The sequence below is a fragment of the Aotus nancymaae genome, unplaced genomic scaffold (assembly GCF_030222135.1).
Source record: "Aotus nancymaae isolate 86718 unplaced genomic scaffold, 86718_ANA_hifiasm-v0.15.2.pri h1tg000033l, whole genome shotgun sequence".
NCBI lineage: Eukaryota > Metazoa > Chordata > Mammalia > Primates > Aotidae > Aotus > Aotus nancymaae.
The window spans coordinates 28,393,066-28,465,154 of record NW_026988447.1 but is presented as its reverse complement, the minus strand read 5'-3'; positions in this window follow the sequence as shown (position 1 = coordinate 28,465,154).

The window sequence follows — 72,089 nt, the reverse complement described above, 5'->3', positions numbered from 1 at the left end:
GGAACTGAGGGACAGCTCACCCTTACCATGGACCTCTGGGATCCTAGCTATAAGGGGACCCCACATCCCCCATGGACGCATGAGCTGGCAGGGGGAATCTCCTTGGAGTATAGGCAGAGATAAGTCTTCAGACAGTGAAGCCTGGGAGCTTTTGTGCATTGGGCAGCTCCAGAAGAGAGTGGTCATAGACACCCATCACCCAGGGCTCCTCATCCCCCTCTAGGAGGCACATGCCCTAATTGTCCTCCAAGCCAGGAGAGAGTAGACCCAGCTTCCCTGGGGGATTGGACATGTCTGCTTGGTGACGTTTTCTGCCTGGCAGCTCCTCCCAAGGCCCATGCCTAACTGCTCTGCAGGAGTGGGTGCACAGCACAGCCCTTGAATTCCAGCCAGAGTGCAATGCTGCACCTGGGTACTTTCCCAGTGACCCAGGAGCACATTGGATCCCCCAGTGCAGTCAGAGCCTGACTGCAAGCCACAAGACATCCTGGTGTCCCCAGGACTGCAGCACACAGCTTGGGAGTATGAAGCCAAGATCTGTGGCCAGCACTCAAGCTGTGGAGGAGGCTGCACCCTCAGACTACTGAGAGCGGGGAGATGTGCAGGTTCTCAGGCCAGAGCAGAGTAGCGGGTACCTCCTCTATAGGGCCAGTTTAGAAAGCTTATGGCATATCTCCCTGCCACCGCTTCTACCTGACAGGGTCCCACAGCCCAGAAGACCTAACAAAAGAAGTGCACATGCAGTGCAAGTCTTTGGAGGGAGCTCCACCAAGGCCCAGGAGTGGATCTGGTGAGGGAACCATCTCTCCCTCCCCAACAACCACAACAGAGCATCCCTGCAAATACAAGGAAATACAAAAGCACCCCATGGCTGCGTTATTAACCTAGCTAGCAGCCATTACACTTAACTGCCACCTACTGGATCACAGCCCAAACTACAACAGAAATTATCCTGCTAATATCTACATCTGTGAAACCAAGTTCAAGAATTCATCCACCCATAAAGATACTGCACAGAGCCCTGGCCTTCTGAAAGCGTTCAGAAATGAAGCAAACTGACTATATTCAACTTTGACCACAATTAAAAGAACACCAACCCTCCCAGATGAGAAGGAAAGTGTTCTGGCAATTCAAAAAGCCAGAATGTCCCCTTACTTCCAAATGAGTACACTAGCTCCCCAGCAATAGTTCTTAACCAAGCGGAAAAGACTGAAATGACTAAGATAAAGTTCAGACTTAATGGCAAGGAAGCCCATCAAGATTCAGGAGAAAGTTAAAACCCAATCCAAGGAATTCAGTAAAATGATCCAAGAGCTGAACAAAGAAATGGCTGTTTCCGCATGTTCTCAATCATAAGTGGTTGTTGAACAATGAGAACACATGGACACAGGGAGGGGAACATCACACACTGGAGCCTGTTGGGGAGTGGGGGAGCTAGGGGAAGGATAGCAAGGTGTGGGGGGATTGGGGAGGGATAACATTAGGAGAAATATCTAATGTAGATGACAGGGGATGGATGCAGCAAATCACCATGGCATGTGTATACTTATGTAACAATTCTCCACGATCTGCACATGTACCCCAGAACTTAAACTATAATAAAACAAAACAATACAATAAAAAATACAAAATTTTAAATACAATATAATAACGATATATATAGTCCTTATGATAGTTATTAAAAGTAATCTAGACATGATTTAAAGTATGTTGGGGATATGCATAGGTTATATGCAAATATGATGCCATTTTATATAAGGAATTTCAGCATCTGCAGATTTTGTTATTTGCAGAAGTCCTGGAATCAGTCTCCCATTGATACCAACGAATGATTATACATATATATGTATAATATGTGTGTGTGTGTGTGTGTGTGTGTATACACACACAGTTTACTGATATTTATGTATATGTATATATGTGGAAAAAAAAAGAAATAGCTGTTTTAAGAAAGAACCAAAGTAAGCTTCTAAACTGAAAACTTCACTGCAAGAATTTCATAATACAATTGGAAGTATTAACAGCAGAATAGACCAAGCTGAGGTAAGAATCTCAGAGCTTGAAGACTGGTTATTTAAATCAACTCAATCAGATAAAAATAAAGAAAAAAGAATTTTTAAAAAATGAATAAAACCTGCAAGGAATATGAGATTATGTAAAGAGAACAAATCTACAATTCATTGGCATTCCTGAGAGAGAAGAAAGAATAAGCAACTTAGAAACTGTGTTTGAGGATATAGTCCATGAAATTTTCCCTAATCTCACTAGGCACGCTGACAGGCAAATCCAAGAAATACAGAGAACCCCAGCTAGATACTATGCAAGATGACCAGCCCTAAGGCACATATTCATAAGACTCACCAAGGTTGATACAAAAGAAAAAGCTTAAAGGCACCTAGACAGAAGGGTCAAGTCACATACAGAGGTAACTCATCAGGCTAGCAGCAGACCTCTAAGCAGAAATCGTGTAAGTCAGAAGAGATAGGGGTCTATTTTCAGCATCCTTAAAGAAAATAAATTCCAACCAAGAATTCCTCCTAAACTTCGTAAGTGGAGGAGAGGTAAAAATCTTTCTCAGATGAGCAAATGCCGAGGGAATACATTTTAACTAGACCAGCCTTACAAAAAGGTCCTTAAGGGATTGCTAAATATGGAATCAAAAAAATGATGTTTGTTACCACAAAACATGCTTAAGCACATAGCCCACAGGCATTTTAAAGCACCTACACAATCAAGTCTATATAACGACTAGCTAACAATGAAATGACAGACTCAAAATCACACGTATCAATACTAACCATGAATGTAAATGGGCTCAACACCCCACTTAAAAGTCACACACAGAGTGGACTGAGTGCAGTGGCTCACTTCTGTAATCCCAGCACTTTGGGAGGCTCAGCCAGGTGGATCAGAAGGACAAGAGATCAAGACCATCCTGGCCAACATGGTGAAACCCCATCTCTACTAAAAATACAAAAATTACCTGGGCGTGGTGGCATGAGCCTGTAGTCCCAGCTACTCAGGAGGCTGAGGCAGGAGAATTGCTTGAACCTGGGAGGCAGAGGTTGCAGTGAGCTGAGATCACACCACTGGACTCCAGCCTGGCTACATACAGACCTAGACCCCTTCTCAAAAAAAAAAAAAATATATATATATATATAAAAATAAATAAATAAATATATATATATCACCAAGTGGCAAACTGGATTAAAAAAACAAGACCCAACAATCTGTTGTCTTTAAGACAGCCATCTTACATACAGTGACATCCCCAGGCTCAAAGTAAAAGGTTGGAGAAAGATCTACCATGCAAACACAAAACAAAAAATAACAGGAGTCACTATTTTTACATCAGATAAAAAAGACATTAAACCAATAAAAATTAAGAAAAGCAATGAAGGATATTACATAATGATAATGGGTACAAGCCAACAAGAAACTTAACTAATCTAAATATATACACACCTAACACTGGGGCATCTAGATTCATAAAACAAGTTCTTCTTAACCTAGGAAAAGACTTAGACAAGCATACAATAATAGTGGGATGCTTCAACACCCCACTGACAGCATTAGACAGTTCCTAGAACAAAATCTCTAACTGTTTCCCTAGAAACTAGTACAACAAAATCAAAAATTGACAAATGGGGCCTAATTAAACTAAAGAGCTTTTGCACAGGAAAAGAAATCATCAACAGAGTAAACAGACAACATACACAATGGAAGAAAATATTTTAAACTATGCATCCAACAGAGGTCTAGTATCCAGAATCTATAAGGAATTTAAATAACTCAACAAGCAAAAAGCAAATAACCCCATTTTAAAAATGGGCAAAGGACATGAACAGACACTTGTCAAAAGATAACATACACAAGCAGCCAACAAACATGTAAAAAATACTCATTGTCACTAATCATTAGAAAGATGCAAGCCAAAACCACAATGAGATATCATCTTATACCAGTCAGAATGGCTATTATTTAGATTAAAAAAACAACAGATGTTGGTGAGACTACAGAGAAAGGGAAATGCTTATACACCATTGGGGGATATGCAAACCAGTTCAGTCACTATGGAAAGCTGTTTGTAGATTTCTCAAAGAACTTAAAACAGAACTACCATTGGACCCAGTAATCCCATTACTGGGTGTATACCCAAAGGAAAATAGATCATTATATCAAAAAGACGCATGAACTCATGTGTTCATTGTACACTATTCACAATAGGAAAGACGTGAACTCAACCTAGGTGCCTATCAATGGTGGATTGAATAAAAAAAAATGATACATATATACCTTAGAATGCTGCAGAGCTATGAAAATGAATGAAATCATGTCCTTTGCAGCAACAGAGGGAGCTGGAGGCCATAATCCTAAGTGAATTTGTGCAGGAACAGAAAATCAAATACTTCATGTTCTCACTTATAAGTAGGACCTACACATTGAGCACATACATGGATAAGCATGGGAACAATAGACCCTGTGGACTATTAAAAGAGGATGGGTTGAAAAACTACCTATTAGGTACTATACTTAGTACCTAGGTGCAATATACCCACATGACAATCCTGCACATGTACCCCTTGTATCAAAATTAAAAGCTGAAAATTTTAAAAAGAAGAATAAAAGAAAGAAATATAATGTGGATTGGTTTAAACAAAACTTCTGAGATACAAATGACTACGTTTTAGCTTTTTGTCACTAGGACCCATTACTGATGAAGCTATTCACATATTTTCATCTGCCTGTTCTTAACATAGGAAAATAAATATGAAAGAGAGAGGAGTTTTAATCACCTTTGTCTCAAAATCTCAGATTACTCTAGTCGTTGGTTGGAGATGGATGGAGACTATCCACCTCCAAGTAGCTAAAGACAAGAAAAAAAGGAAAGAGTTGATGTTATTTAAGTGTAAAATATAGTCAGGAAAATCTTCATTGGGGAAAAATCAACCAAATCAAAATCTTTGTTTGAAAAAAAATAAAACCAAAAGATAAAACCAAACCAACTGAGAAATACAGGAAAGAAAAACTCCCAAGTATCCCATGAGGTATTGTGTCATTACTGTCACTTAATACATTAGGTGATGCAAGGCCAGCTCTTCAGTAGCTGAATCATTCTCCTAATGAAGGGTTTTCTTATATTTCTAAGGCATGGAACGCATAGAAAATAATAAATCTAGAAAGAGTAGTAAATACTTATGGTGCACACAAATGACCTGCAGAAGTTCAAGAAATTCCAAGGCCAATGAAGTGTCCATGTGAAATAGTATTCTCTCTAGAAAAATGGTCAGCAAACATTTTTTGTAAAGGAACAGACAGTTAATATTTTAAGTTTGTTCTAAAAAGCTCTCTGTCTCAACTATTCAACTTTAATGTTTTAGCATGAAAGCAGCTCTATACAAATACACAGATAAATAGCCATGGCCATGTTCAATAAAACGTTGTTTATAAAAACTGTAAGTACTAGGGCTTGGTCCACTGGCTATTGTTTGCCAGTATTCACTCCAGAAGAATAAAATGGTAACTGAGTGAATAGACTCTGGAACTCATCATCCCCAATACACCACACACACACACACACACACACACACACACACACACACACACTCCAACTAAATAAAATTTATATTTATCTCTTTTACATAATTTCCATGTGAGGTTTTGTTTGGGAGTAGTTAGTTCTATTATACAACTGAAAAACACATAAATAAAACTATGAAAACTAGTTCAGTAAACATTTATTATAAAATATATGTGTTTATTATAATGGTATTATCATCAACTAAATTCTACTATGTTCTTCAAAATGTAAGTCAAGATTCAAGACAGAATGCACTTGAAAAGAAGTTTTGGGGCTTTTATTAATCTGCTCAAACAATTGATGAATTTAGAAACAAACTTTCATGGGGCACCTGAGTATAGGGAAAGTTTCTGAAAATTTAGGGTGGGAGAGATGTCATCAAGATGGCTGACTAAAGGCCCCCAACATTTGCCTCCCCAACAAAGAAGGACCAAAACTGCAAGAAGATAACAATACATTGAATAAAGTGTCAAAGGAAAATGCTAGAATTTAGCAGGGAAGCGACAGGAATCCTCTGAGGCATAAAAACTCAAAAAGACAGTATAAAGAAGAAAGAAAAGCAGGGACCAGTATTGGCTCAGAGCCAGGAGTGACTCTATAGTGCAGGGGAAAGATAAGCAAGAGATCCCCAACAGTCACATTTCCACCACCAGTGCCTGCAGTACTAGATACAGGAGAGCACCTCAGCCCTCACTTGCCCTGAGCTAGTCCAGGCAGCTTCTTGAAGTCCTCAACTACATTTTCCCAGAGAGAGAATTCATTCTATGTGCCACCCATAACCCCTGGCACCTAAGCAGCTGTATAATGACACCATTTTGAGGTCTGAGCAAACAACAGACTACTTTATGCTCTGGGATCCAGTAACTCTTGTATTCCCCTACATACCTGGTGGGCCATGCTGATATCTTCACACAACTGTTCAGAGGGCTTCAGTGTTGTGATATGTGCTGAACCCAGCAATGTGACTATATCCCTAGAACCTGAAACCACACAGCTCCCTACACCCCAGGGAGCAGATAGTCTAGTACCCCAGGGAGGCTGCCCCCAGGGAATAGGGAAGCTTCATTCTGCTTAGTTTTGCTTTGACCTTTATTATTTATTTCCTGCTGCTAATTTGGGGTATGAGTTCTTCTTTTTCCAGTTTTTTTTTTTTTTTTTTGAGGTACAGAACATCATTAGGTTGTTTATTTGAAATCTTTCTACTTTTTTGATGTAGACATTTACTGCCATACAATTCCCTCTTAGTAATGTTTTTACTATATTCCATAGGTTTTGATATGGTATATTTTCATTTTTATCTGCTTCAAGACTTTTTTTTCTTCATTGACCTAATGGTCATTCAGGAGCATATTGTTTAATTTTCAGGTATTTGTATGTTACCAGTGTTCATTTTGTTATTGATTTCTGGTTTTATTCCATTGTGGAATACTGTGAAGATACTTGAGATTTCAAATTTTGTATTTGTTGAAATTTGTTTTGTGACCTAACATATCCTGGAGAATGTTCCATGTACTGATGAGAAGAATGTGTATTCTGCTGCTGTTGGATGAAAAATTTTGTGAATAGCTGTTAGATCCATTTGGTCTATAGCACAGTTTGAGTTCAAGGATTCTTTGCTGTTTTTTTCCTCTACATGCTATAGATCAAATGGATCTAACAGCCATTATAAAAATTTTCATCCAACAGCTGCAGAAAGATTTCAAATAAACAGCCTAATGATGCACTGTACCTCAAAAAAACTTGAAAAATAAGAACTCAAACCCCAAATTAGTAGAGAGAAATAAATAATAATGATCAGAGCAAAACAAAGCAGAATGGAGACTTTAAAAGCAACACAAAAGGTCAATGAAATGAAAAGTTGGTTTCTTGAAAAGATAAACACAATCAACAAATCATTAATGAAACTAAGAAAAAGAAAGGGAGAAGACCCAAATAAATAAAATCAGAAAAAAAGGAAACTTTTCAACTGATACTAGAGAAATACCAAGATCATTAGAAATTATTATGAACAACTATACACCAACCAAGTAGAAAACCAAAAAAAAAAAAAAAAAAAAGGATAAATTCTTGACACATATAACCTGCCAATATGGAACCAGGAAGAAATACAAAACCTGAATAGACCCATAATGAGTAAAGAGATTGCGTTAGTTGTAATAAGTCCCCCAACAAAAAAAGCCCATGATCAGATGGCATTACTGCTAAATTCTAATAAATTTATAATGATGAACTAATACCAATTCTCCTCAAACTATTCCAAAAAATTGAAAAGAAAGGAATCCTACTAACTCATTCTATGAGGCCAGCATTACCTGGATACCAAAATCAGACAAAAACACAATTAAAAAAGAAAAAAAGACCAATATCCCCCACGAATATAGTTTCAAAACTCTTCAATAAATACTAGCAAGCCAAATCCAACAGTATATCAAAAACATAGTACACCATAGTCAAGTGAGATTTATCCCAGGAATGCAAGGATAGTTCAAATATGCAAATCAGTAAATGTGATATATTACATAAATGGAATGGAAATAAACCATATAATCATCTCAATAAATGAAGAAAAAGCATTTGATAAAATTCAACAACATTTCATGATAAAAACTCTCAATAAATTAAGCATAGAAGAAATATACCTCAACACAATAAAGAGTATATACAACAAACCCAGAGATAATATCATACTGAATGGGGAAAAGGTGAAAGACTCTTCTCTAAGGCCTGGAACAAAACAAGAATGTCCACTTTCACCACTTTTATTCAACATACCAAAGCAATTAGGCAAGAGAATAAAATTAAGGGGATCCAAATTGATAAAAAGAGAGTCAAATTGTTCTTCTTTGCACACAATATAATCTTATATGTAGAAAAACTTAAAGACTTCATGGAAAAACTCTTAAAACTAGTAAACAAAGTCAGTGAAGTTGTAGAATACAAAAACAACATATAAAAGTCAGTAGCATTCTTATACACCAATAATAAACTAGTTGAAACAGAAATCAAAAAAGAAATTCCATTTATAATAGCTACAAAAATTAATATACCTAGAAATAAATTTAACTAAAAAGACAAAAGATATCTACACTGAAAACTACACTGATTTAGGAAATTAAAGAAGACACACACAAAAATTCCATGCTCATGAATAATTAATATTGTTAAAATGATTACACTACCCAAAGCAATATGCAAATTTAGTGCAATTCCTATCAAAATATCAGTTTCAGAAATAGAAAAAGCAATCATAATATTGGCATAGAATCACACATACATACCAAAAAAAGCACAAAAAAACAATGAATAGACAAAGCAATGCTAAACAAAAAGAACAAAACTGAAAACATTATACCTATACCTGACAAAGTGTGAAACTACCTTACAAAGTCATGTTAACCAAAATAGCATGATAAAACATGTAAAAGCAGACATATAGATCAATGAAACAGAATTTATGCATTTACAGTAAGCTAATTTTTTACAAAGAGTCCAAGAACATACCTTGGGGAAAGGACAGTATCTTCAATAAATGGTGTTGTGAAAAAGAATATCCATATGAAGAAGAAGAAAACTACATCCCTATTCCTCATCTTTAAAATGGACTAAAGGCTTACATATAAGACCCCAAACTATAAAACTAGTAGAGAAAGGCATATAGTAAACACTTCAGGACATTGGTCTAGGCAAAGATTTTATGGCTAAGACCTCAAAAGCACAGGCAATAAAATCAAAAATAAACAAATGGGACAACAACAAACTAAAAAGTTTCTGCACAGCAAAAGAAAACAAAAAAGCAAACACACAATTTGTTAGAATGAGAGAAAATATCTGCAAATATTTAACAAGGAACTAAAATCCAGAATATATTTTTTAAAACTCAACTGTAAATAATAATAATGATGATTTAATTTAAAAATGAGCAAAGGCCTTGAATGGACATTTCTCAAAAGAAGACATATAAATAGCCAACAAATATATTTTTTAAAGTTCAACATTACTAATCAACAGGGAAATGCAAGTCAAAACCACAGTGAGATACCATCCCATCTCTTTGGAAAAATATACATTTTCCTCTGCTTTCACACCACAACAATCATAACACAAATGAAGACTTCTGTGACCAAATGTGTAGGGGGTAGAGAGGGGAGGAATTCACCAAGTGCACAATCAGTTCTGTGCAGACAACAGCTGGGTGTCCTGCAATTCAATTCCAACACTATCTACCTGGAGATAACGTCAGATCCCACAGGTTGAGGACTCAGTCCCAAAAACTGTCCTGCCTCCTTCAGAAACCCGTTGTCTAAGTCCAGGCCTCCAAAACTTCTGATGAACCAGGTTTAGGTTGGGGTTCCTATGACTCCATCTTTGGGTTTTATTAATTTGCTAGAGTGGCTCACAAAACTCAGGGAAACAATTACATTTAACAGTTTATTATAAAGAATATTGATATGGCTTGGCTCTGTGTCCCCACCCAAATCTCAAGTCAAATTGTTGGAAGAAAGGCCTGGTGGGAGGTGATTGAATCGTAGGGGCAGACTTCCCCCTTGCTGTTCTCTTAGTATCGTTCTCATGGGATCTGGTTGTTTGAAAGTGTGTAGTACTTCTCCCTTTGTTATTTCTCCTCCTGCTGGTCACGTGAATATGTGCCTGCTTCCCCTTCCCCTTCTGCCATAATTGTAAGTTTTCTGAGGCCTCCCCAGAAGTAGAAACCTGTAGGAGCCCATGAAATCACGAGCCAATTAAACCTCTTTCCCTTATAAATTACCCGGTCTCGGGTATGTCTTTACAGCAGTGCAAGAACAGACTGATACAGATATTATAAGGCAAGGTATGTGGGAAGAAGCATGGCAATCCTATGCTGTCCCTGGATGCACCACCCTGTGGAAATCTCCATGTATTCAGTTATCAGGAAGTCCCCTAAATCCTGTCTTTTTGCACCTTTTCTGGGGACTTCATTGGATAGGCATGATTGACAACCATGTAGAAATGTGACTGGACATAAAAGGTATGATCTAAACCCAGCAAGGCCTGTCTTTACAGATTCTTCTTGACCTCTCTGTGCAGCATTTTTAACTCCAGGGTTTGGGGCAGGACCCTGTCTTAAATGAGGGTCTTAACACCCTTATTATCCACAATTAAATATGATTCTAAGATTCTGCTTTATTACAACAAGGAAGTTGTAACAAGGGACATGGGAGTTATTAGCCAAGAAACATGGACATATATATGGATAAATATATAACCATGGATAAATATTTATTTATTTATTTATTTATTTATCCTCTAGGATTTCTCTCGAACCGGGTTTAAGTTGGAATTCCCATGACCCCCTCTTTGGGTTTGATTAATTTGTTAGAGTAGCTCCCAAAACTCAGGGACACACTTACTTACATTTACCAGTATATTTATATATAAGCATATATATAAATAATATCACATCACCCCAGATACAGAGGCTTTTGTCAAAAAGACAAAAAATAAGAATTGCTGGTAAGGATGCAGAGAAAAGAAATCTCTTGAACATTATTGGCACCAATTAAACCAGTACCATCATTAGGGACCATGGTATGCAGGTTTCTCCAAAAACTAAAAATACCATATGATCTAGGAATCTCACTACTGGATATTCATCAAAGAAAAGGAAATCAATGTGTCAAAGGGATACCTGTACCCCCATGTTTATTGCAGCACTATTCACAATAGCAAAGATATGGAATCAATCTAAATGTCCATCAGTGCATGAATGGATAAAGAAAATGTGGTATATATTCACAATGGAAAACTATCCAACCATTAAAATAATGAAATCCTGTCATTTGTGGCAACACAGATGAACCTGGAGGACATTATGTTAAGTGAAATGAGAAAGGAACAAAAAAATAAATACCATGTGTTCTCACTCACGTATGGGAGTTAAAAAAACAGCTCATAGAAGTAGAGTATAGAATATGATCATTAGAGGACAGGGAAGGGTGGCAGGAGAGGAAGATAGGGAGAGACTACTTAACATATACAAAATTACAGCTATATGGGACAAATAAGTTCTAGTGTTATTTAGCACTCTAGGGTGAATATGATTAACAATAATTTAGCATATATTTTCAAAAAGCTAGAAGAGAGACTACTGAATGTTCACAACTCAAAACAAATGATCAATGTTCTAAGTGATGGATATAATTACCCTGATTTGATCATTACACATTGTATGCACTGTATTCCATAAACATGCAAAATTTTTATATGTCAACTAAAAATAAAAGGAAAAAGTTTAGGGTGAAATGAGTAGCTATATGGCACTTTTAACTAATTAATACTTAGACTCCTTTAAAGAACTTCCTTGCTATTCCCAGGGAAAGCTTCAAGTAGACTTTTCTTTCTTACCTAGTTTGCTAATAGTTTTCAAACTTCAGTTACATAAGATTTATTTAGGGATGATTATGGAAAATACAGAATCCAATGAGTTTCATTCCGAAGGTCTGGGGTTGGCCCCAAAAATTAGCAATTTTAAGAAATATTCGAAGTTAGTGGACCACACTTTGAGAAACATTACTATAGAGTGAGTAACATAAACTTCATGTATTTACAAGAGGCTCTTGCCCTTATGAAAGTTGGAAAAAATAGAATAATGGTATATTTTTTAGACCCATGTTCTCTGTGTTGTGATTTTTTTCAATGACATTATTTGCCCTAAGTGTCTGAAGAATACTTTAACTTCTTTGTTGGTCTAGTCACTGGTGTTTACTGATGTCTGCTCCTAAAGGAAATGTTTTTAAAAGGTACAGAAACACAACTACACACAGATATGATCTATATTTTAAAGCAAGACTTGGTTTTAGACCTTTCTCAGATGTCTTCAGGGAGTTGAGTTCATATTCAGTTCTAAAAGCATCAACCCTCAGTAGACACCAGTGTTGTAGTCAGTCAAGTTGAAATCATTGTACAAGGACGTATTTTTAGCAAGTTCCAGATTTCATTCAAAAGGGAAAAAAAAAGTTTCTTGTACTTTGTCTTCAAAAACAGTAGCTGCTGTAACTTCAAAAGGGAAAACAAATCACAGGAACTAGAAGTATTGATCTCTGATTTAAAATGCCAATAAAAAATGAAATATGAGAAAAAAGCAGCAAAACATGTTCAGTGTGCCAAATGCAAGCATGGTAATAATCTGTAAGCATTTAGAAGATATAACGAATATTTTCTTAGGAGGAAGAGCTGTCGTTTAGTTGAGTGCAGGGTGCTAGGACAAGGAGAAATGGGTCCTGATTCCTGTGTAATTTTCTATCAAACTCAAAGTTGCTGATTACATAGTTTCAGCCGTTTTTGAAAAATGTTTTTTGGCACACACAAGTAAAGCTCTTAACTAATCCAGGACTGCTGATATGAATGCAGCAAGAGTTTATTTACAATTAGGCCTAACAGTCCCAAAGGTAAAGTCATTTTTTAAAGTCTTTAAGAAACTTACCTCTGCAAAAATTCTACTTTCCCCTCCCCGAAGGGTGTCAACTTGGGATAGGTGAATCAAATAATAAATTTGCTGAGTAACACAAATATTAGTGAAGACTTTGCAGCTCTCATGATTTCTGCACCTTTTAAAAGCTTACAAGTTCTATGCTTCCCTTTCAGTAAGCTATATTAACCAAGAAACCCAGAAAAACACAGACATTTGCTGGCATGAAAGATAATTTATAATTCCAGAGTAAAAAATACTAAAAAATTTATCTACCGTCATCTTCAGGCTACATGCCTCATCTGCATTCATATTTTAATGCTGATTGAAAATATTGCTTGCTTCTTTCATTGTAGTTTCCTCCCAAGATTTATTTTCTCAGAAAGGTCACTTCCACATTACTGTATTTCTGAGACTACATCTTTCTACCCTGCCAGGATATTTTTTTTTCCTTATTACTTTACTGCATTATATCTTATCATTAAAAAAAACTGATTTGAATAATTTATAGTGTAGTCAAGTATTCGTCTAAGAATATTTCCATGCAATAGGAGTTCTTTGAGTTTGGTCTACAGAGCAGAACCATCGGTATCACCTAGAAAAAACGCACAATCTCAGGATTCATCCCAGATCTGCAGAATGAAAATCTTCATTTTCACAAGGTCCCACAGTGATTTATGTATACTTTAAAGGTAGAAAAGTGAAGGTTTTACAAGGCCAAGGACTGCACGGAGGAGCTCCCATCTAGCCCCACTACTCCTAGGATTCTGAGTCTGCCATACCTTAAGAGATTGTTCTCTACAGATTTGGTGGTGGATCTGCCAGAGATATTTCTCCTGTGTTTTCTCTAGTGAGAAGAGTAGAAGGGTGTCATTTAACACTCTGTCACTCTGTCCAGGGCAAGCTCCATAGACAGTAACATTCTGAAAAGAACCAACTAGCTCTTCTCTATCATTATGTCTCTACTGCCAGAAAGCAGTGACTGGCATATAATAGGTATTCACAAATAAAATGCAGTTGGAATCCTAGAAGCACCAAAATCATTGGTGAAATACATAAACATTTCAGCAACTCGAAAGAGACATATTGGTATGGGCAACATGAATTTATCTACCCTTGTAGTTTTGTTGCTACTGGTCAAAAGTATTGTTTTGTAAGATGTGTAGTGTATTCCAAATCTAAGTCTCAACAAAAGCATAGTACACTTTGGTTAGGCCACTGACTCCAACCTACTACTGACATCATAAAACATGTATTCTAAACTTTTGAGGGCTTGTTTAGACCTAATTATATGATAAGCAAATGGTAGAAACCCAGTAAATGCTGCTGACAGGCTGACAAGATTTATTCACCACTGGCTTAAGTCTTTGTGACTCCGTTCAGTCTCCACTGGCCTAAGTCTGTGACTCAGTTCAACCTCAAAGGAAAAGAATTCATGGACTTCACCATCCACTCTGTAGCTGGGCAGCATTTCACCAGTGCAGAGAACTAATTGCTTCTTTGTCTTTGACTTGCATATTGCTTATTCCGGTATCCAAGAAGCACAAATAGTGATCCCTTCAAACTCTAACAACTTGATCGTGTGCTTTATTACACTCCTCAGGATGACAATCTGAAACAGAGAATTCTGCCAGCATCCTTCATTAGTACTTTCTCCCACTTCCCAAGATAGCAAGTGTCCTGCAAGTACAGACAGAAACCAGCATCCATCCCTCAGTATTTTGGTGCTTCCCATTCCTGGGCACATTTCCTAATTATTAAATCATGTGTGTGCTTTGAAAACCACAAGCTCAATAAGCTTTGCCCACTTCAGCTTGCCCCAGGACATTTAAACTCTTTACTAGAAAATTCCTCACTATGAGGGTTTTCTCTCATAAAGCAAGAACATCAGCAAAAACACAAAAGCTCACAAAACTGAGATAAGGTACATAAAAATGAAAAAAAATTCTAAAAAGGCTAGAAAGGTTTACTAGAATTATAATTACTGTCTCATTTGGTGTAGGATATGAAGCTCCTGATAATCTGATCCTTGCCTTGCACACTCACCACCAGCAGTCCCCATATCCCAGCCCAAGCACTGCATCCTGTGCTGGCTATGCATCCTCACAAAGACACACCTTAGCTGTTCACAGTTGGGTCTTCCACTCTACTGGGTAACTATCCACTCTTCTGTGACAGCCTTGCTCAAATAACTTCTACCAATCCTACTTAAACCACAAGTCATTTTCTATCCTGCAAGCAATGTATAAATTTATATAAACCCTAGTTTAGTACATATCACATTTTTGGTAATTATTTACATATGTCTCTACCCTAGAATGCAGAATATTTTTAAATTCTTCTAGTGAGAAGAGTAGTAGGGTGTCATTTACAACTCTGTCACTCTGTACAGGGAAAGCCACATAGACAGTAGCAACCTAATAAGAAACAACTGAATCTTCTCTACCATTGTATCTCTACCGTCAGAAAGCAGTGACTGGCATGTAATAGGTGTTCACGAATAAGATGCAAATGGAATCCTAGAAGTATTTAGTTAGTTGGAACTGCATAGCCAGTGCCCATTTAAGTAAGTACTTGACACTGAATAAACAAGAAAACAAAAAATAATCACTGGGATATGCCTAAAATTAGAGACATTTTAGGAAACATTAAAGACCCACTAATATGCCTTCATAATTAGAAAAAAATTCTATTAATAACTTAAGTGTAAAAATGTATCCTGTAATAAGAGCATAATAACACAAACATGTGAAACCGTTAGGACACTCGCCTTCGAGAAGTTTAAAAATAAAACTACAGAAATTGCTCCTATTTGGCAGGAGTTAATGAATTCTGTTTGTCTAAACTAGAAACAATAATCCTATTAACCTGAATGACTGAGAGGCATCTCAGTCTTTACGTGAGCCAATTTCATTGTATAGTTCCATAATCATATTATTTTTCTGAAAAAGCTGCTTAAATACTAATATGAGAACATCCCAAAGCAAACCAAAAATGATATAATTTTATATTTTCAAGTTTGTAATGCAGTAAAAAAATTTTTTTTTAATAAATAAAATGAGGGTCTAGAAAAATACCTTGAGCAGGGAAGGGTCAAGGTGGCTGACTAGAAGCAGTGGCCATCAGAGGCTCCCATAGAAAAGAGCCATAATAGCTGTGAATCCTGTACCACAACCAAGGTATCCAGGTTCTCTCATCAGAACTGACTAGGCGGGTTGCATGATCCATGGAGGAAGGAAGAGCAGTATGGCACAGTGCCCCACTTGAGAGCCACACAGTACAGGGGAGCCCCCACCCAGTAGCCAAGGGAGGTGGTGAGTGAGCATGTTACCCAGCCGGGGAAACCATGCTTTCTCCATGGAACTGTGCAACTCACAGATCAGAAGATCCAACTCGTGAACCCATGCCACTGAGGCCTAGCATCCAATCTTGGAGCCATGCAGATTCTCAACAGCCTTTCAGCTAGAATCTGCTTAAGCCTGTTGAGTTCCTGGGGGAGAGGGGACTAGCACCACAGCTGTGGCTGCCTGATGTCTAACCCTTTTGAGCTCTTTGTGGGAGGGGCAGCAGCCAGCACTGAGACTCATAACTGCCTAACACACTAAGCTCCCTGAGTTGGGGAAGGGCAACATCCACCTCTATAGCTCCAGGCCATGCCTTTCCCCTGCTGGAGCCAGGGAGGTTGGACAGCTTGGTCCCAAGAGCTGTTTTCCACAGTCCAACACCCCAGCTGTGGCAGACTGCAGCCAGAGCGCCTCTTCAGGCCTGACCCTGACTCATCCTTCCTCACTGGGAGGGGCCTCCCTGCAGGAACTCCAATAACTCTAGCCAGAGGCTCAGGGAAAGAACCTTGAGCTCCCTGGGCCTGAGCCCCTAGCGGGAAGAGTGACCACAGTCTCTGTGGACCAGCAGACTTACCCTTTCCTCTTGGTAGTTCTGAAGAATCAAGGCAGCCCAGATGAGTGGGTATCCCCCAAGTGAAGCACACCCCCTCCACAAAGGGACAAAGTGCTTTGGTAAACAGGTCCTGATCCCCTTGCCACCCAAATGGGCAAGGCCTTGCAAACAAGGTGGTCAGACACCCTACACAGAAGCAATCCTACTGGCATCAAGTTGGTGCCCCTCAAGGTCAGAGATCCCAGAAGAAGGAGAAGACACCCATCTTTGTTATTCTCCAGCCTCCCTGATTGACATCTCCAAGCACAGGAGCAAACCAGATGAATAGGGACTAAATTGAAGCCCAAGCAAACCACAGCAGCCCTAAAGAAGAGGGATGTGACCATTGAAAGAAAAACAAACAAAACAACAACAACAAGAAAAGAGTCCCCACAAAAACCCCAACCAAGAGTCTGCAGCCTCAAAGATCAAACCTAGACAAACTCATAAAGATCAGAAAGAATCAATGAAAATATGCTGAAAACCCATAAGGCCAGAGTGTCTCTTCACCTTCAAACAGTTGCAATGTCTCTCCAGCAAGGGTGCAGAACTGGACAGAGGATGAGATGGACACACTGACAGAAGTAGGCTTCAGATGATATGTAATAAAGAACTCCACTTAGCTAAAGAACATGTTCTAACCCAATGCGAAGAAGCTAAGAACTTTGATAAAAGGTTAGAGGAGCTGCTAACTAGAATAATCAGTTTAGAGAGGAACATAAATGACCTGATGGAGCTGAAAAACACAGCATAGGAACTTCATGAAACATACACAAGTATCAATAGCTGAATCAACCAAGTGGAAGAAAGGATAGATATGAGTTTGAAGACCACCTTGCTGAAATAAGTTATGCAAACAAGATTAGAGAAAAAAAGAATGAAACAGAATGAACAAAGCCTCCAAGAAATATGGGACTACATACAAAGACCAAACCTACAATTAATTGCAGTACCTGAAGGAGACAGGGAGAATAGAAACAAGCTGGAAAACACATTTCAGGATGTTATCCAGGAGAACTTCCCCAACATAGCAAGCCAACATGCAAATTCAGAAAATACAGAGAACACCACTGAGATACTCCACGAGAAGATCAACCCCAAGACACATAATCATCACATTCTCAAAGGTTGAAATGAAGGAAGAATGTTAAAGGCAGCCAGAGATAAAGGCCAAGTCACCTACAAGGGAAGCCCATCAGACTAACAGTGGACCTCTCAGCAGAAACCCTACAAGTCAGAAGACAGCGGGGCTAATATTCAACATTCTTAAAGAAAATAATTTTCAACCCGGAATTTCATATCTAGCCAAACTAAGCTTCATAAACACCAGAGAAATAAAATCCATTACAGACAAGCAAATACTGTGAGAATTGATCACCACCAGGCCTACATTGCAAGAGTTCCTGAAGAAAGAACTAAATATAGAAAGAAAAAAACAGTAGCAACCACTGCAAAAATACACCAAAATATAAAGACCAATGACACTACGAAGAAACTACACCAACTAGTGTGCAAAATAACCAGATAGCATCTTGATGACAGGAACAAATTTACACATAATGATATTAACCTAAAATGTAAATGGGCCATATGCCCAAATTAAAAGACACAGTCTGGAAAATTGGATAAAGAGTTAAGACCCATTGATGTGCTGTATTCAGGAGACCTATCTCATGTGCAAAGACACACATAGGCTCAAAATAAAGAGATGCAGGAAGATTTACCAAGCAAATGGAAAGCAAAAAAAGAGCAATGGTTGCAATCCTAGTCTCTGACAAAACAGACTTTAAACCAACAAAGAGCAAAAAAGACAAAGAAGGGCATTACATAGTTATACCTATGTAACAACCTGCAGATCCTGCACGTGTATCCCAGAACTTAAAGTAAAATAAATTAATCACAAAAAAAATGTAAAAAGAAAGAAATATACCTTGAGGAGATAAATGTCACATTTAAAAATAACCATTCTCTTAACTATTTTTATTTCCAATACTTCCTCTGAGAAAAACATTGGCTGTGTTATTTACCTATGAGTTTTAGTACTGAAGATCTTCTTCACATAGTCACAGTACATGACAGAGTGAATATTTTCGGCCTCAGAAATATGCAGAATGTCCATTGCCAAACAGGAATAAAGAAAAATGGAGGGAAATTTTATTCCCATTTATGCGCTTTACTTTCTAATTAGCCACAATAGCATCAAAGATGCTCTTTTCTTTTTAGGGAAAAAAATAGGAGTCTGGAAAATTTGAAAGTGACTCTGACAAAAGCATGATGAGAGGGACCAAACAGGATGCCGAGTTTCTGGCCTTTTCATTTCTTTTATATTACACCTAAGAAATCCAGTCTGATTCTCCATCCTTATGTATGAAGTTCTTTCATTTGTTTTATGGCACACATAACTAGTATATACAACTGTTTCCTCATAACACATGATATTTATCCACTGAGCTATCATCACCTTATAGAAGTGGAAAACTATAGGGCTCAAGTATATAGCATAGGCTCTGTATCCCAGCTTTCCCACTTAGTAAATTGAGATAAGTGGCTTCCCACATAGCCAAGACAATCCTAAGCAAAAAAAAACAAAAAACAACAAAGCTGGAGGCATCATGTTACCTGACTTCAAACTATATTACAAGGCTACTGTAATCAAAACAGCATGGTAATGGTTCCAAAACAGAGATATAGACCAATGGATCAAAACAGAGGCCTCAGAAAGAACACCACACAACTACAACCATCTGATCTTTGACAGACCTGAAAAAAATAAGCAATGGGGAAAGGATTCCCTATTTAATAAATGGTGTTGGGAAAACTGGCTAGCCATATACAGAAAGCTGAAACTAGATCCCTTCCTTACATCTTATACAAAATGTAACTCTAGATGGATTAAAGATTTAAACATGAGGCCTAACACCATAAAAACCCTAGAAGAAAACCTAGGCAATACCATTCAGGACATAGGCATAGGCAAAGAATTCATGACTAAAACACCAAAAACAATGGCAACCAAAGCCAAAATAGACAATTGGGATCTAATTAAACTTAAGAGCTTCTGCACAGCCAAAGAAACTATCATTAGAGTGAACCAGCAACCAACAGAATGACCAAAAATTTTTACAATCTATCCATCTGACAAAGGGCTAATATCCAGAATCTACAGAGACCTTAAACAAATTTACAAGAAAAAAAACAAACAATCTCATCAAAAAGTAGGCAAAGGATATGAACAGACACTTTTCAAAAGAAGAAAATTACACAGGCAACAAACATGTGAAAAAAGCTCATCATCACTGGTCATTAGAGAAATGCAAATCAAAACCACATTGAGATACCATCTCACGCCAGTTAGAATGGCAATCACTAAAAAATCAGGAGACAACAGATGCTGGAGAGGATGTGGAGAAACAGAAATGCTTTTACACTGTTGGTGAGAGTGTAAATTAATTCAACCATTATGGAAGACAATGTGGCAATTCCTCAAGGATCTAGAAATAGAAATTCCATTTGACCCAGCAGTCCCATTACTGGGTATATAACCAAAGGATTATAAATTGTTCTATTATAAAGACATATGCACACGTATGTTTATTGAAGCACTGTTCACAATAGCAAAGTCCTGGAACCAACCCAAATGCCCATCAATGATAGACTGGACAGGGAAAATGTGGCACATTTACACCATGGAATACTATGCCGCCATAAAAAAGGATGAGTTTATGTCCTTTGCAGGGACATGGATGAAACTGAAAACCATCATTCTCAGCAAACTGAAACAAGAACAGAAAACATGTTCTCACTCATAAGTGGATGTCGAACAATGAGAACACATGGACACAGGGAGGGGAACATCACACACTGGGGCCTGGGGGTTGGGGGGCTAGAGGAAGAATAGCAGGGGGTGGGGGGATTGTGGAAGAAATACCTAATGTAGATGATGGGGTGATGGATGCAGCAAACCACCACCATGGCACATGTATACCTATGTAACAAACCTGCATGATCTGTACCCCAGAACTTAAAGTATAATAAATATTTTTTAAAAAGAGATGAGTGGCTTCACCTCTCTATGCCTCACTTCTCATTTGTAAAATGGAGCTTATAAAAATACATATTTAAAAAATTTAAAGACAAAGGTTTTCACATTTTAACATTTCTGAAATCAGAATGTGCCTTACAATTGTGATCAGGCTAACCTGAAGTTGGGTTTTGCCAAAGAGGATTTTCTCGTGCTCTTGCCTAGAATTTTCTGTCCTTCCTGAATCTAGGGCAAAGATTGCGCCATGCAAGTTCTCTTGCTTTACCCTTCTGGGTGATGGGTTTATTTTCGTTTATCCTTATCCTGAGGGTAGAGATAGCCCTTTGTTGTCCTAGATTTATAGAAAGTTCTCCTATCTTAAATGATTTTTCTTTCTTTGTGGTGTATAAAATAACAGTGAATCTTACAACTGAAGACTCTTAGGTGTGAAGAACTCTCTCAGGGGGTAGATGTGAGGAGTAAATAAGATCATGCATGAAAGAGCCTATAGCAGTATATCCCACATGGCAAGCACTCAACAAGTACTATCATTTCTGTCTCAATATCTAGTTGTCACTAAACAGAGAAACATGTTAATTACTTAATTCTCTTAACCCATGCACCAAATGCAGGCCTCAAAATGAAGCAAGAAAGCCACTTAAAATAGACCAACTGAAGCAAGAAACCCATTTAAAACAGACCAACTAAAGCAGTGCCCCTGTGAAATCCAGGGTAGCCATCACCTGTGGCTAGCAAAGGCCTCTACGGGGCAAGACTGAAACTCAGTCTGTTTTTCAGAAATGATCTTGCCAAATGTTTCAGATCGCCTCTGCTGGTGGAGACTGGCTTTACAGAAACTGTTCCCATTTTTGTTAATGGAAGGAGGGATATAATCTTGCAGAATTCTGTCTTAACACGATCAAAATGGACTCCCCAGAGTTCTACAGATGCTGCATCAGCAGGGCAGGCGGGCTGGTTGGCAAAGACGCAATTCTCCTGGTATCCCAAAGACTAACTTGAAGGTCATGCTACTTTGCTAATTCAGTAAAATGTAATTACACTGCAAAAAGCTGGTTCTTTTTTGTTCCTTTTACTGATGTACAAAGTTCTTGCAATTTAAATTGCTTAAATGCCAGGGTGCTCACATACATACATATTCAGCGGCAGTGCATCTGTGTCTATTCAAAGAGCTCTAGATTTGGGCTTGAGAAGGAACCAGTCAATATGCACCATCTACAGCCAATGGCAATAATTTGTCTCCCTTTCCTGGGTCCGAGCCCTTTTCCTCTGCCACTCAAGCATGCAGAAAGCAGACCAGTGATGGCAGATTATGTATCACTTTCAGAGCTTCTTCATTGCACAACTCCAAGGGGTGCTATTCACATCATACTCCGTGTGAACAGTGCCCCCCTGGAGTTACACAGGCACTATTTGTGAGACCATAAATGGCAGCCCTGCCTGGTACCTGGAATTAAGACAGGATCACATATATTCTTTAACTAAAGCATTGCATTGAGGTTATTTGACAGTATCCTGACTAATAAAATATCATACCTTAAAAACAAGCAAATAACTAGCAACTACAGTAACTATGGTTTTGTAATTACTATCTTTATCAAAGTGTATTATTTATCTATACAGCAAATAATCTAAAGGAGAACCTGTATGAGGCTTCCAGTGTTTAAAACAAACCAGTTTTTTTGTTTATAAGCATCCACCTGATATGGGTGTAAGTGGTACAAAGCACCAGAGGATTCATCCAGCCTCCAGCTTATCCCCCTGAGTTCTCTCTTTTTTCAGAAGTCTCCACAGAAGATCTTCACCTTCTATAGTTACCCATGCTAATGTCGTTCTTCTCAGGGTCACAGTTTCTTCCTGTTTTATAATAAAATCCATTCTTTTACCACTAAAGGCACTTTCTGAAGGTAAATCCTTAACGAAGATAAAGACAGCTCTTCTTGTTAGTATAAAGTAGTTCACACTTCGAAATTTTAAGTCCTTGTTAAAGAAATATGATATTGTGTCACACCTCCTGCCCCAGATAAGTTTCCCAGACCACTGTTTGGCAATGTGTTCTCTAAAATCCTAAATCAGTGGTGGCCTTTTCAGGCCACCTGTTATTTAACAATAAACTAAGTGCTCAAATATAATGAAATTTTGTCCATCAAGCATTTCTTTCTCCAGGTTATTTGATAGTCTACGATACTTTTTAATTAAACAGCCTCTAGTGCTCCCCCACAATCCTGGATTTGGGGTAAATGAAAAAGGAAGTCTGTACTTTCTAGTTTACCTTCTCTAATGTTAAACTGCAGAGAGTGGAATGGATACACTCCTTCCTTTTCAGCAGAACAAGTGGGCACCCTTTGTATGTAACTAGTTTCCCATTTCGTTTCCCCTGGAAATGAGAACTGGTGGAATATTATTTTCAAGTATAGTCTTTCTATACTGTGGACTAATGGAATGCTGTTGTTCATCATCTAAAATAATCAATAATCCCAAAAAGTTCATCTTACTTTGAATTTGTATTTTCATTTGAATATCTATCTGATATGTTAAATTTTTTAGCCCTTCTGTTAAAGAAAAATAGCAGGTCTCCATTTCTCTGCCTCTGTACCATTTACATTTGTTCTCTGTTGTCATGAAGATCATTTTTATTTCACCATCCCAAATAACTTATCTAAACTCACAGTCCTTTAGGACACAGGGGACAATTTAAGTCAGTGGTTTTCAATATGACTTAAGTAAAAATCACTTGGACCCATCTAAGAGATTAACTTTTGGCTGGTGGGCTGGAAATCTATAATTTTTAAAAGGTGATTCTGATTACTAGCCAGGCTTGTAAATCACTGGTTTATATGGAAAAAATATATATTTTCTTGTAGCAGGGCCAAAAAAAAAAAAAAGAGTAGGACTAGCCCCCAGGGCCCAGGGTTGTTACAGGACAAGCAGGGTAAAAGCCTGTTCCCATGATGGAGCAGTCTGTATGGAATATCAGAGCTCTAGCAGGGGGAGGACCAGCCCACAACATGGAGCAGAGGCTGAGAAGTGTGTAATACGCAAGGGCAGGAGGGCATCCACAGGAGTGGCCTGGTACAAGGTATCAGGAGGTATGAGTAAGGTATAAGGGTTTTCAGCTGCTGGAGGAAAGAGGGAGTGGTATTGAGGTGTAGGAGCCTAAGCAGGGTGAAAGAAGGTGTCAATGTGGAGATGGGAAATGGATTACATACAAAGGGTGATCAAATATGTAAATAAATAGATAAGGATGATGAGATCCAGGTTTCTCATTATTGGAGAAGTGTATTATAAATATGGAAAAGAAGAAAACTAGAATGACCTTTGTCATGTTGAGTGAAGATTGGTGTTATCCATGTGAACTCGTCTTTTTCTATATAGAGAGAGAGAAAAAAGAAATAAATATAATGTAAACATGTATTTGAATATGTGGGAGGGGTAAATGAGATGGTACCTGTGACTATATATAATATACAATACACACACACATATATACAACACACACACACACACACACACATTCTGTAAGGCTGGGAGGTATATGACAACAGCAACAAGTATTCCTGTTGCCCAAATCTGGGTTCCTGATTACTATTCTCTGCCAAAAAAAAAAAAAAAAAGGAAAAAACCATGGGACCATTTGGAGCCCTATCTGAATGTAGGGCTGGGGCATAAACCTGACAAACATGTCCAACCTGCATCATGAGAAAACATCAAAGGATCCAAGACTGTAGGACATTCTACTAAGTAAATGGCCTGCAATCTTCAAAAATATCGAGGTCATGAAAGTCAAGGAAAGTCTGAGAAACTCTTCCAGACCAAGAGAGCCTAAAGACATATGACAACTAGATAAAACAAATAATTCTGAAATGGATGCTTCTTTATAAAGAATATTTTTGAGGCAACTGACAAAACTTGAATGGAATCAGAAAATTGAATAGTGGTGATGTATAAATATTAATTTTCTCTATTTGATGCTTATACTATGTTTATGTAGGATAGTCTTTGTGGGAAACAATATAGTAGATACTAATATTGTATCAATGTTAAGTTTCCCGAATTTGATCTTAGTACCATAATTATAAAAAAGAATATCCTTGTTCTAAGGAGATGAATATTGACACATTTTAAGGTAAAGTATTATTACATATACAGTTTAATCTCAAATGTTTCAGAAAAAAATTTATAATAGTAATGCAAACACATTCATATATATAATATGTATGTGTGTGTGGAGAGAGAGAAAGGGACAGTGAGAGCACAAGTTTGCCAATGTGAACAATTAATGAGTATCGATGAAGAATATATACAGATTCCTTTTGCTCTTTTGGAACTTTTTTAGGCTTGAAATTTTTTTCAAAATAAAAATTTCAACAATAAAATAGCAAAGCGAAATGAAAATCACCTCTATCATGCTTCCCAATCCTAGTGATGTATCTGAATTCCCAGGGGTGTTTTTTATAAACTAAAGATTCCTGACATACACCCCAGACGTACAAATCAAAATCTCTGAGAATTCTGACTAGAAAGTTTTCAAAGTTTCTCAGGGGTTTGAATGCATCTCATCTACTGATCAGCATTTGGGATCCACTAATCTGTCTCCCTCATTTTACAAATGAATAAACTGAGACCCCAAGAGGTTAAGGAACTTGCTTAAGGTCACATTGACAGGTAATGACAGAGAAATTGGAATTTAGGTCTTCTGACTCCCAGCCCAGCCTTCTTTTATCACAATTCATAAAGGGATGCCCTTCAGTAAGATTGCTTTTAAAAATGTATATATATTGCTCTTTAGAGTTTTCTCAACTTAAAATGCTGTTGATTTTGACCCCAAAGTTTCCTAGGGAGCTCTGCAATGCAATTGTGACTGTCCTCAGAGCACAGAGCTAGGCTGGAGACCTGGTCTTGGAAAATATATATACTGGCTTTTAATCATCATCCTTTTCAAGTCAAAAAGTCAAGCCTTTTAATATTTGCTAGAGTTAATGGGTTTCATCCCTAAAGGAGATAAAAGCAGTTGGAATAAAGAAGTGTGGCAAGCAAGTAAAGAGTGTAAAGAGCCTACACTGATGAAGATAATTTCTGATGAAGACTCAACCAGCTTGACTGAAGCGTTACACTTTCCCCGTCTCTGAATGCAGAAGCAGTTCTATCAAACAAAGAAACCCTACGTGTTTGCACTGGAATCTTATGATGAAATCTTTGTGTATTTCCTACCAAGCATCTCTGCTCAAGAGAAACAGGGAAAAGGATAAATTCTATCAGTTTATTCTTTTGATTCCCTCTGCTGAGCCAGTTCCTGCTTCAGTGAGAGAAACCTTATAATCAGATTTGTGCAAGTATTTCTGTCCAGGCTTGCTGAGCTTTGTCAGCACAAAATGTTCACCAACTGCTAATATACAGTGGTATTTTTTTCAGTCAATTTGTACAGTATCATTTAATTTCATGTTTTTCCACCTATAGACCACATATTTTATTCCCAGACAGAGAAAAGAAAAAGCTACTTACCTAGGAAACCCACTATCCTCCCATCATATAAGAATCCAGAGACCAGAGAATGCAGTTAACACGAGTGTAGTTAAAGAAACCAAACCCCACTTCTTGACAGTTGAATAAGTGTGGAATTCACAACAGCAGAATATTTCTACTAGCTTGGGTACACTTAAGGTAACACACTAAATAGGATTGTTAAGCATTATCTTTGAGCAAGATGTGAGTCCACCAGCCAATTCCATTACCTACTTACTCAGCCACACCACAATCTTGGGTTTTCCCAGAAACCATCATAAGTAGGGATGTTTGTAGCAAAGGAATGGGGCGATGCTATGCCTGTAGTCAGTGATAATCTGCATTTCCAAGAGAGTACAGGCAGTCCTTGACCTACAATAGTTTGACTTACAATGGCTTAACTTGGGATATTTTGACTCTATGATGGTACTTTCAGCTGTGTACATGAATGGTCAGTACCTATAACCATTTTGTTTTACACTTTCAGTACAGTAGTCAACCAGTCACATGAGATATTCAACATTTTATTAGGAAATGGGCTTTGTGATAATTTGCCCAACTGTAAACTAATGCAAGCACACGTAAGGTAGGCTAGGCTGAACTATGATATTCGGTAGGTTAGGTGTATTAAACGCATTTTGACTTAACAGTATTTTCAACTTATGATAGGCTGATTGAGATGTAACCCCATGGTAAGTCAAGGAGCATCTGTATTATAAATTCAACCAAATATCCTCATTGCTGAGGTCAGAAGTCTAGGACTTCTCTTCTCTTTTTTATAATAAGTCTTCACGTTTTGTAAGTGTGACTTTTCCTTTTCTCAAGATCTGTCCTGTCTTCTGTTTTTACTGCTTGTGTCAGTCTCTCAACTATATTTGATTTAGACACTTTGAATAGTATTCTAACGTGTTTTCATGTCATTGATCTCTCCATTTCCCACCCATTCTTTATGGTGCTCCGAGTTAGTTTATTTAAAATATAGATTTGGTTATCTATATACTTACTCAAAAGTCTTCTGAGGTTCCCTGTGACCCACAGAATAAAGCCCAGCTCTTTGCACGGCTTTCTACCACTTTGCGTAACACATTCCATCAACATACAAGAAATCAATCACTTGGTGCTTCTGTGCTTTAGGACTTTGGTAACATGAGGGACTGACATGATATTAATACAAATGGGCTCATTTCTTACAAGGAATACATGGAAATGCTGATTAAAAGATCCAAATATATATCTCACCTCAAAAGAAAGAACAGTAAGAGCTGGGTTAAGGAAACAATAAGGAATGGTAAAGCCTGTATAGTAAGCAGAGGATGCTGTCCAGTCATATAAAAGGGTTTTAGCCCTAGATTAAAGCTGTAGAGGATAAGGGCTGAGCTTCTACACACTGCATGTGGAGAAAATATGTAGACTCTGGCCCATGTGAAAGGAAAATGGATCTAAAACAATAATGAGTCCAACAAGCTCTAAGGTCTGATCTACCTGTGAAGATGAAACTACAAAGATTCTAACCATTAGCCCAGAGAAAGCTGTAGGGAAGGCTGCCATTTGATCAGGCCAGTGGGAGAGCAAAGGTTCCAGTCAGAAATCAAAACCTCAGGCCCATGCCAGAATGGGTTTGGTTCTAAATTTGCATTGCCTGTGTTGTAAAGAAACCCCAAAATAAACATTGATCTGGGCTGTGAAATCCAGAGGCCAGGCAGAAGCAAATAGAAAGCTATTCAGTAAGGACATGTCTACAATTCAATGCTCACAGACATTTTCAATTAAAAAAAACACACACTCACAGAAGATGATTTTTCCAATAAAAAATTACAAACCCTAGGAAAAAGCAATGTACCATGAGCCAAAGAAGATGCAACAATTGAGAAAGTAGTTCACCAAAAACCAGAGGTAGTAGAACAATTTGATAAAAGCAAAGACTATAGAGTTCAATTGAGTCTCATGCGACTAGTCTTAGAAACCAAAAACTACCAAAACAAAGGCAACTATTCTTTGAAAAGCTGTCTCTTTTAGGGGCCATGTGCTACCTTGGTGTGACTTCCTGTGTACATTTCTTTAATTCTCTGCTCCCTTCAGATTACCTTTATCTACTTAAAAAGAATAACTCAGCACCGTGGCTCACACCTGTAATCCCAGCACTTTGGGAGGCCAAGGTGGGTGAATCACAATGTCAAGAGATCAAGACCATCCTGGCCAACATGGTGAAACCCCATCTCTATTAAAATACAAAAAGTTAGCCAGGCATGGTGGCATGTGCCTGTAATCCTGCTACTTGGGAGGCTGAGGCAAGGGAATCAACTGAACCCAGAAGGCAGAGGTTGCAGTGAACCAAGCTTGCACCACTGTACTCTAGCCTGTGTGACTATTATCACTATTATCTCAAAAAATAATAGTAACTCCTTGCTCCTTACTTCCATTTGAATGTATTCTTCCATAAGCCATATGGAAGCCAGTATAGCTTAGTATTGTCACACTGGATTCTGTAATTAAAATTTCTGAATTTATCTTGATTCTGTCGCTTACTGGTTGTATGACCTTTAACTCGGCCTCTTTTTCAAGTTCCTCATTTGTAAAATAAGGATAATAGTTTATATCTAGCAGGACTGATGAAGAGATCTGATGACATAGCACTGTAAAGCTCTCTGCCTAGGACCTGGCACAGAAAAGTAATAAATAAATGTTATTTGTTATTATTCTTACTAATTACCTTGCATACATTATCATATATCCTTGCAACCATTTTGTAAAAAAAATATGATTACCTCTATGTTACATATTGGGCAACAGTTCATGGAGGTTAAGTAATATGCCTGAGGTAATATTGCTAGTGAGTAGTGGAGTTTGAGCATGAAGCCAGATCTCTTTCACTCTGAGACCTACGTAGTCAACCTCTACACGATACTATACTGATAAAACTACTCATGACCCCAAAATGATCACCCTCAACCTTATCTCCCAACTCCAGGATTCACCACTGATAGGCAATGATTTTTCTGTGTCTTAAATTCACTTATTTACTGAGCTTACTTTGCTTCTAATATAAGTCTAAGCACTGCATAAGGCATGGGGTCTACAGTAGGGAGTCATGCTGCTTGCAATCTAGTGAGATGATCAGACAGTACCTACCCTAAGTTAGAGTGTGTGTGTGTGTGTGTGTGTGTGTGTGTGTTTTTAAAATTGAAGAGAGTATTGTGAAAAATATCACAGGGTGCAGTAACAGGGTGACAAGTTAAACCTCCTTTTACAAGAGTGTTACAGAAAGGCGTCTGCCAGAAGATAAAATTTAGGGTGAGACTTTTAAAGTGTTTAAAGGAGCCAACATGTGAGGAACAAAAGGCAGAGTAATACGTTCAGAGGACATCACGTGCAGAGGTCGTAATGTGGAATTGCCTCAGCATATTGGAGGAACGCAGCAACACTGGAGCCGCTGAGGACAGGGGATCTAAGGAGAGACAGCAAGCAAGAGAGAAGAGTGATGAGGAAGAAAGGAGCAGCATGGTCATGGAGGCCCATGTTGTGGTGCTCGGATTATACATTCAGTGCAATGGGAAAACACTGAAATTTTTAAAGTAGATGAATTACATGATCTGATAACATATTTTTTAATTACTCCAACTGGAGAATGGGCTTCACAGATAACATGCTACAAATGAAGAAACCAAGTAGGAGGTGACGGCAATACGTCGGTAGTGACAGGAGAGTAACCGAGAGAAATGAGTAGAGGCAAGATACATTTTTGAGAGGAAATGAAGAACATGGCTGATGGACTGAAGAGATTCTGACATAATAGGCTCACTCATTCAAGATCAGGCCTAATACATCTTGAGGCTCTGCTTAGTCAATGATTGGCTTCCTCTGAGCTCTGTGTTTATTCCGAACCAACCAGCTATGATCAGAGACCAGAGGCAGCATGAGGGATAATCCTTGGAGGGGCTGTGGATGAAGCAGGCCCTGTGAAAAAATGTCACATTACCTCTATTCAATCTCATCTCCCATACTAGAGAGTGAGCTCTTCATGACATAGATTTGTATCTTGTCTTATTTGTACCCCCACATCAATTAACAATGTCTTTTACATAGTACATGCTCGATAAATATATTTTCAATTGAACTAAATTACTCAAGACTAAATCAATGTCATGTGAAATTGAAAATCTGTCTCTTTTTCTCCCTATCTCTGTTTGTTTGTTCCCTTTCTGTTTCCATGTTCCTTTCTCTTCCATGTAACTAGTATTTTTTTTAACTTGCTGTCAGACTTTACCATTCAGAAACGACCAAAACAAAAGTAAAAAATGGTACAAAGAGAAAATCAGCAGTTCTGTTCAATAATAGCCAATTGTTTCCCTGACAGCATCCAGACAAATAGTCTAAATCACAAATGCATTTGTGACCCTCATTTTGGAAGGGCTGCTCTAATCTTAGGGATGGAATTGAACTTCAAAAATGGGTATCAAGGTCCTTAGGGGCCCCTCAATTTGCTATTCCAGCACCCAAGTGGCTGAACTGCTGCCATCACTTTTCATTCACTTAATAAAAATAACAAGAAAAACCATAATAGCCAAATTTTTCTCTCAAATGCCAATGTAGAGAGCAATCATTCCCAAATTCCAAGGTCGTAAAAAGACTACTTTGAACAATGCTTTATTTTTACCTCATTTATTTCTCAATTTTTATCCCCAGATTAGATATATACCTATGAAAGAGGAGACAATAACTCGAACAGCAGAATAGTTTAAAGTTGTGAAGCAGATTAAGCAAAGAATTATGTATAATCACCGTAGAATCCCTATGTCCATCATTCTTCTCTCATGTCTTTGTGTAAGACAGTCAAAAAGGTAGCCTAGATTTAAAATGAAAAAAATCACAGCATGACTGGACATGGGTTTTAGGGGTTCCTTTTTAGGAAGCAGCAGATCATAAATTAGCCCTCATTGGATAACATAAAATTTGGGTAAAAAACCAACTACAATGCTATGGAAACTTGAAGGTATTATCTACTGATTTTACACTATGATTGCTTTCAGATTTTTACTGGACAAAATTTTCAAAAATGCACAACTTCTTACCTCCCCATGCATGTATAAGCATTAATACATGCATACAGGAGACAGATGTTTTCTAAAGATGGCAAAAATATATTTTTGTGAATACTATCCCATGGTAATATTTTACAGAACTAAATTTGAAGGACTTATATGATTAAAAAACTAAATTGTTTAGTTACAAATGCTTGCATGTTTATTATCTAAATAATAGTAAAATCTTTTAATGGGCATGCTTTTGGTAAGTGAATCTTTCAATAAGTCATATATGCACTTCTTTTAATGAAAAAGATTCTCAGGGACTCACAATATGGACTTAATTTTATTTCAATGTCACTTTAATATGTGCACCTGAAAATTAAATAATAAAATTAAGTATAACCATATTTTTACTATTACTAAGATCACATTAATTTCTGTTATTTTTCGTTTGTTTGTTTGAGATGGAGTCCCACCCTGTCACCCAGGCTGGAGTACAGTGGCACTATCTCAGCTCACTGCAACTTCCACCTCTCGGGTTCAAGCAATTCTCCTGCCTCAGCTTCCCAAGTAGCTGGAACTACAGGCATGTGCCACCACACCCAGCTAATTTTTGTATTTTTAGTAGAGACGGTGTTTCACCATGTTGGCCAGGATGGTCTTGCTCTCCTGACCTTATGATCCTCCCACCTCAGCCTCCCAAAACGCTGGGATTACAGGCTGAGCCACCACACCCAGCTGATCACATTAATTTCAAATGACAAATGCTGTTTTGTTGAAACCAAATAGCACTTTTTAAGTTTAATGAAAAAGACAAATTTTAGGTCTAGTTTCCTATTCATTGTATTTACAAATTAGCTTTAATTACAATAATGCAAAGGATGACTTTTACATAAATATGTTTTTCAGAAAAGCTACTAATACCCTAAAATCTTTGTGCTCTATTTCAGGACAATCAGATCTCATATTTACCCAAATCAACAAATAAGAAAAAAAGTTTCTCTTGATAATTCTCTATAACTATGTTGTTTCCTTGAATATGTGATTACACTGTGGCATTATTAAATCCTTAATTAAAATTGGTATCTGATCAATTAAAGAAGGAACTTGGAAAACAAAATTTCTTGTAAATATATTTATATATTATATATTTATACATCATATATATATATTTCTTACATAAAATTAAGTGTGTGTGTATATATATGTGTGTGTATATATATATATATATACTTGATTGCTAGTAAATTGTTGCAGAATGGTGTGAACAAAGGTGAGATCCTCATAATACCTTCACACCAAATCATAATATATCACTAATTTTTATGGCATGGATGCTTTTGAATTTTGTGTACCTGTTCTGAAGCATTCCATATTGTAATCATTAGTTCACTGTTCTCCTGTATTTGAACAACTGTGGAAAGCCTCCATGTGTGTAATGTGCTAACACACTATTTAGCCTTCACATATATGAAAAAATCATAAATATACACAAAAACATCAAAACTATATGAAATTCAGTTCAACCAGACTGTTTAAACACCCATTTGTAGGTTGTAATCCAAATGAAATACTAAATTTAAAATGTCTTCTGTATACTTCAAATCCTCAAGAACACACACACACACACACACACACACACCCCTTCCCCACACACACAGCAGTGTCATAAATACTACTCTTTTACAGGAATGCTGGTAACATTTTTTACCCCTTAACACATAGGCAGGACACTTGAAGAAGTATCCCAGGGTTATACTCAGTTCTGGATGGTTATTTATAACACCACTCATTTCTCTCCCACTCAAAAAAAAAGTGTAACAGAATTCAAGTCACATGAATTCATAGAGATAACCCAAAATGTGATCTAATTTACTTATAAAGTAAGGCATTTTGCTAAATTAAATATTTAAACCATAATTAATAAATTATTTGTAATACATTTTAGAATACTGGAAATGTTGATTTTACTACAGTTAAAGTCAAAAATCAAATAAAATTTAGGGAGAACCAAAGGCGAGGGGATAATTCACTACGAATTTAGATATAAATTTTATTTCACTCATTTAAATATCAGAAATAATATTTTAAGTGAAAAATAAAATATTCATTTCATTGTTTCAATTCTCCATGCCCTTGAAAAATATAAGCTATTTCGTTTAGTTCACAGTCCTCTTTAGTATCAATTTCTTTTTAACCTTATGCATGGTTTTCAAAAATCAGTCTGCATGCAAACATACCACTCGGTTCTAAGGGCACTAAATAATGTTAAATTTACAAATCAGATATCACATGATACATATCTAAGCAAATAATTATCTTAATTAACAAAAATACTTCCTTAGGAAATTCAAAGAAACAGATTCCTTTCAATTTTTAGGTTTTTTACTGGCTGATTTATACCCTTAAGAATTGTCCTTACAGTTAGATTGCATTTAGAGGCAGTCCGTATAAGAATCAAGAGTATAGAGGTTAGATTCGGAGAGACATGAGTTTTAAATCCTTACTCAGCTTGCTAGCTATATGAACTTGGACTAGTTATGGACTTCTCTATGCCTGTTTATTCTTTTATAAAATGAGCAACATGATACTTAATCACACTAAGGAAGAGTTCTTAAATCAAATAAAATTTGTCAAATAAAATTTGTGACATCGCAGTCTATATAAGTAACAATTGAGAGTCAACAATTATCAGCACATTAAGATTTAGTATTAGTTATTTTAAACTCTCTCCTTTCTAAAATCAGAACCAGTACAATTATTCCCATTTTATGAATGAGACTGCAGTCATACATCATTTAATGGTGGGAATATGCTCTGGGAAATTCACTGTTAGTCAATTTCATCATCATGCTAACATCAAAGTGTACTCACACACCTAGGCTATATGGTGTAGCTTACTACACCTAGGCTATGTGGTGTAGCTTATTACTCCCAGACTACAAACCTATACAGCATGTTTCTGCACTGAATACTGTATGCAATTGTAAAACAATGTTAAGTGTTTGTGTATCTAAACATATCTAAACATAGAAAAGGGAAGGTATAAAATGTGCACCTGTGTAGGGCACTTATGAGTGGAGCTTGCAGGGCTGGAATTTGCTGGGTGAGTCAATGAGTGAGTGAATGTGACAGCCTAGGCCATTACTGTACACTACTGTAGACTTTATAAATACTGTACACTTAAGCTACACTAAATTTATTTTAAAACATATTTTCATCCTTCAACAATAAATTAGCTTACCATAGCTGTTTTACCTTATAAACTTTAAAAAAAAATTTAACTTTTTTATTCTTCTGTAATAACACCTAGCTTAAAACACAAACACATTATACAGCTGTACAAAAATATTTCCTTTCTTCATATCCTTTTTCTATAAGCCTTTTTCTATTTTTTAAATATTTAATTCTTTTATTTTACTTTTTAAACTTTTTAGTTAAAAACTAAGACACATTAACCTAGACCTACACAGGGTAAGGATCATCAATATCACCGTCTTCCACTTCTACGTCTTGTGCCAACAAAAGGCCTTTAGGGGAAATAACATGCATGGAGCTGTCATCTCCTACGACAACAATGCTGTCTCCTGGAATGCCTCCTAAAGGACCTGCGTAAGGCTGTTTGACAGTTAACCATTTTTCATAAGTCGAAGAAGTATGCCCTAAATAACAATTAATAGTATAGTAAAGATATAAACCAGTAACATGTTAACATCTATGATGGGAGGGACTGCCACAAAGGTCTGACATATGTAACATATGTTACTATGTTACTGGTTTATATCATTACTGTACTATACTTTGTTATTTTAGAGTATATTATCAAGTATGTACTGTATATAATTGTATGTGATATACTCTCATATGACTGGAAGCATAGGTTTGTTTACACCAGCATCACCACAAACACAGGAGTGATGCATTGTGCCACGACATTACAATGGGTATGACGTCACTAGGCAATACAAATTTTTCACCTCCATTATAATCTTATGGGACCAGCATTATTTATGCAGTCCTCCACTGACAGAAATAACTTTATACAGCACATAACTGTATTGAAGTTCAGGAGTTCAAATGCCTGTCCTAGAATCACACAAATAGAAAGTGGTGAAATCAATAGAATCCCAAGTCCATCTGACTCTAAAGTAATGCTCTTTCCTTCCTACCTTAATGCTTCCAGCCAAACAGTGCACCCAAGAATGAGTCTTGGGTGGTTTCTGCAAGGTGGTGATAGTCAGTAACCCAAAGATGCACCTCTGCCACCGGAATACCCAAGTTCTCATCTTCCTTCTGCCAAGCTTCCTTCTGCCTACACTAGCTGAGTACCCCAGGGAGAGTTATGTTATGTCACTGTGGCCGTTTCCTTGCCCATCAACCAAGGATTATATATTATCTATCTCAGAGGGTTGCTGAGGGGATTGAATAAGGTATGCCATTTTAAAAAGCTTAAAACAGTGTCTGGCATCACTATTTTTACTATCATGATTGCTTTGTAGGGCCAGTAGGATAATGAACTGCAGTATTCTGAAAAAATTGCTAAATAGATTACTTCCCCGTGATGTAAAAAATAGGTTGCAGAGAGAACTGCCTTCCTTAAAAGTCTCCCGCAGCACTCAGTGACATCTCAAACTTCCCCTTAGGACACAGTTATCAACAGCTTAAGGGGGATCATTTTTCTAATAACTGTGCATGCTTGAGCCAACTGGAATTGAGAATTTGTTCCAAGTTTCCAGCAGGTTGAAGGACATCTATTCTCTATGGTGAAAGCCAGTCCTCCTTCTTCTTCAAGAAAGCCAAATTCAGAATCAAGAGAGACACACACAGGAAAATGGAGGGGACTCTCAGCTATTGAGCTGCATCAACATTTACGGGCAACAACTGTCAGGCATGCCTGAGTCACCCCCAAAGCTAGCTAGAACTGTCAGCCAAAGCCTCCCTTCAGGGAATCCCAGAAAGTCCGTAGGAAACATTAATACAGTTTCTCTTTGTGAAAGCATCCAAGTGTACCATTAAAGTTCCAGAGGGGATATTCAAACTTAGGGTATTTATTTTCTTAAAAGAGTTTAGGTGGGAGGTGCCTGAGTACTGAGGATGAAAGGCTATATTCATAATTACATAAGTTGCAGAAAATTGCCATCATTCAGAGACTGGCCAGGAGTGTGGATGAAAAACTAGGATGAGTTTTTTCTACCCAGAGGCTATTTTAATTCTTTCAGCCTCATAGCTTTATAAATTCTCAAATTAGGGAGTCTTAAAACAGAAGCATCTATTTTGGCAAAGATTCATTAATATTCATTTTTATGTTCAGTTTCTCATACCTGGGGTAGTTATACATCATGTTTCTAATGTTTTAATTCTGGCTTGTAAAAAATATTTCAAAAGACACATTCTTTCTACTTGTATCATGTATAATTATAGTCTGCAGGGTTTTTTTTTTTTTTTTTGGACATCAGGTATAGAATGTTCTCTTAATCATACTATTCAGTTCACAGATAATCATTATCACTGGTCTATACAAGGCATTATCTTGTTTAATTTGACTCTAATTTTTTTCTTTTTGTCTTCTTTTTGTTTTATTTTTAGGTGGGTCTCACTCTGTCGTTCAGGTCGGTATACAGTGGCATGACCTTGGCTCACTGGCTCACTACAGCCTTGACCTCCCGGGCTCAGGTGATCCTCCCACCTCAGCCTCCTAGGCAGCGGACTACAGGTGTGTGCCACTATGCCCTGCTAATTTTTTCATATTTTTTGTAGAGACAGGGTTTGCCATGTTGCACAGGCTAGTCTTGAACTCCAGGGCTCAAACAATCTGCCCACCTCAGCCTTCCACAGTGAGCCACTGCACCTAGCAGTAAAATCACTTTCTTTTGATTCTGCAACACATTCACATTTTTTTCTTTCCTCTTAGACAACTATTGTAATGTGTTTGATGTCTTTCTGTTTGCATGATTTCTTACAACATGTATATTACTTATTTTCATGTATTATCCTATCCTAGTCTGGTTATTTCATTTTTGTTTTTTGGTTTTTTGTTTTGTTTTTATTTTTGTTTTTTGTTTTGAGATGGAGTCTTGCTCTGTCACCAGACTAGAGTGCAGTGGCGCGATCTCAGCTCACTGCAACCTCCACCTCCCAGATTCAAGTGATCCTCCTGCCTCAGCCTCCTGAGTAGCTGGGACTACAGGCACGCACCACCACGCTGAGCTAATTTTTTACATTTTTAGTAGAGATGGGTTTTCATCATGTTGGCCAGGATGGTCTCAATCTCTTGACCTTGTGAGCCACCACGCTCAGCCTGGTTATTTCAGTTTTGAATAAGCAATAGGTTTTTAAGATTAACCTACTTAAAGAACATCTAATTATTTGATTCTAACTACTGTACAGAACTTCCTCTGTGTATATTTACACCATGTTTTCCCTATTCCCTCTTCCCATGAAGGACCCTCTCTATACAACGAGTACCTTCATACATGTATACTTACAGGTTAGATGACAGACCATCCAACCCAGAATACTTCTGAAAGAGATTAGTGGTACTATTACTTAACCTGCCCAGGTAAACTAGGTCACATGGCTTATGTGACATTCTCTGGGGTCTACACGGAAGCATAGTATTCACATGTTTTAATCTAACTACTATCAGATTACTCACCAGAATACAGTACTTGGCTATACTCCAATCAACACAGACACAGTCTCCATGTTGTTTTCATTATATTTGCCTATAGTTATGTTCTTAGGATTTTGAATTTATAAAAGGCTCTCTTAAGTCAATATCAAACAAAACTAACCCAAATACCTAAACAATTTTAAAGTCATTTTAAAAAGGGATTGATTTAAGAAATAGCCAGGAGCCAAGTGCAATCTCAGAGTCATATGGTCATTTATCTGTACAACTGATTAAAGGTGTATTGGTACAATCTTACATCTCAGCATTTCCAAATATTTTCTTCATGAAGATACACTTGATGACATTCACATTTGGAACTACTTAGATTATTTGCCTGTGGTTTGTAATCTGTGCACACAAGCTGTGAAATCACCTCTTTACCTTCCACTGACCCTTACCAATAGTAGGTTAAAACACTAGCTTTGAGAACCAATGTTATGTATTTCAGTATGTAAATACACCATGCATAAGATATCCTATGTGAGGAAATCATCCAAATTACTAAAGCTTATTCCTTTAAGTGCCCAAACTTCATTTTAATTCTAATTATATTTTCACAAAAGCATAGCTGAGTGTAGAAACAAGTGCTTTAGAATATTTTCCCTTTACCAACCACCTCATCCCAAACTTCTCTATTTTTTATGGCTCTCTGGATAAAGACTTCGTTTTCTAATGTTTATTGCCTGAAATCTATGACATTGAAGACTTTTTATATACAACAAATACCTACATTATCGGTTCACTAGGGAGTCTGGAATCACTGGAAATGTATAACTTGTTCATTAAAGGTATTATAGACTATGGATGTCAGAAAAAAAAAGGCGGAGATCCAGCAATACAAATACTAAGGTATTCCTCCTCCCCCAAATATTTTGGCATATGGCAAATAATGATGATGAGAGAAAGTAAAATAGAAGTATGAAACCTGAGTATATTTTTTCTTTGAGACAAAACTGGAGCATGGTGGATTATGTTTGCTCCACACACCAGCTATAATGAGGCCAACGAACTCTCTTAAGAGTCTCTTAGCCAGACCAGCCTATGTTTTCTCTATGCTACACATAACCTTAAAGGGCTGGAACAACTATGTCAACAAGAGAATCCAGGTATGAATAAATAAGCATAACCAGCATATTTGGCAATAGCAGAAAAGACAAAAGATTTGCTCCTGATTTATGACCCTAAAAAAACCATTAACTTTTTTTTTATATTGCCAAGTGAGTGCCACAAACATCTTCAATACATGCTTGTCCCCCTCACCTCAGTTACATATCATTGACCTCCACTTCGTTTTTCATAGTTTATTTTTCTTTTGGCTATCCTAAATCATGATGCTGCTTTTGAATAGAAGAAATTTGACTGGGTGTTACTGTGGTCAGTAGTAGGTCTCTTTGGGGAACAATCTGGCTTCACTCTCACCCTCCTTCCCTAGAAAACCAAAACAAATATCTAGCATAACAATTATCACTAGCAATACCCCAGAACTCAAAGCTGAGGCTGAGAAAATTTCTGGGGCCACAGAAAAGTAAAAAACTCCAAGCAGATGGTAACAAAATTGAAAATGGAAAAATCTCCATATACTCACATGACAAAGTGAGATCAAGGTAGACAGCCAGTTGTCTCACCATCTTGAGTTCTTTTACAGGGAATCCTTTTCTACCTCAACCCACAGTAAGCATTGTGAGTGCCTGTAGAAAGAAAAATCCCTGAAGGTAGCCGAAGACAAAGTGGAGAGACAGACCCCAGCGTGTTAAATTCTACTCTTTTCTCAGCTATGACAATGCAAAATCAGAGTGGCTATTCAGCAGCACCATGCTGTAGGAAGCAGGTCCATAGGTCTTCTAAGCATGAAGTCTGACCCAGATTTTCAATATAGTTGGAGTGTCTCCTTTAAGACCTCCTCTCCCATTTGAGACAGACAGTGCTCCAAATCGTTGCAAAAGCTGAGCAAAGCTGGGCTTAAGGCACCATCTAGTGATGAAAAGGAGGCAGTGATCAACTACAAAATGACCTCAATAGGGAACCGCAAAGGATATCAAGCAAACATACCTTAGGAAGACCAAAGAAGCCAGAGAGTAAAGCCTGGAATAAATAACCAATTCTTCAGTGCAAAGCCATAGACATACATCCACAAGGAACAATAGCAAACAGGGAACCATAACATCCCCAAGTGGAAAAGACAAGGAATCAGTAACTGATCCTAATAAAATGGAGATATGTGAGCTGTCAACTCAAGAATTCAAAATAGAAAGTCTAAGAATACTCCAAGATAACAGAAAAATCAATTCAGAAATTTATCAGAAAAATTTAGCAAGTAGATTAAAATAATTTTTAAAAAATCACACAGAAATCCTGGAACTAAAAAATGTATTTGCTGAACTGAAAAATGAATTAGAGGCTCTCAACAGCAGACTAGATGAAGCAGAAGAAAAAAATCAGTGAGCTCAAAGAGACTATTTGTAAATACATGGTCAGAAAAGAAAAAAAAAGAGTGAAAATATATAAAGAACACCTACAGGATTTAGAGAAAAACTTCAAAGGAGCCAATTTAAGAGTGATAGGCATTCAAAGAGTTGAGAAAGAGCAAGGTGTAGAAAGCTTATTCACAGAAATAATAACATAAAACTTTTCAAACCTAGAGAAGGATGTAAAATAGGTAAAGGAAGTGTATTAGTCCATTTTTACACTGCTGATAAAGACATCCCTGAGGATGGGCAATTTACAAAAGAAAGACGTTTAATTGACTCACATTTCCACAGGGCTGGGGAGCCCTCACAATCATGGCAGAAGGTGAAAGCCGAATCTCACATGGTGGCAGACAAGAAAAGAGAACTTGTGCAGGAAATCTCACCTTCATAAAACTACCAGATCTCATGAGATCTATTTACTATCATGAGAAGAGCATGAGAAAGACATGCCCTCATGATTCAACTATCTCCCACCAGGTCCCTCCCACAACACATGGGAATTGTGGGAGCTACAATTCAAGATGAGATTTGGGTGGGGACACAGCCAAACTATATCGGGAAGGTCATAGATTATAATACAGATTCGTCAAAGTAAGACCACACCAAGGTATATAACAATCAAACTCTCAAAGGTCAAGGACAAAGAGAGAATACTAAAAGCAGCAAGAGAAAAGAAGCAAATAACATGTAAAGGAGCTCTGATTTATCTGGCAACACACTTGTCATGTAGACCCAGAAAAAGTAGAATGGCATATTCAAAATACTGAAGGAAAAAAACTGCCAACAGAGAATACTATCACCAGAAAAAAACTTTTCTTCAAAATGAAGAAGAGATAAAACTCTTTTCCAAATTATATTTGAGATAATTGATCACCAGTAGATTCATCTTACAAGAAATGCTAAAGAGAATTTCTCAATCTGAAAAATTAAGAATGCTAATGTGCAAAAAAAAAAAAAAAAAAAAATTTGAAAATGTTGAACTCTCTGGTAAAAGTCAGTATACAGACTAATTTAGAATAATCTAATACAGTAATTATGTGTGTAATCCACTCATATCTCTCATATGAAAACTAAAAGACAACTCTACCAAAAAGAGTAACAACTACAGCAACTTGTTAAGAGATAGACAATATAAACAGATGATAATTTAGACAACAAAAAATTAAAATGTGAAGAGAATGGAGTTAAACTGTAGAGTTTTTTTAGTTTTTCCTTTGTTTGTTGGTTTTCTTTCTTTCTTGTGGTCAAAATTGTCATGTGCTTAAAATAACTTGTTATATCTACTAAATTTTTTAAGCGTTTTGATAACCACAAAGCAAAAACCTATAATAAATAAAATAAAAATAAAAGGCAATGAATTAAAACATCTTATCAGAGAAAAATCACTTAACTCAAAGAAAGATAGTAAGAAAGGAAGGAAGAGAAGAGTTACAAAACAATAAAAAATAAGTAACAAAATTACAATAACTTCTTATCTATGAATAATAGCCTTGAATGTAAATAGACTAAATTATCCAATTAAATTACATAGAGTGGCTGAATGAATTAAAAAATAATAATAAGACCCACTAATATGCTGCCTATAAGAAACTCATTTCACCTAAAAAGATACACATAGACTGAATATGAGGAATGGAAAAAGATATCCCATGCAAATTGAACCCAAAAAAGAGCAAGGATAGCTATACTTCATAAAATAAAATGGATTTCAACTCAAAGACTGTAAAAAGAGACAAAGATAGTTACTATATAATGGAACTTTTATACCATGAGCATTAGCAAATGCAATAATATATAATAATAAAGAAGTCAGTTCACCAAAAGATATAACAATTGTTAATAGGTATACACCCGACAACAGAGTACCCAAATATATAAAGCAAACATTAATAGATCCATGGGAGAGATAGACTGCAACACAATAATAATAGGGGACTTCAGTACTTCATTCTCCATAATGGATAGATCATTCAGCCAGAAAATCAACAAAGAAACATCAGGGTTCTATGACATTTCATCAAACTGCTGAAAAACACACATTTTTCTTATCAGTACATGGAACATTCTCTAAGATAGCCCATATGTTAAGCCATAAAACAATTCTCAACAAAGTCAAGTTTACTGTTTTAGTCAGTTTTCATGTTGCTGATAAAGACATACCTGAGACTAGGAAGAAAAAGAGGTTTTAATTGACTTTTTAAATTGCTGGGGAGGCAATTTCAGCTCACTGCAACCTCCGCCTCCCAGGTTCAAGTTATTCTCATGCCTCGGCCTTCCAAGTAGCTGGAATTACAAGTGTATGCCACCACATCTGACTAATTTTTGTATTTTGAGTAGAGATGCGGTTTCACAATGTTGGCCAGGCTGGTCTCAAACCAGCTTCAAATGATCCACCCACCTCACCCTTCCTAAGTGTTGGGATTACAGGCATGAGCTACCGTGCCCAGCTTCAGTGCTTTATTCTAGTAATTTCATAGTTTCATGTCTTAGATTTAAGTATTTAATCCATTTTGATTTTATTTTTTTATATGGTGAGAGATAGGAATCTAGCATCATTCTTTTGCACATGGTTGTCTAGTTTTCCCAGCACTATTTATTAAAGAGACTGTCCTTTTCCTAATGTGTGTTCTTGACATCATTGTCAAAATCATTGGCTGTAAAGACATGAATTTATTTTGGGGATCACTATTCTCTTCTATTAGTCTATATTTCTGTTTTTATGCCAGTGCCATGCTGTTTTGGTTACTATGGCTTTGTAGTATATTTTGAAGTTGGATAGTGTAATGCCTTTAGCTTTGTTCATTTTGTTTAGAGTTTCTTTGGCTATTCAGGCTCTTTTGTGCTCCATACAAATTTTACGATTACTTTTTTCTAATTCTGTGAGGAATGTCATCTGTATTTCAATAGGAATTGCATTGATCATAAAGATTGCTTTGAATAGTTCTGATATTTTAACAATATTAATTCTTCCAATCCAGGAGCCTGTGATGTCCTTCCGTTTTTGGTGTGTATCCTTTCAGTTTATTTTATCTGTATATTATCACCTCCTAGGTTAAATTTTTTCTTAGGTATCTTAAATTTTTTGTAACTATTGTAAATGGGATTGCTTTCTTGATTTTTTTTTAAAGATTGTTTGCTGTTGAAATATATAAATGCTACTGTATATTAATTTTGCATCCTAAAACTTTACTGAATTGGTTTATCAACTGTAACAGCTTTTTAGTGGTAGGGTCTTCAGATTTTCCTAAGTCTGATATTATATCATCTGTGAATAATACTTTGATTTTTTTTCCAATTGGGATGTCTTTATTTCTTTCTCTTGGCCAATTGCTCTGTCTAGGGCTTCCAGTAAAATATGGACTACTTTTGTCATTTCCATCTCTAGCTGTTTAAAGCCTCTATAAAACACTGTTTAATGTTGCTGATAGCAACAGCCCCTACTTAGTTCTTGATTTTAACTGAAATGGCTTTAGTGGTTCCATAGTTAAAGTTGTATTTAAATGGGTTTTAGCAAATATAATTTATCATATTTAAGTAATAACCCTCCATTAGTTATGTAGAAATAGCTGCTGTGATAGTTAATACTAAGTGTCAACTTGATTGGATTGAAGGATGCAAGTATTGAACCTGGGTATGTCTGTGAGAGTATTGGCAAAGGAGATTAACATTTGAGTCAGTGGGCTTGGAAAGGCAGACCCACCCTTAATCTGAGTGGGCACCATTAATCAGCTGCCAGCTCGGCCAGGATGTAAAAGCTGGCAGGAAAACGTGAAAAGGCTACTAGACTGGCCTACATCTTTCTCCCATGCTTCCTCCCGGCCCACATCTTTCTCCCATGCTGGATGCTTCCTGCCCTTGAACATCAGACTCTTCAGTTTTGGGGCTCAGACTGGCTCTCCTTGCTCCTCAGCTTACAAGTGGTCTATTGTGGGACCTTGTGATTGTGGGAGTTAATACTTAATAAACTCTCCTTTATATAGATATCTATCCTATTAGTCTGTCCTTCTAGAGAACCCAGATTAATACAGTAGCTAGTTTGTCAAATGCCATTTCAGCATCTGTCTATATGTCAGTGGTGTGTCAGAGCCAGCTCACCCTCTTCCCAACTCCATTCAGCATCATCATATTGGCCAATTGGTTGAACTGTTTTTAAATGGTTATGGTGGAAATATTTACACCATGAATATCAGCAAATGCAACAAATCAATTTTCTTTTTTTGAAGGCTGGTCTTAATATTTATAGCCATTTACAGCAGTCACTGGATATAATCATATAATTTTTCCTCTTTGATTTAATTACCATGACCCATCTATTTAACAAGTACCTACTGAACAGACACTACATGTGGACTGGGGATACAGCAGTGAAGAAAAAAGCATGCAAAATTCTTACCTGCATGTAACTTAACATCTAGTCTATAATGTGATTGTGTAAATAGATTTCCTAATATTCAACTATATTTTATTATGGAATACAGCCTAATTAGTAAGAAGGTGTATTACTTTGATACACTGCTAAATTGAATTTACCTATTTAATCTAGAATTTTTGCATCCATATTCATAAGTGTTATCACTTTGGGGGTGGTATTTTTGTATTATACTGATCAAGTTTTGCTATTAAGGTAAAGTTGTTTACATAAAATTATTGGAGAACTTTCAGTCAGTCTATTTCTGAGGTCTGCAATAGTTTAAATAACACCGGAATCATCTGTTCTTTAAAGGTTGAGTAAAACTCAGCTATGAAACCATCTGGGCTTGAGTGCCTATTTTAATGGTAGATCTTTAATTGCCCTTCCAGTCCCTTCTATAGCAATACATCTATTCCACATTTCTATTCATTGGCATAGCATACCTTTGATCAAAATCATTCATTCTGTCTAGATTTTTGAATTTATTATCAAAAAGCATCACTGTGTATTATTTTATAATTTTAAGGTGCTTCCACATCTGTGTTATATCCATTTTATGTTTTTCCTTTTACTCTTCATCAGGCTCATGGAAAATTTTGTCTACTTTATTAGTCTTTCCAAAGAATAAGCAATTGGATTTTTTTTTTACTTTTTTTGTTGTTTCTCCTTCATTAATTTCAGTTTCTATCTTTATGCTTCTTCTCAATATCTTCTGAGTGATTGTATTGGTCTTTTTTCTATTTTCTAAATTTGTATATCAATTTATTTTGTATCTTTAATAATGATGGCATTCAGGAACTGCAAATAGATTTTGACATGAAATGATACCCATTTAGATAATGCTTATGGAAATGTCCTGTTATAATTGTACATTTATTAGTTCTTCCTTGTATTTCTAAAAGCTTCTGCTTTATTTATTTAAATATCCTAATGTTTAGTGCATACAGGTGTATAATGTACTCATAAATTTTGCTTCCCATAACTGCATCATATCATTTTTATCTTGTTAACAGCTCCATCTTGTTTAGTGTTTTTAACTTTAATTGTATTAATTATGGTCTTAGATGACTATTGCCACTATTGCATTCTGCTTGTATTTCCTTACATCTGATATATTTTTACACATTTTTTTTCTATTACTCTGCTTTAAGTGTTTCTTGTAACCAATATATTGTTGGATTTTGTTTTTTAACCTAATACAACTATCTTTGTCTTTTGAAAGACGAATTCAGACTTTTTATATTTAATGTACTAGGTTTTATATTTTCCATGTTTGTTAATTATTTAATTTGATTGTTTCCTTTATTCTTTCTCTAATTTTAGGCTGGTTTAAGAGATTGGTATTTATTCATTATTTTTCTTTAAATTTGGACATTCTACCGTGCTCTTCACTTCTGTCAGTGGAAACTTTCCTTCCTGAAACTCGTAATATGCCAGTTTTCTTTGCCAATGAAACATTGTATATTCCAACTGCTTGCCACCCTAACCCAATTATATTATACCTTTCGAATACTGTGATTTCTGTATTCCTCCAACCAGATGAAATCTTTAGAATGATTATTTCACGCCTCTCACCATACCCTACAAACAAATTCCTAGGCTTCGCTTAGACAATTTAGTATTGTAATTCTAGACTATGACTGCTTCCATTGCAACATGACTCCTCCATTGCAATAATTTTGGTTTGTATTCCTATCACATTTTCAAGTATTCTATCACATTAAATTTAGGTATATATGCTGCAATTTCATTGACTACCACTTGCCTGTTCATTTTTCCCTGTATTAAAGTTTCTCTTCTGATTTGTTGTCTGGACAGTGTTCTTCCTCTAGTCCTTTTGTCAGGCAGGACAAGTGAATAACACATTTTTTAAATCCTTCCACATCCATAAATACACTTCTTTCAGCCTGCAAGATGAATTCTAGTCCTTTCCTCAGGAGTCTCACATTTTTTCACTTCCAGTTTGTAGATGAGAAGTCTGATGACAGTGTGATTCTTTATCTTAGACGTAACCTGGTCTTTTTGCCTGTAAGATTATAAAATATTATCTTTACTCTTGGAGTTCAGGAATGTGCCCAGGATATGGAGTATCAGTTTTACGTTTAACTTTGTGAGCTCCTCTAATCTGCAGACTCCATCTTTTTTCAGATCAGAGAAATGTTAATCTATTATTTGTCTCTCTTCTACCTGTTGTTTTCTGGATTTTCCTCCTCCTGGAGCCCTATAAATTGTTTGTTAAAAAACACAAATGTGACAACCAAATCCATTATATTTTCCCTCACAATTCCCAATTCATTTCAGTTTTACTCTGCTGTTAAGAGTGTTTCTCCCAAGCCTGAAATTCTGGCCTCACCAATTTCCCTTTCAAATTTTCTACCAAATTTTAGACTGAGAAATTGTGGTTGGTTTGTTTTCCTTAAATTTTTTTTTCTCAATAACTAAATTTTCCTCGTGCTTAATAATTTTTAGTTTATGCCATCATCTATCTCCTCTAGCATTTGTGTTCCATTAGGAGATTTCTCTTCTGTTTGTTCATTTTTAAATTTATTTATTCACCTTTTCAATTAACATGTGTTGTGTGCCCACTATGTGTTAAGACACTTTTATAGATGCTGAGGATAGAGCAGTAGAAAAGACAGAAAAAGGGCTCTTCCCTCATGGAGAAATGAAATTGATAAATAAAATACATCATGTGTCAGAATGATAAATTACTCAGAGGAAATAAAGAAAGGAAGTAGACTAAGAGATTCGGGGTAGGATAGGTTGCTATTTTATATACGTAGTCAAGGAAGTCTTCACTAAGAAAGTAAACATAGAGCAAAGACTTGTAGAAAGTGAAAGTCTTAGGAAACGTGTGCTCCAAGTAAGGGAACCTAAGGTCAAGTGTAATTAAAAGCAGAGTGGGAGAAGGGGTAGGAGTAGGAAATATGGTTGGAGAGTGTTGCAGGGATCAGATCCTGTAAGCCAGTCTCAGAGCCATCACATTTTAGGAGAAATGTTTATATTAGAGTCTATGTGAATGAGAAGCCCTACAGTATAAGCAAGTATGGACACAAAGAGGCCAGTTAGGAAGCTACTGCAATATCTAGGTAAGAAATGATGACAGCTGGTACCAAGTTTCTAGTAGAAAACGTGATGAAGAGTGGTCATATTCTGCTTGTGTTTTGAAAGTAAAGTTACCTGGCCATCCATCTAGAGCTGGCTTCATGGGCATGCAACCTGTGTAGGAGCTCAGGGCCCTGTGCTTAGAGGTCCATGTGTGAATCAATGCTCTGCTGTGGTCATCTTTAAATTCTTGATATATTTTGAATAAGAAGACTTGAATTTTCACTTTGCACTGAACCCACAAATTATGTAGCACATTTTGCAGTCCTGTATGCAGCAAATATTTGTGGGTCATTCACTACTGAAAATAGGATCTGACATTACATCAAGGAACAAAACAGAAAAATTATATTTTCATGGGATTTATACCGTGAAGCTGATAATGGACAATAAACATAGTAATAAGCCAATTAATTAGTATATTTGAAGGTGATTAGTGCTATGAAGAAAAACGCAGAAGCTGGTAAAAAGACTTGAAGAAAGATATAGACCTCAAGTTATATGATTAAATGGAATAGTCAGGATAGGCCTCCTTGAGAAGGTGAGTTGTCTGAAGATACTTAATTAACATGATAGAACTGATAAAGAGAATACCTCGGAAATGAGACTACATAAGAACAGCCAGCAAAAGACTCCATTATGGGAGTATTCTCACTATGTTTCAAGACTAGTGTAAGCAAGGGAGAAAGCAGGAGATGAAGAGGAACAAAGGAGGGAGGGAAAGTACCATAGGGCCTTGTAGCCATTGAAGCACTTTGACATTTACTGAATGAAATGAGGAGCTACTGAAGGGATCTGAGCAGAGGACTCCCATCTGATTATGTTTAAAAGGATTATGGCTGTATAGAAAAATCAACTATAGGAGGGCAAGGATCAAACCAATTTGAAAATGGTGCAATAATCCAGATGAAAAATGAGAGTAGTTCTGATCAACTTGATAGCAGAAGAAGCGGGAAAAAGTGGTCAGACTTTTGACATACGCTGCAGATAGAACAACAGAATTTCCTACAGGATTGAACATGCAGTGTGAGATGGAGGAGTTGAGAATGGCCCTAAAGTATTAGCCTGAGAAACTGAAAGAATGAAGTTGCTGAGAAACTAGAAGGATAAAAATTAATAAGTAAGTCCAGAGAAGAAGATGAGAGTTCTGCTTTGGACATGGGGTTGTCCGTTAGACATCCAAGTGTATGTGGGGTAGTGTTTCATCTAGAGATCAGAGTAGAGGTCTGTGCTGGAGATAGAAAAGTGGAATCATGGGAATATAGATGGTATTGAAAGTGCTGAGACTGAGAAAATCAAGGGACTGAGTGTCCACAGAAGAAAGTGCCAAGCACTGAGCCCTGGGGCACTCTAACATTAAAGAACTGGAAAGAAGACCAACCATCAAAGGAGACTGAGATGCAGCAAGCAGCAAAGTAGAAAGTAGAGTCACAAAATAATAGGAGGAATGGAATCGAAAACAGTGAATGTAGACAACTCTTTCAAGAAGTATTTCTCCAAAGTTGAGAAAAGAAATGGGGCAGAAGCTGGTAGGGGAGTGAGATCAAGAGAATGAATGTTTACAATGGTAGAAATAGCAGCATGTTTGTGTGTTGGATGGAATAATTCATCAGAAAATAAAACATTGATAATGTAGGAAATGGGAAGAATTGCTGGAGCAATGCCCTTGAGTAATTGAGAGGGGATGCAATGTATTCCACAAGTGAAGGAATTGACTTCAGATAGACACATGAATTGTTCATCTATGAGTCTATTGTAACAGGCAGGACAGCAGCATGTGTGGCATAGATACTGGTAGTGAATTAATGTGGTGGTGGAAATGTGTAAAAGTTTTCTTCTAACTTCTTTTACTTTCTCTATAAAGCAGGAAGCAAGGCACTAAGTCAACAGGATTTACTGGTAGACTAAGTGTGGAATATGCACACAAAAGAAGGAGTGAAGGATGACTCCCAAGTTTTTGTTGTGAACAATGGAAAAGATAGCGTTTCCATATGCCGTGGAGTACTGGAGCTGACCTATACAGGCTCAAAGTTAAGCATTAAATTTCCAAGAATTCTTTGAGCCAGTTGTTAAACACAGCCATTATTAAAAATTAAATTACACATGTTTTCAATTAAATACTTTATATTAAAAACAACAATAGTAAACACTCAACACTGATTGCTTTACTGCATTTTGCCATATTGATGTTCCTGAGGCTATTTATAACTGTTATTTCCGTGTGGTGTAAATACTATGTAACAGTGCACTATTATGCATCTCTTCTCAACTGTGCATTCAGTGACATAACACTAGTAGTTTGAAGTCAGCCGTGATTAGAGTATTTACAACACAGAAATCAGAAAATGCTAAAAAATAAGAGCTTGTTTTATTGTTTGGTTGCTTGCCTAGACGTAAGAAAGTGAAAGAAAAAATGTTAATGTTATAGATTAAATTTAAAGGTATATAACTGTGTCTATTATAATACACTGTGAGTTGAGGAAATATTCCAGTATTCAAAACCTTCATCTGATTTAGCAAAGAAGTCATAGTGTCATTGACAAATGAGTAAAGCTCCAATACACATCTCCATTATTTCACCTTCATGTTACTCATTAAAGTACATAAAAATAGCAACCAACATTCCTGTTAGAACTATGTTTGTTCATCAGTTGCAACCATAGTTCATTACAAATACAAGAATTCTGTCAAAGATCAATGAAAGCATTCTGTCAGAACCAATTGGCTATCAGTAAAATGTATATAATACATTTTATACATTTATACATTATAATACATGTAATAAATAAACACACAAGTGTATTTTTTTTCAAGAAGCCATTTGTTAAACATTTAGCAGCTCACCACTGCCTTCACTAAATAGAGCCAATCTGTGGAGAATTTCCACCAGTACTGCGTGTTCTTTCTCTACCTACTGACTGTATATCCTTAAGTGCATCACTTATTTCCTTTTTCTACTCCTCATTCACTTTTGGGATAGCAATAATCCAAAGAGTGGCAACAGAAAAAGTAGAGGGGAATCGGTCAGTCTCTTCTCAGCTCCTTTCATGGGCCACAAAATGCCTCATAATTCCTAGTCCCCCAGAGGTTTCCCTGAATTGCCAGGACCAGTAGGTTCAGAGAAGACTCCGAGAATGTTGGAAAACCTTTAGGCTTACTCCAGCCTAACTCTGTCCCCACTGTTAGCTGTCTATATCACCTAACTTTCAGAGGAGAACGTAGATTTCTTGGCTTTTTGTACTCATCCACCTGCATTGTGCTGTTTGCAAGACCGTGTGGGTAATGAAGTGATACTGGACTTAGAAGCAATAGACCTAGGTTCTGGTTGGCCTCACAGATATTAGGCAAACCATTAAACACTAACTGGGGAGTGTGAGCTACAGGAACTTTAAGTCCTTCCTAACTAAATTTCTATTCAGATATACTCATAGTGGGCAAGAGGCATCAGGAGATGGTAGCCAGGTGACTACTGACTATAAAATGATATCGGTAATGCTCTAAGGTTAGATTATATTTTTAAAAATCTTCTGACATATATTATTCTATCAATAAGACTTTCCATTTATGTGAAAGAAAATTCACTGGCAGTAGAAAGTTTGCGATAATAATTGACCATGTATTCTTAATGGTCAGTTTTCATTAGCATTTTCATGCACGTGCGTGTGCATGCGTGCATGTGTGTATGTGTGTGTTTGTGTGTGTGTGTGTGTGTATAGTGCGTAGACAGGTATGTAGGTAGTTCTATGCAATTTGATCCCATGTAAAACTTCAATACAACAACCATCAGGAAACAGAACTGCTCCATCACCAAAAAAGTCTCACACATACTACCCCTTTACTTTCCTCCAACCCCATCCTGTTTCTAGTATCCACTGTTCTCCATCTCTACAGTTTTGTCATTTCAAGAATGTTACGTAAATGCAATCATACCGGGTGTAAGTTTTTGGTACGGGCTTTTTTCACTAAGCATGATGCTCTTCAAGTCCATCCAAGATTTGCAGGTCTCAGTAGTTTGCTCCTTTCCATTGTTGAGTTCTATTCCACTGGATGAATGCACCAGAATTTGTTTAATCATTTACACACTGAGGAACATTTGGATTGTTTCCAATTTTCGGCTATTACAAATAATGCTACTGTGAACATTCACATGCAGGTTTTCGCATGAACATAGGTTTTTATTTCTCTGGGATAAATGCCAAAAGTACAGTTTCTAGGGCATATGAAAAATGCATATTTAATTTTCTAAGAAATTGCCAGACAATTTTCAGAGTGGCTGTACCAATATACATTCCCACCAGTAATATAAGACTGATCTACTTTCTCCATTCTGCTTTCTCCACAGCATTTGATATTGTCAATATTTTTAATTTTAGCTGATCTAATAGATGAGTGATGATGTCTCATTGTGATTTAAATTTGCATTTTCCTCATGGCTAATGATGTCTAACAACTTTTCATGTTCATTTGCCTTTCATAGGTCCTCTTTGATGCAATGTTTCTTCATGTCTTTTGCTCGTTTTCTAAGTAGATTGTTTGTTTATTTACTCTTGAGTCTTGAGAGTTTTTTCATATATTCTAATCTAGATACAAGTTCTTTATTGGATATGTGGTCTTACAGACATTTTTTCCTGGTATTCTTACTGTTAATCCATAAAACACTATTTTAAAGAACAGCTGAAGATCTCACAAATTTAAATGAGTTTGAATGAAAATGTTGAAAAATAAGGAATACCTTAAAAGACTATAAACAACAGTCATTTCCCAAGTTTTTTCTGAAACAATGAGAAATTAGTATTACATTTTAGGTAGCAGAGGCAAGAAGGTTATTGAGATCCATGGGGAAAAGTTACATTTTAGTGCACCTACGCCAGATTGATTTATTCTAGTTACCTTAAATTGAAGACAGAGGGATAAGAACATTGAAGTGATTTACTAAGAAGTTTATCAAGCATATGCCAATATAATTATTTTTTTAATCCAACAAGAAAATAGGTGTCAATAAATAACTCATTAATAAGCTAATGCGACTTATTTCCAGTGTATTGAAATTGAAAGAGAAGCTTATTTAAAGATTAAGAAAGACATTAAGGAATGCATTTCAGAAAGATTAAATGGTACTGATAATGTGTTAAGTATTTACCTCTAAATGAAAGAAAGGTCTAGAAATTTTTAAAAACTAAGTGAAAGAAAAGGATTTACTAGCAAACAAAAAACAAACATTGTGTAATATACTAACTAAATATCAAGAATAATGATCACTACCACTATTTTTTAAAAACTGATAAGAAAAAGTAAATCTGTTTAATAATGGTGGAAAAATGGATATTTGCTTATTACCTGAGGAAAAAAAAGTAATCCTCCAGGGTAGCTTCAAAAATACAACACTTTAGTAATTAAAATAAAATTATAATTAATGGATTAGATTCTGTATCTCTGCAGATAAAACAGTAATATAATTAAGCATAATGATGAAAATGGAATAGAGTGTTATTGGTGAGACCTTGCTTCATATTATCTAATTCTAGAAAAACACTGAGCAATAAAGATAATGATTTGTAACAGATGTCTTGTATTAATGGGAATGTGAGCATAGTTTAAAGTTACACTAAAATCATCAGCTAACTTGTCTAATCTGAACTACTCTAAAAATTGAATGTTCTGAAAAGCTATTTTAAATAAGAAGTCTGTTTTTGAAAAAAACAGTGTTGCAGAATAACCCCTCTGTTTGGGGGAACCCTGAACCACAAAAATTGAACAAATGTCTTACCTCCATATCCTAACATGAAAAGGATGCTTTAATGTTTCCTGATGACAGGAAAACACTGGATGGCTATTCATGTTTGCTGCTAGATGTGGATACGATCAAAGCCAAAGATCCATCCAAGTTCTACATCTGGGAATTGGAGTTAGCCAAACAAACACATACACGGGAGTTATTGATTAACCAAATTTTTATCTCACCACCTAAAATCATTCTCCCAGAATTCTTAGCACTGCATACCTATCAATAATACACACTATTCTATCACCCATATTTGAAAAACCTTCGCATTTCTTCCTCTTTTACTGTTACATCAGGCAGCCACATGTTCTACCAGAATTATGTAAAGGAAGGGGTTCATTTTATCACTGCAGACTAGAAACGAGGGTTTTTGAAACCTTAATGAGTAGAAGCCAGAAAAACTGTCATTTCAAAGCCTCAAGGCCTTTTATTAAGCCTCCCGAGAGGTTGAAGCAGAAATTCATCTGTGGAACACGTAATTTCTTTGTGGGAAATCAACAGAATGAATTCTTTCATTACACAATGTAAACGATTGATTCCTTGATCTTGAAGAAAACATTGACATCACCATTAGCTGCTTTTATGCTTTAGAAAAGATGTTTTAGACAGTTGAGTGTGCTGTTCAAAAATGCAGTAGCACTCCGCCTATGAGCCAGCCTTGTTTGGAGAGAAGAGGAGAGAAGAAAGGGAGGTGTGTGAGAGACAGGGCATTAGGTCAGGTTCTGTCTGATAGAGGCAATGTACTGTATTTCAAATTATTCCTTGTTATTGTGGAGGAATTTGGGGGTTGTGTATTTGTTTTCATTTTATTTTGTTTCACTGCCTTTTATTATAGTAAGTGGAGATCTGACATTGAAAAAAATTGCCAGAAAATATTTCAATTCACATTAGAGGAAAGATGTGGCTGTCCTCCACAGGTTCTCATGCTGTGATTTTTCAAAAGGCAATTAAGCCAGAATGCACAGATGTGGGCCTGCTGGGCACTACCCTGCAAGACCTTGTGTGGTCCTCTGAAGGGAGAGGACATTCCTATTGCCAGCATCTTGAACCAGAAAATAGTCTAAGAAATTCCTCCCTCTCTCTCTGAGCTGCATGGTAATTGGGCTTAGGCTCCAAAGTAACTTACAGACTGGGAGGATGTCAAGCTGGGGGGTTCAGGCCAGAGGTCAAATTGGGACGGTGAGATGTGAAAGAATAGTCAAATCTTATAGCTGGTTATAAATTAAGTTCCATAGTGTTTTCCCTGAACTTCAATCAAGTCTTAATAAAATACATGGTTTGGTCTCAACTCTGTACAGGAAGCTAAGTCAACTTCCTAACCTAATTAGGAATGATGTGATGAAAGACAAAGCAGGCCAGAACAATGAAACCTTTGTTTCAGGCTGTAAGAGTTGACTGGAGCTTCAAAAGGTAATAGACAGACAGGCCTTGGTGGAGCTGCTTGACAAGGAGCCTGCAGCAGAAGAGCTGGTGAGAAATATACCACCAAACAGACATAAAACAGGGCTCTCAGGAGGAACAAAAAGGTGAGGTGGGCAGGCTGGGTGAGGGCCTAACATTCTAAAACTCCAAGCAGTTGCAAACCCAACTTCATTATCATTTATAGTTAAGTAGAAAATTCAGACTGATATGGGCTGGAAATGCACTTACTAATACAATGTCTTTTCAATTAATTCCTTCCCACTGCATCCCAGCACCATCACTCTGGTCCAGTTCCTCACTGCCTGATGGCCAGATTCCTGCAACAACCTAGAATTCAGAAACCCAATTACTCTCCCTGACATATGGACTTAACAACACCATGATGTTAATCTTCACGAAACATTGACTTCATCATAGGATTTTTCCACCCACACAAATCATAGGCAATGGCACAAAATTCCACATCTTGGATCATCAATGATGATGCTAGTGACAAGAGGCAGGAAAACACAGACCTTAAAGAGTATGAAAGAATTAACCGATAACCTGGGCTGAGACCTTTGCGTGAGAGCAGAGACTAGGAATAGACTTCACACATCTCAATCCTGTGAGACAAGCAAGAAGGGGAGTGGGAACAAGAGCTCTTATCAATGAGTACTGTGAAGGCATCCAGAAGAGGCCTGTGCTGGAGACCACCAAGCAAGCACATGAGACCGTAGCTGCCTTAGCTGAGAACTGGAGGCTTCAGCAGCCTCTACCCTCCAGCAGGATGCAGTACAAACTTGCCCAGATGTCTTGAAAACAACATGTGTGATTTATTTCCCCAATCAGAAGTTGAAAAGAAAATATAATATGGTAACATTGTTTTCCAATTGAGATTGCTGGTGGCTAACAGAACACCATAAGCCACATGTAATTGCATGTTTATGAAAAACCTGCTGTATGCTGGTCCCTAAGGCAGCATGGAAGAAGAAGTGGAAGCCACAGGCCATGCCCTCCAATTGCCAAGACCTAGAAGTTAAGTATTCAAGAGACTTTTACAGGAAACTGTAACAGGCTCCCCAGTAAAAGTGAGCATAGGCTACTGTGGGAACATATAAGGAGTCCATGAAACTGGGACCCAAGGGACACACAGGAGGACTTCCTGGAGGAAGTGACATCTGAGCTGAGATACCATGATTAAGCAGGTGCTGGCCTAATATAAAAGGAGGGTCACTTCTTAGAGCTGCTGCAGCAAATTACCACAAGCTTGGTGAATTAAAGCAATAGGATCTTCTTTCCAGGTTGTGAAAGCTAAAGTCTGAAATCGGTATCATCAGGCCCAAGATGTCAGGTCTGTGTTCCCTTTGGAGGTTTTCAGGATGTCTCTTCCTTGCCTCTTTCAGCTTCTGGGGGCCGCTGGCATTTCTTGGCTTGTTCTCATGTCACTCCAGTCTTTGCCTCCAACTTCACATTGCCCTCTCCTCTGTGTGGGTCATGTCTCCCTCTACCTCCCTCATTAAAGGACACTTAGGATTACACTTAGCATCCCCAGATAATCCAGGATAATCTCTCCATTTCAAGATGCTAACTAAATCATATGTAAAAAGATTCTTAACTTTTTTTCTATGTAAGGTCACATCACTTGTTCAGGAATTAGAACATGGTTATTTGGGGTGGGGGGGGTCACTTTTCTACCTACCATAGAAGAGACAGACGAGGGGCATTCTAGGAAGTAAATGAGTACATGAGGTGTGTGCAAAGGCTCAGAAATGTGAGAGAAGGTTAGGGGATTTGGGGAGAGCAGAGAGTTTAATGTGGCTTCGGTGTTGGTTGCAAGTTAGGAGTGGAGGGAAAGAAAGCTGGAGAGGTAAGAAGCACCTACAATATAAAAGGTTTGCAATCTAAAGGAGAAATGTCCGAGAAAGCACCACTGCCTGAGCACCCTGGTGCATCACTGAGCATTAGAAACTGCCCTGGGGACATGGACTGAGCAGGAGAAAGGGTTCCATTGCAAGGATTAGCCTTGTCATGCATCAGAGGAATATGTGGGCCTCTTCTGCAGGGAACCAAATGCACTCCAGGTGACTGGGTCTTTTGGGGGGAGCTTAGAAATAAGACTAACTGCTAAACCCCAGCTGCTTCTTACCAGAGCCGCTCAGCCATTCCTCTCTGAAACATTTCAAGGTGGAATTTGTAGTTGGGGTAATGTAGCATATGTAAGCTGTATTTCTCTAGGAATTCTTGTTCACAAATAAATATACGGATGGCTAGAGAAATATTTCTCCTAAAAGTTTCTTCATCCTATCCAGTCAACACACCCACCAAATTTGTTCATTTTTCTGGTCAAGGAGCAGTGACTGAAGGGCCCCTGCACCATCCTCCTTATTCTCTTATAGTTTAGGTTTCTTCAGCTAAAAGAGAGACACAGAGAGGATAGCGAGAGATGGAGGATGGAAGGACAGAGAGAGACAGAAAAGGAGAATACATGAGTGAGTAAGTTCACTAAGTATTTACCAAACTAAGTATTTATTGTATGCCAGGTACTACTCAGATTATGCAGAAAATAGAGATAAGCAAGATACAGGGAACTCACACCCCAGAAGTTTCGTGTTGTCCTTCCGGTGTCCCTCTCCTTGCTTAACACTGTGCTAGGCTCTTTGTATACATTATTTCTTTATACCCCACAGAAATGGAGATGAAACAAGAGGTAAGAGAGAGGGATGGATCGGCCCTTAAGACAGAGGCAGAAGTAAAAATGAAGAAGGCCTATCTGAAAATTATCTGGATGTTACCTTGCCTATAGAACCCAATTTCCTACAGCCATTTGTTGCAGATAACATTCTGGAATCAGATGGTTTTCCGGAAACCCCAGCCAAGTAAAGCAAAAGAGTTCCAAGGATAAATAAAGGGAAAGTTCCTAAGTTTGACCAGCACTTTTGGCCATGGTAAAGTGGTATGGACTTGGCTGGATACTCCTGGTTATTTATAGAGCAAGTGAACGCTAAAACATGCTGCAATTGCAGATGGCTGGGCCAGATGATCTGTCACGGTCCCTTCCAACTCCATTTATTTTGTGATTTTTTATTTTTGTCTTGGTACCTATCACAAGGGCTAATAAGTGAACCATTATCATGAAGGAGAAAAAAGCCCAGACGAAAATTTTGTATAGATTTTGTATAGTAAAATCAAATAATATGAAGGGAGGAAATGCATTTTTTTAAAGGAAGGAATAATTGCATTTCTCATTTGATAAAACCTAATCAACAAGAAGATCTTCTAGTCACTTGTGCATAAAGAGACTCCTATGACTATAAAACCACAAAAGACTTGAGAGGCCATCAGAAGGGCCCCTCTCATTTTACAGAAAAGGCTACTGTGGTCCAGAAAGGTGATATGATACACCCAGGTCTTCTGACTCCTGTCCAGAGATCTTTTATACAAACTGCTGTTCAAATCATTTTAATATAATCATCTCAATTAAGGAACTCCTAGAAAATTCTAGTCCTAGTAAAAGTTAAAATAGATACATTTGATATGCTAATGTGTGTGATTTGTGCTTATAATTTTATATATAAATTCATATAACATTTAATGATTATCTATAGAGACAACTTCTCCTAACTCATAAGTTATAGCAAGAAGCTGTTTAACTCTTTTACAACAAGTACATAACACTGAAGTAAATTATGGCCTCAGTGGTACATTATGTTATGTCCTATTTAAATAATTTCTATAGAAACAACTTAAATCTGGAGCTTGGCTCGCATCTGAGCTCCCCCTGGAATTGTGAGCAATAGTCTGACAATGAAATATCCTAGCTAGAAACTTTCATTCATCTGCATAAACATAAGGAAAATATTTTATTTGAAGTACTATGGGACTCAAGTATTTTTTCCTAGGTTTCCTTGTTTTTAATAGGAATATGAGATTCTTCAGACAAGAAACATCTTTCTGGGTTTTGAGACTAAGAGGAGAACATCAAGATGTTGTTATCTAGAGCAAACAAAAAAGCAAAAACATGCCAGTTGAGAAATCAAGTCAATCAGTTGTTGATTATTCTCTTTCTTCCTGCTGTCCAGCAAAATAATACTTCAATCATCCCATTAAAATGTCAAACATCTACCAAAACACAATTGGACAGAGAGATTATATTGAGTCATGCTCACTTCTCAGTCCTACACAAAGAGCAGAAGGGAAGCCACTGATCAGCCTTGTGACAGATCTGTTGTTATCTCAACAGGAAGAATCCGTCTTTATTTATGAAGAAAATCAATGCCCACAAGAGGTTCTTAGTGCTAGTTTTAGGAGAGAAAAGTGCATTATGACCATGATAAAATAACTTTGTAGTAAACAGCATCGTAAAGAAATTAACATTTATTGAGTACTTACAATTTGTTAAGTACTTGAATTACTTACTTGGTCCTTACAAAAATCCTGTAAGGTGACCATCAGGCAAAAAAAAAAAAAAAAAGGAAAAAAAGAAAAGGAAAGAAATAGAAAGAAAAGAAAACAAATCTATTAAAGTTAATAGCCCCAGTCTACAAATAAGAAAAGCTATGATAGGAAGCCAGGTCTCTTTTCCCCCCAATTTGTACCCCTGCATTACTTAGAGATTTTTCTTATCAAACAATGCAAAAGGAGCATTCAAATAAGCTTTTGAGGATATGAGGTGACCTTCTTCTTTCAACACAAGAAAATAAATTTTGAATAAGGAAATCTGAAATTTCTATTGTTATAATTGTGTTAATTTCAGAATTCTTTACCCAAGAATTTTGAGGATTTTGTGGTCACGAATTTACAGCAGTCATTAAGGAAAATCCTAGATGATTTCTTTTGATTCAGATTCTGTAGCCCCTGCCAAGTGAAACTTTTGTCATCTGAGAACACCAACATTTGTTCCCAGTTCTCTGGAGGGCATTAGAGTTAAAAAGAGTTGTATGAGTATGTTCTCTAAATGGATTTTCCTCAACAATCACTGAACATCTAACAAGACAGCAAGAAGTTGTGATGTATAAGAGTTTCTAACTGATGGGACGTCTGTTGACATCCACACAGGCTCTGAACCGGAGGAAATTGTACAATGCCTGTCACAGGGTTCTACATGCTATTTTAAGCACTTGTGACGAGGAAGATTTTCTACCAAATAGGATGCACCCAAGAGAGACAAAAATTATTAAACTTTTTGATTGCTCTAAAAAAATCCTATTTAGCATTACTTTAAAATAAGTTCCTACTGAAAAGAGAAATAACAACTTAGAAATCATAGCATGTGTGTAAACCTTTTTATGAAGCCATTTCTGAGAAGTTTTTGGTTTTTTGTTTTGTTTTGTGTTTTTTTTTGAGACAGAATCTCACTCTGTCACTCAGGCTGGAGTGCAGTCGTGCGATCTCAGCTCACTGCAACCTCTGCTCCCAGGTTCAAGTGATTCTTCTGTCTCAGCCTCCTGAGTAGCTGGAACTACAGGTACCACCACTATGCCAAACTAATTTTTGTATTTTTAGTAGAGACAGGGTTTACCGTATTGACCAGGCTGGTCTTGAACTCCTGACCTTGTGATTCACTCGTCTTGGCCTCCAAAGTGCTGGGATTATAGACATGAACCACTGCACCTGGCCCAGCAAAGTTTTATAGTAGATAATAACAGACAATTGTGTGTGTGTGTGTGTGTGTGTGTGTGTGTGTGTTTCCCTATATAATTTTTTTGCTGTGTTGTGAATGCCAAATTAATTAAAGATGGAAACTATACAATCCAAAATATCATCTCTGTGTGACTCCAAGTTAGGTGTTAGAGCCTTCCTGACTAATGGTAAAGCTAGTCCACAGTGCCCCAGGACCACAACCAGATGCTAAGCCGTGGACCCACAGAGGCCTGTGCATGCACTTCCCTATTGTGAGAGCTGGACATGGAAGCTCTGATTTGTCCACCCATGCCAGGGCCTCAGACAGACTAAGGACGCTTTCCTGATCCTCTGACTTTCACTTTGAGACCTTCAGTTTCCCAGTCCCTCTCACAGCTGTGAAAGGACTAAGTTTTATAATTTATTTATTCCATAATATGCCTAGTGGCTCTGCATTTCCAAATGAATTTTGACTGATACAGTTAAACATATTACACACGTTACGTACATACATGCACACACACATATATCTACATATATGCTATATAATTCTTTATTAAATTCCTTATATACTACATGGTTCTTATAAATAGGTTCCTAAGTTATTTGCTATATCCTCAATACTAGCATAATATCTGATATAAAATGTATGTGCAATATTTATTGGATACAAAATGAATGGCTAGATGTGGAACTTGGAAGGCAGTGGTTGCAGTCAGCTGAGATCATGCCGCTACACTACAGCCTGGGCAACAAAAGGAAAATGTGAAGCTAGTACAGGCTGCCTCAGAAGGCTTTAGGAAAGAAGCCATCTTTATAACATGAAATTGCAAGATGAAACAGCAAATGCTGATGTAGAAGCTGCAACAATTGTCCAGAAAATTTAGCTAAGATAATTGATGAAGGTGGCAACACTAAACAACATGTTTTCAATGTAGACAAAACAGCCTTCCATTGGAAGAAGGTATCATCTAGGACTTTCACAGCTATCAAGATGTCAATGCCTGGCTTCAAAGGACAGGCTGACTCTCTCGTTAGGAAGTAACACAGCTGCTGATTTGAAGTTGAAGCCAATGCTCATTTACCATTTTGAAAATCTTAGGGCTCTTAAGAATTATGCAAAATTGATTCTGCTTTGGCTCTATAATTGAAACAACAAAGCCTTGATTATAGCATATCTGTTTATCACATCACTTACTAAATGTTTTAAGCCTACTGTTGAGACCTATAGCTCAGGGAAAAAAGGAAGAAGATTGCTTTCAAAATATTTCTACTCATTGACAGTGCACCTTGTCACCCAAGAGCTCTGATAGAGATGTAGAAGGAGGTTAGTGTTATTGTGATGCCTGTTAACAAATCATATATTCTGCAGTCCATGATGGATCAAGGAGTGATTTCAACTTTCAAGTCTTATTATTTAAGAAATACATTTTGTAAGACTATAGCTTCCATAGGTAGTGATTCTTCTGATGGATCTGAGTAGAGCAAATTGAAAAACTTCTGGAAAGCATTCAACATTCTAGATGTCATTAAGAATATTCAGATTCATAGGAGGAGGTCAAAATGTCAACATGATCAAGAGTTTAGAAGAAGTCAATTTCGACCCTTGTGGATAATTTGAGGGGTTCAAGACTTCAGTGAAGGACGTAACTATAGATGTTGTGGGAATAGCAAAATAACTTTAGAAGTGAAGTCTAAAGATTTGACTGAATTGCTACAATCTTATGATAAAACTTTAATGTAGGAAGAATTTCTTCTTATGAATGAGCAAAGAAAGCAGTTTCTTGAGGTGGAATCTCTTCCCAATGAAGATGCTCTGAACATTGTTGAAATAACAACCAAGGATTTAGAATATTACATAAATGTAATTGAAAAGCAGTGGCAGTGTTTCGGAGGATTGACTCCAGTTTTGAAAGAAGTTCTATTGTGAATATTATGCTATCAAACATCATTGCATACTACAGAGAAATCTTTCATAAAAGGAAAAGTCCATTGATGTTGCAAGCTTTATTGTCTTATTTTAAGAAATTGCTACAGCCACCCCAGTCCTCAGAAACAACCACCTGAGCAAGAAGCAGCCATCCACATCAAGGCCAAACCCTCCACCAGCAGAAAGATTATGACTCCCTGAAGGCTCAAAGGATTATTAGCATTTTTTAGCAGCAAAATATTTTTAAATTAAGGTGTGTACACTTTTTAGACATAATGCTATTGCACACTTAATAGAGTACAGAATAGTGTAAACATGACTTTCATATGCATTAGGAAACAAAAAAATTTCTGTGCCTCACTTTGCAGCAATAATCACTTTATTGTGTTTGGTCTGTAACCAAACCCATACTGTCTTCAAGGTATGCCTGAATATAATTAACTGCTTATTGACATTCCACCACAACCCCATCTCTGTGTCATACATCTGCATTATGGAAAGAAACCATCTTTATAACATGAAATTGCAAGATGAAACAGCAAATGCTGATGTAGAAGCTGCAACAATTGTCTGGAAAATTTAGCTAAGATCATTGATGAAGGTGGCAATTATGCTGCATTCTACTATGTTTACCTTTTGGAAATAGATTAGAAAAATGCCAGATACCTGTGGTTAGGAGTCTCCCAACAGAAAAATGCTTCAGAGATACATTTTTGAAGACATACGCAGGTATCTGGTGGTTGAAAGCACTGGTATCTGGTGATTCAGTGCAATTCTTATTACGGTCTGGTGAGGCTGACTCATAGAGACTGGGGATAGACCAGTCCTGGTGCCTCCACTCTTGGTCCTGGAATTTCCTTTATTTTTTATATTTATTTTTATTTTTTGAGATGGTGTCTTGCTCTGTCACCCAGGCTGGAGTGCAGTGGCGCAATCTCGGTTCTCTGCAACCTTCACCTTCCGGGCTTGAGCAATTCTCCTGCCTTAGCCTCACAAGTAGCTGAGATTACAGGAGCCTGCCACCATGCTCAGGTAATTTTTGTATTTTCAGTAGAGATGGGGTTTCACCAGATTGACCAGGTTCTACCTCCTGACCTCAAGTGATCCACCCGTCTTGGCCTCCCAGAGTGCTGAGATTACAGGCATGAACCACTGCACCCAGCCGATCCTGGAATTTGAAGGGAAGAGATGTCCCTCTAGTCATAGAGAGTTAGGGCAGCTTCCACCATCTGGAAGAGGGTCAGGAACTAAGAATGATATGTGTAATAGAACACAGGACAGTGGGAAAGTCATATGTTTTAATTAAGATTATTCAATTTGCATCATCTCACACTGATAAGCATTGGAGTAGTACCACAAAGGCAAAGGCTGTGGCTATTTTGCTCACCAATAAACCTCTAATCTTAACTCAATGCCTGGCATAAAGAAGCACCCCATAAATGTTTGTTAAATGATGAGTGAAAGAATTTTTTCTCATAGCATCACTCAAATCTTATTTAAGCAGGATAACCTTGTCTAGTTGTGCAATGGAGACAAAGAAAAAGAATTTGAACTCAGTTTTGCTCTAGAGCATTAAGGAACAGCACTATCTGCCTCCCACACCACAGCCCTGAAACCAGTTAGAGTGACCAGCACAGCAGTCAGGAGCAATATACTCCCAAAAGGAGATAAATTCATGGAGAAAAGATGAGAATGCTGTAGTTCAGTCATTTCTTCCACCAGAACATTCTCCTTCTTTGGTCAATTTTAAAGATTCTAATTTCTCTACTAATATAGGAAAGTTATTCATTATTCATCATGTCAGTGTATTGAAAAAATACCACTGTTTTCTTTTATCTGCTGCAGATTCATCAAAACTAAATGAAATGTGTCCCTCCCCTCCTCAGAAGAATAGTCCAGCATTTAATTTATCCTCCCAGTATCTGAGTTTTCCTGCACATTAATAAGAGGATACCTTTTCAGTGTAAGTGTCAAAAAGGAGACATCAGGGATAGGTTCACCTTTGTAGACAATCCTTAAATAGGCATTTGGTTTCCAATGGTTGCTCTGGAGTTCTCTCCGGACATTAATAAGAGGATACCTTTTCAGTGTAAGTGTCAAAAAGGAGACATCATGGATAGGTTCACCTTTGTAGACAATCCTTAAATAGGCATTTGGTTTCCAATGGTTGCTCTGGAGTTCTCTAACTGGTGGCCCAAAGACATATTTGTTTTGTTTGTTTGACATGTGTTCAGTGTTCTAAAAGTTGTGAATTAGCTACAGTGGAGAGAAAACAGTAGGACTGTCCCATGAGAGAAATGGAGGTCAGGGTTTTTTTTGTAATAAAGATTGGACATATTTAAGGTGTACAACATGAGGTTTAGTTTTTATATACATATATAGTGAACTGAATATTACAGTCAAGCTAATTAACATATACATTTCTTCACAGCTACCATTTTGTGTGTGAGAGAGAATGCTTAAGATCTACTTTTTTAGGAAATTTGCAGTATACAATACATTATTAGTAACTACAGTCCTCATGCTGCACATTAAATCTCTAGAACTTACTCACCGTGCATGAACAAAACCACCATTTGACCAACATCTCCCGTTTCCCCCCCTTTCCCTGTCCCTGATAACTACCCTTCTCCTCTCTGCTTCTAAGAATTCAACTTTTTTATATTCCACATATAAGTGAGATCATGCAGTTTTTTTCTCTGTCTGGCTTATTTCACTTAGCATGATGTCCTCCAAGTTTATCCTTGTTGTTCCAAATGGCAAGATTTTCTCTTTTTTAAAAACTGAGAAATATCACATTGTCTTCATCCATTCATGTGACAATAAACACTTAGATTGTTTTCATATCTTGGCTAATGTGAATAATGCTGCAATGAATATGGGACTGCAGATACTTCTTTGAGATATTAATTTCATTCCCTGTGCCATACACCCAGAAATGGTATTGCTAAATCATAGGGTAGTTTTATTTTTAATTTTTGGGGAACCTCCATACTGTTTTTCCAGGATGCCTGTAACAATTTATAATACTACCAACAATGAATAAGGGTTCCCTTTTTACCACATCCTTGCCAATACTTGTTATCTTCTGTCTTTCTAATAACAGTCATTCTAACAGATGTGAGGTGATATCTTGTTGGGCTTTTAATTTGCATTTCCCTGATGAGTTATGATGTTAAGCACTTTTTATATACCTGTTGGCTATCTGTATGCCTTCTTTAGAAAAATGTCTATTCAAGTCCTTTGCCCATTTTTTCAGCAAGCTTATTTGGTTTTCTGCTACTGAGCTGTATGAGTTCCTTATATGTTTTAGATACTAACCCCTTATCAAATAAACGGTTTGCAAATATTTTTCTCCCAACCCATGGGGTGCCTTTTCATTGTGCTGATTATTTCCTTGGCTGGACAGAGCTTTTTACTTTAATGTGGTCCCACTTGTTTATTTTCACTTTTGTTGCCTGCCTCTGTTCATTCCTATATATAGAAAATCCTAAAATTCCATTAAAAACTATTAGAACTAATAAATTTAGTAAAGTTACAGGATACAAAAATCAACATACAAAAGTCAGTAGCATATCTTTAAACCAACGGCAAATTATCCAAAAAGGGGAATCAAGGAAACAATCCCTGTTATGATAGCATCAAAAAGAATAATTAGGAATAAATTAACCAAGGAGATGCAATAATTGTATGCTAAAAACTATAAAACTTTGATGGAAAAAAATTGAAGTAACAAATGGATGGAGAGTTATCTTGTGTGTTCATGGATCAGAAGACTTAATATTGTTTAAGTATCTATACAATCCAAAGTGACCTTTAGATTCAATGCAATTCTTATTGCAATTCCAGTAGCATTCTTCACAGAAATAGAATAAAAGCAATCCAATAAAATTTGTGTGGAACCACAAATGACCCCAAATAGCCAAAGCAATCTTAAGAAAGGAGAACAAAATATAAGGCATCACACTTCCTGATTTCAAATTATATTACAAAATTATAATAATTAAAACATGATGGTATGGCCAGATTAACAGAATACAGATCCCAGAAATGAATCCAGGCATAGATGATCAACTAATTTTCAACAAAGGTGCCAAGAATACACAATGAAGAAAGGGTAGTCTCTTTGTAGGAAAACAGTCTGTTGAATGGCAAAGTGATGGTATCTTGAGGCAAAACCACCATGATGATCAATGTTTGACTCATGCATACCAAGGTGTTCTGCAGCAAGATATTTAAACAATGCCTGTAGCATAGATAAATGCTCATAAAGATGCTTATCTAACCTCCTCAGTGGTCACAAGTTTCACAAGGAAGTCTGAGATGCAATCAACTGTACATGTTTTGTCAAAAGAGCCTACTATATAAAGGATATTTTCTGTGTGTAAGTCTCTATTAAATATTTCTTTCTGAGAAATGAGGTGTTAGCCTCCCTCTTTCTTTGGCCTCTCAGCTCCCTCAACCATTAGGGGCAGGTTTGCATCTATCAGTTGGAAAAACTGGTTAGCTACATGTAAAAGAATTTGTACCATTGTCTTATACCATACACAAAAATGAATTTAAAGACTTAAACATAAAACCTGAAGCCATAAAATTCCTAGAAGAAAACATAAGGCAAAAGTTCCTTTCTCAGCATTGATCTCAGCAATGTAATTTTGGACATGACACCAAAGGCACAGGAAACAAGAGCTCAAGTTCTCGTTAAGGAGCTACAGCACCCGGTGAGCCCAACTTCCCATGGAACCAGGAGTTCCTTCCCTTAAGAGGGCAAATTCAACATCTCATGACTTTGCTGGGTAGCAGCTGCCTTTCCCAGCTACCATTCCCAAACAACTTCCTGTATAGCTGCTGTTTTACTCCAGACTGCTTGGTACCCAAACTCAATTCTTTATTTCCTGCACCCAGATCCTTTGTTATACTTGCATTATGAGAAAGTAAAGTAGCACATTGCATAGTTCATCCCCAGGAACATAACTCCTATGTATCCAGAAGCCTCACCTGGCTCCAGCCTGCTCTCCTGGAGGTGATGAAAGAACAGGAAACTTTATGCCTATTTTTCATAATCTTCAACTTCATAAACTACCCACCCCATGAAAAAGTTTGTTTCTTAATCCCCTTTATCCAACACTGTAACATTTATCTTCATTTTCCTTGTCATGCCTCCTCATGACCTGCATTTAAAACTTGAGAGATTCCATATGAAAATCTGGATTTCCAATGTGTCTTGAAACAGCCTACATTCCCAAATGGCAGCAAACAGCTAGATCTCAAAAGCCAGTGGTCGACTGTTTCTTGAATTTAAGCTGCAACTGTCATGTAACATGATGCTAACCCTGTGATTTACCTGACTGTAGAGTAAGAGGAATGTGAATTATTTCTTGGACTTGGAGCACTACCCTATATTTACTACCACACGCACTCATTGGATTCCTGTCTGGTCCCTATAGGTTATCAATAGGTTGTGATGCTGATCTAAATCCACTAAGAGATGTAACCAGATTGTCTAAAGGGGAAAATGAAGGAGACCTTCTGTTCTGACTGTAAGTGAAAGAGTCACCCTGAGGAATGGGAAATGGGAGAGAGTTCATGGTTTCCAAAGAGACAGACCTATGAGCTGTGGGAAGGGACATTGCCAGCAGACTTTGCAGCAGCCTGCCCTGAGCAGCAATTCCAGAGAGGGGTTAGAAAACCACCCTTCCACAAGGCATTACATGGAGCTAGGAGTGATAGCCAAACGACAGCCTTCAGGACTGCAAAAGTTGCTTTATGTAACCCAAAATAAGGAGCTATGAAAACCAACTAGCACTGGGCTTCCCACCCACAGCGGTGAGGCTGGATCTTTAATTGTGCCTTGGATGAACACAGAGCTAGCCTATCCCTGTGCCAGACAGCTTCTATTTGCCCCTCCAGAGCCACTCTCCTCTTTTTCCATTTTGATCACTACTCCAGGGAAGCTTATTTATGGATGACATCAGTAGGCTCCCAAGTCCTCTGAGTTTCAGTTCAGTTTGGTTAATGGGGACCCCAGATGATTCTGTGAAGAAAAGTAGGGGCTCTCTCCCTGCACAATCATCTCAAGCTGGAGATGCCCCACCATCCAAAGATCACTGCTTTTCTTAAGGTGGCTAAAGCTCCACCAGTATCTCTAAGTTCTGCATGCCTGAGGGTGGTAACACTCTGCTGCTAGCTCCAGGTTATGACACTATGCCCTGCAGTTCCCCTACACCACACCTTCTTAAACAGAGCATTTCAAATGGATGAAGAAACCCTCATTAGATTAGCCTGTTTCAAACACACCATCTGTTTCCTGCTGGGACCTTGACAGATACAACCCCAATGTGATGGAACAGTTCACACCTGTTACACTATGAGAAACAGCATTACAGTAGTAGGAGTAGCAGGGCTGGGATCAGAAGCTGACCACTGAATGAGATTGCTCCCAGATCTAGAACAAACCTAGCTTTGCCAGGGATCACAGAGCTTCATAACCAGGAGCACACACATGATTATAGTGGAAGTTGTAAGTTATATTGGTATCAAAGCTGCTGCCTTTATATTTAAATTAAGCATTTCAAACATAGAACTCTATTTGATAAGATTCAAATAGTAATTACCAACTAAAAGATAAAAATAAGAGGGAAACAGAAAAGGAGATATTTTATAGAGAGAGATAAAAACACAGAGAACTACAAAGAAAAAGAGATGAAAAAAATACACAGCACATAGAATTTGGGCTTTCTAATAGGATTCTAATAGGAATCCCTTTCTAAACCCAGGGATTCTCTGGGTTTGGTTGGAGAAAGGCTTCCATATAGTAGTTGTATGCTTTAAGGTAAAGCATGGGCTTCAAGGTGTTCATGGGCTTCTACTGGTGCATAGAAATCTTGTCCTTTAGATTCTGCATCCTTTGTAACCCTTAAGCGTCATGTTGAATGTGGAGTACAAGGCAGGATCCAGACAGGTTAATACACACTTGGAAGAGGGAGCAAGAGAAGGGCTATTTCCCTGTTTATGACTGAAATACTTGAGAAGGGTCGAGGAACTTATCTACTTTTAGGTTCAAAGACTATGGATGTGGCATAAGAAGACCCAAACCCAGTCTTCGACCTGGGTCCCTTTTCCTCAAGTGTGGTGCCTCAAAGCCATAGCTTTACAGCTGTGCCTGCCTTTGTTCACACATTGGGCACCAGATCCTCTCTACACGGTGGAAATCTCAAGGTCAGGTCTGCTAGTGGGATAAAATGTTCACAAACAGCATGGAGCTGTGTGTAATTGTGTGAGGGATTTGTTTTGTGTGAAAGTTTAAGAAATGGCTGGTATAAGATTTAGTCGTGGCCAGGCACGGCGGCTCAAACCTGAAATCCCAGCACTTTGAGAGGATCACTTGAGCTCAGGAGTTCAAAACAAGCCTGGGCAATATGACAAAACCCTATCTCTACCAAAAATACAAAAAAAAGAAAAAATAGCCTCGTGGTAGTGTGCACACCTGTGGTCTCAGATATTTAGGAGGCTGAGGTGGGAGGATGGCTCAAGCCTGGAAGACAGAGGTTGCAATGAGCACAGATCACACCACTGCACTCCATCCTGGGCAACAGAGCAAGACTCTGTCTCAGAAAAAAGAAAACAAAAAAAAAAGATGTAGTCTCATGAAGGTCAATAGCCTGGTTGAGCTGAAAATAGAAAGCAGAATATCTGAGTTGTGGTGTTAGTGTACAGTTTGGGCACTGTTCATGACTACTGGCCAGGGGCTAGTGTACAGAGATAATAAGTGGGCTCGGAACTGGAGCATTTCACATAGGACCCTCCAAATTCTAGACAGGACTTGCAGTCACTACTCACAGATGAAATCATCATGTGAATTATTTCTTGAACTTGGAGCACTACCTATTGACAATGGAGCCCATCTTCCTCATTAGACCAGCCCTCTGGCTCTAAACTTCACAAAGAATTTACAGCATTGTAACAGAATTTAAGTGCATTCAACTCAGTGTGAATCACACACGTAACATTTGTGCTATGGTTAAATGATTAAAAGAATCCAACTTTTATATTGTTTAAGACAAAGCCTTCTGGAATTGATTCAAGGGTTGGAATTAATTCAGGAGCTACTGCATAACGTTGAAGATGCAGTTATCCATCATTTGCCATTGGTTACACATTGCCTCAAGGAACATTACCCCTCCCAAAACCCCCACTTCTGAGCTCCCTCTGTGTCCTATATTGTGTCATTGGAAAGCCCTAGAACCAAAAGCAAAAGTCACACAATGCATGCTTGAGGCATGTTACTGTCAGTACAATGTGAGTCAAAGATTGTCTGAATCTAGCTAGTTCCTCTATCTATAGCTTAAATCAGAAGTCCAGCCGGGTGCAGTGGCTCACGCCTGTAATCCCAGCACTTTGGGAGGCTGAGGTGGGCAGATCACGAGATCAAGAGATCAAGACCACCCTGGCCAACATAGTGAAACCCCGTTTCCACTAAAAATACAAAAACTTAGCCAGGTGTGGTGGTGTGTGCCTGTAGTCCCAGCTACTTGGGAGGCTGAGGCAGGAGAATTGCTTGAAACCGGAAAACAGAAGTTGGAGTGAGCCGGGATGGCTCCACTGCACTCCAGCCTCACCATAGAGCGACAGTCTGTCTCCAAAAAAAAAAGTAAGTCCAAGAGGATGTAATGTAAAGTAAAAGGGGTATCTGGTACACAAGATATCTCAGGAAACTCAATTTATAATAAGAGGTGTGCTTAACAAACAAGGAATTAGAGCAGAAAGAAATGAACAGTCTTGAGGTATATTTGGTCCTAGTTGCAATGGACCTTGAAAAATTAGATGTGCTTTAGCATAACACACAACTTTCTAACAAACAGGATATTTTTCTTCATTGATTGTTTGTTAGATAATTGCATATTTTGGCTATATTGACTTTGCTTTTTTATTTTTACTTTTTGCATTTTATTTATCTTTTCAATAGATGATATATTCAAACATCAAAAAGTCCAAAAGTAACTGTTTTAGAAAACTAAACAGAACATCTACATATCCTATGACCCAGAAATTCCTCTGATAGGCACACACCCAATGGGAATGTATACCTACGTTACCAAAAGACACGTATGAGAATGTCCATCCCAGTACTATTTTCATAATAGCTCTGCCAAATGCTCGCTTCTGGAATAT